Source organism: Vigna umbellata, chromosome 5 (genome assembly GCF_029865625.1).
Source record: "Vigna umbellata cultivar VRB3 chromosome 5, Vumbellata_1.0, whole genome shotgun sequence".
In the NCBI taxonomy this organism is placed as follows: Eukaryota; Viridiplantae; Streptophyta; class Magnoliopsida; order Fabales; family Fabaceae; genus Vigna; species Vigna umbellata.
The window spans coordinates 23,667,292-23,739,380 of record NC_142169.1 but is presented as its reverse complement, the minus strand read 5'-3'; the positions used below and the strand labels follow the sequence as shown (position 1 = coordinate 23,739,380).

Sequence of the window (72,089 nt, the reverse complement as noted above, 5' to 3'; positions counted from 1 at the left end):
AGTTTCAGTATTATTATCCACAATTTTAAAAGTAAGTAAAATATTTGTTTTAAACTTCTAAAGAAAAATGTTTCAATTTTTTTTACTACTAATAATATTTTATTAACTTAATTATAAAATTATATTTAAGAAAAATACCTCAAAATTGTCTTTTAGTAATAACATATTTCTATTAAATTAATAATAAAATTATGTTTAAGAAAAAAAACTCTAATTTTTTTTACTACGAATATATTTTTATTAAATTAATTATATATATTCTTTAAAATAAATTTTAATTTAATTATTATCTGTGTTTATTAATTTTTATTGGTATTAAAAATGATATCAAATGAGTTAATTTTTTTTCAATAAATTATGATTTTGTTTAAGAAGATGAGAATGATTAATTACCTTTGTTATCTTATAATCAAGTTTTACTTTTATTTTCTTCTTTTATTTATGTGACTTTTCATTTACCAGACTTCAAGTCATGACTCTCCTTGCTTTCTTTTATTATAGAGTTCTTTTTGTCATATTTTATTTTTTAAATTTCATTTTTTTTATATACCAATCTTTTTTTCCTCGTTTCTAGTTAGTTTTTTTTTTCTATTTGTGTTGCTATTGTTTTTATTCTATTTGTTGAATTTGTATTAGGATTAGAAATGTGTTTCTTTTGTCATGTTTTTTATTTTTTGGTACTTTTTTTAATTTATGAGTTTTGAGAGTTTTTCTGCATAAATTTTAATGAGTTGAAATTTGTGCTTAGATTAAATTGTAGAACTATTAACTAGGGTAGCGTTTAGCCTTTTGGTGGATAATATAGTGGAAATCTCGGATGAAATAAGCCATGAAGAGGAATCAAAATTGGATAACAATGTGAAAGTTAAACAAAATTAATTATAACAATTTAATAAATAAGTTTGCATAAAAAATACTTCAAAAAATATATTTTAAATAAAATGCTTCATTCTTAAGTTTCCTTTTAATTCTTTCAAACCCTTGAACTATCCTTGAACATGTTCATTTAACTCACAGTATACGGTTCGGTAAACTAATATTATTTAAAGTTGACATAACACTTTAATTTACAATTTTTAAAAATATTATATCAATTTTATTACCATATAAATTATATAGTCAAATATACCTATGATTATGATTAAAATTATTAGTAATTGTATCATATATGTCTAAGTATCATTTGACTATGATAATATAAAACTTAATCTTAACCAAATACATGTCGGCCTACTAGGTTGACATGTACCAACCCGCAACTACTTAGCTAGAACAAGGTCATACCAATTGCATTATTAGTCACATTAATCTATAAGTTAAACTAGAAGATCTACGCTTAATTATGATAATTCAAGGTTAGTAGGTAACTAAACTATGTGGCCTAGGCCCATCCAAGTAAGGTCCCATGAATAGTAAGTATAGATAACACATTTTACGAGTTACATTAATGACATTTATTTTATTATTACATTGATTACCTTCTAACGCACTCAGCTGACTTGAGCGCTGGATTACTTCTACAAGCACAACTCATGTTTGGCTTAGAGAGGACGAGTACCTTTGAAAAGGACAACCTTGAAGTTGAAGGCTTGGAGCGTTTGAAGTGTTTTATTGAAATCTTCCTAGGATATAGTTGGCTCTATAAAAACAATTGACACTCGTTGTGAGACCAACTCATATTTTCTGAAGAGAAACATTGGTGTCTATAAGAAGCAGGATGATTGGAGCAAAAGAAGCAAGACCTTCCTCGACCAACACAACCGTTGTCTTAAAAGCCCAAACAAAAATATAGTAGTAGTTTGTTGAGTTTAAGAAAAGGAATGTTGAAGAGATGGATACCTTAAGGCAGGAGAACACTAGGTTGAAAATGAGAAGAGAGGTTAAAGTTAAGAGTTTTATACTTCACGTCAAATGTAAGATCCTTGAAAATATTTGTAAGTTAGATACTAGATAAAAAAAAAATTAAAAAAAAAAAAATAGTGAATAGTAAATTGTGAATAGTAAATAGTAAAAAGTGAATAGTAAAAAAAAAAAAAATTATTTTTGGAAAGGATAAGTGTTACACGTAGCTTTGAGATCAGAATTCACCAATTTGCAAATAAAGAATTATTTTTGTAATAGTAAAATGAATAAAAAAATGAATAGTACAAATGAATAGTAAAAATGAATAGTAAAAATGAATAGTACAAATGAATAGTAAATTTTTTTACTATAAATAGCCAAGGGGGGAGGCTGAAAATTTACACCAAAGAACTTAGAAAAATGTTGAGAGAAGAGAGTTGGAAGAATTTCTAACTGCAAAGGGGATATTCTGGAAGTTTTCAGAGAGTGAGGAGATTAAGTCTGTAATAGAGGTAAGGGAAGCCACTCTTATACTTTGCTTTTCTCTAATCCTAAATCTTGAATATGTAGTATTTTGTTGCTGTATGGTCTTGAATTTTGAATGAGAACATTTATTTGTTTCTTTTGTATTTTTGGAAGGACGAGAAGTTGTCTAACCGGCTCTGCCAGATTCAACTTCTTGTTTCCCCAAAACTTTGGTTGTTTCTTATATCTTTATATTGTATTTTTGGAAGGACGAGAAGTTGTCTAACCGGCTCTGCCAGATTCAACTTCTTGTTTCCCCAAAGCTTTTGTTGTTTTTTTTTTTATATCTTTATATTGTATTTTTGGAAGGATGTGAAGTTGTCTAACCGGCTCTGCCAGATTCAACTTCTTGTTTCCCCAGAAATTTTATTGTTTTATCTATTCTTTTTATTTCATCTTTGTGGAAGGATGAGAAGTTGTCTAACCGGCTCTGCCAGATTCAACTTCTTGTTTCCCCTGAATTTTTATATTAATATTATTTTGATGGTAAGGGCAACTAATTATTTTTGTATGAATTTATAAATATACGAATGTTGAACTGGTGTTCTCTTGCGAAACTGTTTTATGACTTTTATTATATTGGGTGTTATAACTGAAACTGTTAAATTGTACATGTTCTGATGTGATGAATTTATTGAATGAGTTTGTTGGCTGAAATTGATCTTGTTAGAAGGTCTGGAGTAAGGGTTCTGTAATAGCTTATATATGAGTATTAAATAGATATACAGATACTGTTTGAGGTTGTTGTGAGAGGAAGTAAAAATATTAAAATTAGGCATTTTAGATTTAGAGCATAAGACAACAAGGTAGATAAATTAAATAAATAAATTGATTAATTATTGAGGGCCTCCCTTTGTTGGTAGGATAGAGGAACCTTAAAAACCTGAGTTGGCACATCCCTGATCATAGAGCAGCCCTGGTCTGGTCCAGTCAGTTGTGACTAGTCATATGTGCTGGCGTCGAAGGTGAGTTTGATGCGTTCAGACATCTGGGTCCTCTCCGGTGACCAATTGGGGTAAAGAAAAATCTCTACTAGGATGAAAATAAAATAAAACAAGTTGATTGTAGATGCATAATATTATCATGGTAAAAATTTCATATATATTTTATTTATCATTACATTGAGCCCAGACTTTAATATGTAGTTCCTACGATATGTTGATATATTTTGGTTGATCCATGATCTTTGTTTGGTGAAAATATGTTGAGTTATACTCGTTATGGGCAAAATGAGTTTATAATATGAAGCATGATATATGGCAATATGTTTAATTTATTGATACCAAAACGGGTTATTATGAATTCATGATTAAAGAATGAACATGATTGAGTTAGGTGGATAAGAGGGTATGAATTGTTGGTTTTATGAAATGTTGGAGTGGATATGAGAAATCATTACTTATGAAATGATGTTTACTACCGGGAGTAGTATGTTCGAGTTATACCATGAGAGTTTGGTATGAGCAATGTAACACCTGAGGTTTATGAAAGCAGGCAGAAAGTGGTCTGACCATAAGGCTTTGACATAAACATATGATTCGTAAGTTATATAGAAGCAGGCAGAGAGGGGTCTGACCATAAGGCTTCAGAAAGTAAGACATAGTATATAAGTGAGGCTTAAGGAAGCAGGCAGAGAGCGGTCTGACCATAAGGCTTCATGAGTAAGCATGGTACACTTGTAAGATTTATGGAAATGGAAAAGATGATTTTGATAATGATGAATTAATGACATCGGAATAATGATATTTTATCAATTGCAGAAATACATGATTATAATATTTTTATTACAAGTTTAATGATTTTATGATATGGTTGGCTTACCCTTATTTGTTTGTACTATGATCATATAACTCATGTTATATGTGATTAGATAATGTTGCAGATGCGGTTGAAAAAGCTTAGAGATGAGAGAGATGCGGGGAAAAACTTTCAGGGATTTTTGTAAAAAGAATAAATTTGTATTGGGAAGATTATGTTGTGTAAAACTTATAAGTTGAAATTTCAATGGTGAAGACTATATTGTTTAAAGTTTGTAAGTTTGGTACTGTACTTTGGAGTAATTGAAATAAAGTTTGATTGTTTATATGAGATATCAAATTAATTTAGTCTCTACTATTAGTAATACCCTTTAAAATATTAGGGTGTTACATTTTGGTATCAGAGCAATGGTTTTCGAAAATATTTTGGGACTCTGGGGAGTGAAATTATTATTCTTAGTAAAATATCAATTGAGTTGATTCTTGTTTTATTGGAAACTAGACTCAAAGAGCTTCAATTTGACTACTCATACGCATATTTTGGACTTCGGGAAGGAGTCTAACTGAGCTGGGGAAAACGTGACAGTTTTACTGTCCAGGGGCTAGCGTCCAACCTTAATTTTAGGTGTATTTTTACAAGTTGCAACTTTTTGGAGTGAGTAGGTTGTGTTCTGCACTGGGAGAACATTTTGAGACCCTTTGGAGACTTTCCTTCCATGTTTTAGGGCTGGAAAATGGTTTAGGATGGTCCATTGGTTGTTTATTATTGTTAAGTGCCAAGTGCATGGGTCCTTAGTTGTCTAAGGCATCTTCTTTTAATTCCAAATCAGATTTGGAGTTTTGGAGGAGAGTAGAGAGGTCCTTGGTGGGAGGTGAACGAAATCCTAAGTGTCCTAAGTGTGGAGGCTGACTTGGTCTAGCAAGGAGGAGAGGAGTTGCTCTTTTTGAAGAAGAGTTTAAGGTGTTTTAGTCTTCATGAGGTAAGGGGAGCTAACTCAACTTAATTTCTAGAATTTTGTAGTTAGAAATATGGTTCCAATTGCTTGACTTTGATGAAGGGGAGCTAATCCTTTCTTGTTATGATCATGAATAAGAATATGAATATGTTAAAAATTTGGTAATGGTAGTTATCTATTGATTTGTGTAAAATTTGGTTTTCATGATTATAATTTCTTATTTTCGAGTTACTGTGGTGATAAATTTCTATTAATTGTTTTCACCGTTGGATTTAGCTAAAATTTTAATATGTGAATCCTAAGACATATTACTAAACTTTGACTGTTCGGATTTGAAAATAGAAGTCTGTACTTGGAGAAATAAATCCTATAAGTTTGAGTAAATTAGTTACCCCTGTAATTACTAAGTTGTCTCAGTAAAATATAGAATTCTGACCTATTTGACCGTTAGATCAACCTCAAAATTTGATATAGAATCCCTAAGACATATTAATACACTGTGACCGATCGGATTTGAAATTGAAGGTCTATGCTTAGAGAAAGAAATTTCGAAAGTTTGAAATATTTGATGAACAATGTGATTCTGTTCTTAAGTTATAATGGTAACAATTTCATATATATTCCATTTACCGTTAGATTGAGCCCAAACTTTAGTATGGAGTTCATAAGACATATTAGGTGATCTTGACCGTTCAGATTTGGAATTAGATGTCTGTGCTTAGAGGAATTCATTCCGTATTTTGAGTTTAACCGAGAATCACTTAAATTTCTGTCTCTGAGTTACCTCGGTAAAACCTTCATATCTACTTAGTTAACCGTTAGATTAACCTGAAACTTTAGTATGAGGTTTCTAACAGATAGGAACATACTTCGACCGTTCGGATTTTAGATCGGAGGTACCGATTTAGAGATATTAATTTTGTAACTTCTCAGGGATCTCAATATTGCTTAATTTATGTTTTTGGATCATTTATAAAAAAATTGATGATTTCCGCCTCATTAACTGTTGGATTGGACTGAAAAGCTTACCATATGATCTAAACATGTTGTTGATTAGTTTGATTGGTTCAGATCGTCGATAAATAATATGTTGAAAAAGGTAATTTGGTTAATTTGTGCTACTTTGGTAAGTAGGCAGAATTGAAACTGAGATATGTTGATTGGTTATTATGTGCTTGTTGAGCATGATTGGTTTGGTATTAGTGGTTGAGATGACATGTGATTGGTTATGAATGATATGTTAGGAAAATGTAATTTTGTTAATTTATGCTACATTGGTAAGTAGACAGAAGGGAATTGAGAAAAGTTCACCGGTTCTCTTATGTTTGTTGAATATGATTAGTTTTGGATGGGTTGTGGTTGGTTATGAATAATTTGTTGAAATAATGTAAATGATGTTGGTTTGCGCTACCTTGGTAAGTAGGCGAGTAGATGTTGGGTCTGCGTTACTTTGGTAAGTAAGCAGGGTGATTTGCGCTACTTTGATAAGTAGGCAGGATGAGATGATGAATGAAGAGATAAAGAGAATGATATAAATCGGGCTACTTTGATAAGTAGGCAGATTAACTATGTGAGTATTGTCTTGCTGCGCTACTTTGGTAAGTAGGCAGAAGATCTTGTTTTATGCTACTTTGGTAAGTAGGAGAATTAATTATACCGTACTGCTTTGGTAAGTAGACAATAATGTCTTGCTGTGCTGCTTTGATAAGTAGACAATATTGTCTTGCGGTGCTACTTTGATAAGTAGAGAGAATAACTTGGTTTGTACTACTTTGGTAAGTAGGTCGGATGAGGTAAAGTTGTAACACTTTGATAAGTGGAATAGTAAAATTGTTGAGCAATGATATTGTGATAATATGTTGAGTGGGTGTGCTTAACTGTATTGAATACTGTGGATGTATTATTAACGGATTGTGAATGGATTGTATGCTTGTTTCAGTTAGCTCACCCTATTGTTTGTGTTTGTGTATGTGAATGCAATGATCGTATAATGTGTCATATTATACGGGAGCATAAACTATTTCAGATGAATTAGCATATGGTTCTAGACTTGCTTAGAAGATGAGAGATCTGTGAAAAAAAAAAAAAGAGACATGGGGGATTTCTAAATAAATATATTTTGAAATTTCAAACTGTGTGGAATTTTAAATTTAAGAAGTTTATGAACTGTGTGAAATTTTATTTTAGAAGACTTGTGTTGTAATACAACACTTAATATTTTGTTGGTGTTGAAAATTGTTAAAGAAAAGTAATATATGCATTTTTGTGGAAAAATAAATTGTAACGCCTAAATCGGGGTGTTACACTATTGGGTATCAGAGCAATGGTTTTCGAAAATTCATATCTCTTTTGTAAGTAATCTTTTGTTTAATAGTCTTTGTTTAAATAAATAATTTTCGAGGACGAAAATAATTGTTGTTGGGGAGATTGTAAGATCCTTGAAAATATTTGTAAGTTAGATACTAGATAAAAAAAAAATTAAAAAAAAAAATAGTGAATAGTAAATTGTGAATAGTAAATAGTAAAAAGTGAATAGTAAAAAAAAAATAAAATTATTTTTGGAAAGGATAAGTGTTACACGTAGCTTTGAGATCAGAATTCACCAATTTGCAAATAAAGAATTATTTTTGTAATAGTAAAATGAATAAAAAAATGAATAGTACAAATGAATAGTAAAATTGAATAGTACAAATGAATAGTAAATTTTTTTACTATAAATAGCCAAGGGGGGAGGCTGAAAATTTACACCAAAGAACTTAGAAAAATGTTGAGAGAAGAGAGTTGGAAGAATTTCTAACTGCAAAGGGGATATTCTGGAAGTTTTCAGAGAGCGAGGAGATTAAGTCTGTAATAGAGGTAAGGGAAGCCACTCTTATACTTTGCTTTTCTCTAATCCTAAATCTTGAATATGTAGTATTTTGTTGCTGTATGGTCTTGAATTTTGAATGAGAACATTTATTTGTTTCTTTTGTATTTTTGGAAGGACGAGAAGTTGTCTAACCGGCTCTGCCAGATTCAACTTCTTGTTTCCCCAAAACTTTGGTTGTTTCTTATATCTTTATATTGTATTTTTGGAAGGACGAGAAGTTGTCTAACCGGCTCTGCCAGATTCAACTTCTTGTTTCCCCAAAGCTTTTGTTGTTTTTTTTTTATATCTTTATATTGTATTTTTGGAAGGATGTGAAGTTGTCTAACCGGCTCTGCCAGATTCAACTTCTTGTTTCCCCAGAAATTTTATTGTTTTATCTATTCTTTTTATTTCATCTTTGTGGAAGGATGAGAAGTTGTCTAACCGGCTCTGCCAGATTCAACTTCTTGTTTCCCCTGAATTTTTATATTAATATTATTTTGATGGTAAGGGCAACTAATTATTTTTGTATGAATTTATAAATATACGAATGTTGAACTGGTGTTCTCTTGCGAAACTGTTTTATGACTTTTATTATATTGGGTGTTATAACTGAAACTGTTAAATTGTACATGTTCTGATGTGATGAATTTATTGAATGAGTTTGTTGGCTGAAATTGATCTTGTTAGAAGGTCTGGAGTAAGGGTTCTGTAATAGCTTATATATGAGTATTAAATAGATATACAGATACTGTTTGAGGTTGTTGTGAGAGGAAGTAAAAATATTAAAATTAGGCATTTTAGATTTAGAGCATAAGACAACAAGGTAGATAAATTAAATAAATAAATTGATTAATTATTGAGGGCCTCCCTTTGTTGGTAGGATAGAGGAACCTTAAAAACCTGAGTTGGCACATCCCTGATCATAGAGCAGCCCTGGTCTGGTCCAGTCAGTTGTGACTAGTCATATGTGCTGGCGTCGAAGGTGAGTTTGATGCGTTCAGACATCTGGGTCCTCTCCGGTGACCAATTGGGGTAAAGAAAAATCTCTACTAGGATGAAAATAAAATAAAACAAGTTGATTGTAGATGCATAATATTATCATGGTAAAAATTTCATATATATTTTATTTATCATTACATTGAGCCCAGACTTTAATATGTAGTTCCTACGATATGTTGATATATTTTGGTTGATCCATGATCTTTGTTTGGTGAAAATATGTTGAGTTATACTCGTTATGGGCAAAATGAGTTTATAATATGAAGCATGATATATGGCAATATGTTTAATTTATTGATACCAAAACGGGTTATTATGAATTCATGATTAAAGAATGAACATGATTGAGTTAGGTGGATAAGAGGGTATGAATTGTTGGTTTTATGAAATGTTGGAGTGGATATGAGAAATCATTACTTATGAAATGATGTTTACTACCGGGAGTAGTATGTTCGAGTTATACCATGAGAGTTTGGTATGAGCAATGTAACACCTGAGGTTTATGAAAGCAGGCAGAAAGTGGTCTGACCATAAGGCTTTGACATAAACATATGATTCGTAAGTTATATAGAAGCAGGCAGAGAGGGGTCTGACCATAAGGCTTCAGAAAGTAAGACATAGTATATAAGTGAGGCTTAAGGAAGCAGGCAGAGAGCGGTCTGACCATAAGGCTTCATGAGTAAGCATGGTACACTTGTAAGATTTATGGAAATGGAAAAGATGATTTTGATAATGATGAATTAATGACATCGGAATAATGATATTTTATCAATTGCAGAAATACATGATTATAATATTTTTATTACAAGTTTAATGATTTTATGATATGGTTGGCTTACCCTTATTTGTTTGTACTATGATCATATAACTCATGTTATATGTGATTAGATAATGTTGCAGATGCGGTTGAAAAAGCTTAGAGATGAGAGAGATGCGGGGAAAAACTTTCAGGGATTTTTGTAAAAAGAATAAATTTGTATTGGGAAGATTATGTTGTGTAAAACTTATAAGTTGAAATTTCAATGGTGAAGACTATATTGTTTAAAGTTTGTAAGTTTGGTACTGTACTTTGGAGTAATTGAAATAAAGTTTGATTGTTTATATGAGATATCAAATTAATTTAGTCTCTACTATTAGTAATACCCTTTAAAATATTAGGGTGTTACATCAAAGATACTCGTCAAAGGTTAGAACATTGGTAGAGTTTAATAGATAAAACCATCAACAAATTGATAAGAAACTTGAAGTTTATATTGATGATATGATTATCCTTCAAACTCAGTTGAACAACATGTTATTAATTTGGTTGAAGTCTCTTAGAACAACATATCAAGACATTGAGACAAATTTGAATATGTAAACTTAAAGCATTAATCTATACGTAAATAGAAATGACAACAGGTTAGGTCAGGTATAGGATAGTACACTACTTATATCCGACTTGCGAAAAACAAATTCTTTATTATCTATCCCATTACCTGTTGGGTGTATCCATAAAAAAATACCTCTGGATACTCCATGGATACTCCATGAATACTCATGGATACTCATGAATACTTATATATGTAACTTTGAATAAAATTACTTAAAATCAAATATTTAAAATATAAAATTAAATTAAAAAATTGTTTTCAAAGTATCCTTTAAATTAGGTTACTTACTAAAATGGTAATGCAATGCAAATTTGAATGAGTTGTACCAAAATATAAATATAAAAGAATGAATTTTTCTGAAAATAAATTCAATTTTATAGGCTTAAATAAAAAATATAAATCTACGAAATCAAATTTTAAACAATTTTTCAATAATTATATTTTTTACTAATCGTTTTATATTAATCACTTATTTTTTTTAAATACTAAAATAACATTCACTAATAATTTTTTCCAAAAAAACATAAAAAAATAATTATAGTGGATAGTGATCATCTGCAAGTCAGATATCATAATACATATACTTATTTGTTCCACGAGTATCTATTAAAAATATCCATTTAATATCCGTAATAGATTTTAGTTACAAATATTTACAATTACATATTTCTTTTGCCATCAGCATATAAAGTCTTAAAAACCTTAAAAAGGATTTTGATATCACTAAATCAACTTACCTCTTTAATCTAAATGAGAATACAAACAAATCATACAATTAATGAAAAGAATAAAGCACAAGTATTGAAAGGAGATAAAAAGAAGATGATTCATTCTCCATAATCAATCAAAACTTTTCTATCCTTCCCATTCATTCTTCAAAAACCAATATCGCAAAAAATATATATCTTCTTTTTAACAATTAATATAAGAGAAACCTATTGTAACATCCCAAAAATACAGCCAGAAGCTATATAATTAGAATAATCACGTTTCATAATAATTCAGTACAGTTTTTCAACTAAAAGAATGAACGCGCAAGGACGCACGTCCTTACAGTAGAGTTACAAATTAAAGCCGAGCATAAGCGGAAACTGACCGAACGGTTTACACAAGAAAATACCGAACGACCGAACATAACCAAAATAAAAGCATAAGGTGGTCGAACGACCACTCTATCAAACACCTACACTACTAGCCGAACGTCTCACTGTTCAGTCTTCACCTCAACTTCTACCAAATTCTCTTCTTCCAGCGCATCTTCCAGCCGCTCGTCTCCTTCTGCTCACATCCACACGGATGATCATTGCAACGACAGGAAGAACGTACAAAACAAGACAACACAAGGAATACGCAGGGTAAGCTTATGTAATTTAATTCACACATCAACATATAATTTAAACATTCCAACAACACAAGTATAGTTCAACATATATATAATGATACGAAAACTATCACTAGACGGACCGTCCGGACTGTATGAATCTGTGTAGCTACAGGCGTTCTTGCACCCGTGTGATGTAGTAACTGGGATACACTCAACAGCTGCCACCCGAGATTAGCCTTATCCAAAGTACCCCTAAGGACTAGGATCTCCTGCCGTTCCCACACATGACCTACCCTCCTCTACGTGAGGACGAGTACTCACGGAACATCAGGATGAACGGCCAGCATTAGCATGCCCACAGTCATACTTTACAAATTTCATATATTCAATACATGAGTCGTTCCTCCCCGGAACGCTCGTTCAAAAGTCACAACTTTCTTTCCATTTCATATACTCTTCATCATTTATCATTCATCATTTTACATTCATTTTTATCATCACTTTGAAGACCATAAATAAGGAACGTTCTGTCCCCAATAAGAACGAGGACGGATACTGTGGACGGGACCAAAAGATGCTCGTTCTAGATCAGAGTACGAACGACAGAGTTACGATCAGATTTGGGTAATATCAGGTTCCAAGTGACGAACGTTATTTATCATGTGAATCAGTTGAATGAACTGACTCTCGTGAGTTCGAACCAATACTTCAAGGAATAAACCGAGTGTGGAGGCTCTAGGCCAAATACATCAAGGTAGACACATCAAGACGTTAACGAACCATATTTAGAATAGTTCTCATACTGAAATCCACTGCCAGTCAATGACCGAACATGGTAAGGGGAAAATTCTACTCAAGTTGGACGTACGCTCTTTCATAAAGACTAATTTTACAAGGAGTGAGTGCGAGCGCTCAGTATAAGACCGAGCACCACTTAGAGCGAGCGCTAGGTGTAAGACCGAGCACTTCTCAGTACAAGCGCTTGGTATAAGACCGAGCACCATTTAACTTATAACAGTAGACTTGATAATTATACTAAGGGACTTTCGAAGTAGTGTTTACGAACGGAAGAATATACTATTACATATATATATATAAAAGAATGGAGTTTATCAAAGAATACCAGATACAACAGTGCTTGGCCAAACGCTCAAGCATAGTATTATAACACGAGGACGCTCGTCCTCAACTAGGGTTCTATCCAAATGAAAGAATCGACATTTCAACTATGTTACAAGGGAAAACCGAACGGTCAATGACCGTTCAGTAACGAACGTATATTATCATAATGAGAATTTCATATTCAGAATTTCATCTATTTTCAACTCAAGTTTTCAACATATCAGTTCATACCTTATAAATTCATATCAAATATCAATTTACATACTTTATAGAATTCCACATTAATAATTCATACTCCAAAATGATTACTCATATTCACATTCATACATATCAACCATCATCATACATATCAAGCAGCATGCATCATATTAATTCCTTCAAACAACGGACGTTCATACAGTAAGACAACATACAAATGTCAATTAAATTAAATAAGCTTCCCTTACCTCTAGTGTGAACGTACGTCCTTCAGACTAAAACTCAGTTCGCAGAAATAAGATTTCTTCTATCCTCAACGCTCAACCAAACTCTTCAAACTAAAACAATTTACAGAAAACCAAGATTGGTTCAGATAAGGTGACTTCATGCAACCAGAGCTAGGCTTGCATGTTCATACGGACGAACAACTAAAGACGAGAAACTTACCAGTTTCAGAATCTAGAACTGTTCGGTTTAAGTAGAAGCTTGGGACGCCGGAAATGCTCCTACGGTGCCTAAATGATGATCGGAGAAGAGGAAGGGTAAGTTTTCTTAGAGAGAAGATAGGGTTTCTAGAGAGAAGAAGGAGGAAGATGGAATATCAGATTTTGGAAAGAGAGTGCATACAGAGGAGAGTGGAGTGTTTTTCTGAAAATCAAAGTTTTGCTCCACAGTCGAGAACGAACGTCCCCTCTTCAGTCGACACCTGTTTTCCACTAACTGATTTCCGGTTCTCCTTTGCTTGACACCTGGCGTTCGTCATCTGAGTGTCAAGCTCCCCTCTTGACATGTGAATTCCACTAACGACACGTGCTTGGATTTTACTGGTTCCTGACTTTTGATTTTTCTGGTTCTGACACCTATCAAAATAGTATAGAAAAATTACATTTTTAAAGAATTCATTATTAATTTATTCTACATTTATTATTATTTTTGTAAAAACTAACATATTAGAATGCTTTTACAAACACATTCACCCCCTGTTTAAATGTATATAGAAAAATTCATCTTAATAGTATAAAGATTATCTTACCCATATGTAAGAACAACTAAATATTTCAAGAAAAATAATTTAAGTAATCGTCTATAAAAATTTAGTGGATTGATATAATTACTAAAAGAAGATTGGTGTTAAAACTTAATAGATCACGTCACAGTATAGTTAATATCCTGCAATGGCAAAACTAAATTTCTATTATTAAATGTACATTCACTTTAAAATCCTTCTTCTTCCTCACATGTTTCCTTCTCTTTCTTCCTCCATCTTCTGCACTACCCCACTCCATTCAACACACAACACTAAATCAAGATCACAATCATCACCAACCAATCACTCACACTCTCTCTCTAGTACTTCTATTCCTTTCATCACCAACTAAACAAAAAAGAAAATTAAAAAAAAAAATCAACCATGAATTTAAAAATAGATAAATTTAACGATTGAATATTTACCACATTTCCACCGTGTCATTCTTCTATGAAACCATGTGCATAAACTTTGCCACAAAAGGTAACGGAGAAGACTATGCAAACTGAGATTGACGCAGCACAAGATGCTTCAGCACAATAGGTATTCTTGGACTTGGACCACTAAACAAATACCTACGTAATTGCTTACTATATATATTACAACAATAATATTATTTCACAAAAACTTGAGGAACCACAACCTGCATCATCAACTATACCAATTGGTATTGACCAACTATGTCTGAAAATAAAATATCTTCATCAACATCTGGTACAAGGAGACATGCATTCTTACAACCTCAAATTTAGACATCTACGATGAAGCATGCTTTATGAACTACAGTGAATTAGGTAAACATTTCATTCCAGAACATGGTTATTTCTTTAATTACTATTTTTAAACAATTATATCCAAATAGTGAAATCCAATCTATAAATTGAGCAGGAAAATTGAGTTGTGAAATCCAATCTATAAATATATTTATTGTTCAATTTTGTTCATTCAAAATATGTATTTTTAAAATATTGAATTATTTGATTTTAAATAATACAGTCTATTTTTCAAAAACTTATCATAAAAAATCTAACAAAAAAAGTATGTTTTGACATTACAAATTTTAAAAGAAATCAAAATTTACAATCTAATTCAACCCAGACCAATTTTTATTAGATTAGGTGAAGCCTATCTGAAGATAGATAGTAAACATAGTTATAGATCAGTCCAATAAAAACAATATCAGCAAAGACAGTATTATAACTGGTTTTGCCCTAAAACAACGGTGACTGAATCTGAAGATAGATAGTAAACATAGTTATTGATCAGTCCAATCAAAACAATATCAGCAAAGACAGTACCATGATGTTCTGGTCCTAAAATCAGGCTTAAATATGATCTAGTGAAGAGATATTTTATGAACGCTGAATCACAACTTTTTTTCTTTTATGGGTAAGAAGGGTCCGAATAAATTCAACCGCAGTAAAAGTAAACAAAAGCTCGTGCGTACATCGGCAGATAAACTGCTTCTTTGATACAAGTGGTGACCATCCCATCAAGGGATAATTCAGATAAAGCAATGCATTTTGGCTAAATAATAGGTTGGCTAAACTACTTATTTGATAAGTTCATTGCATGTTGAACTCCTACTTGAACAAAATAAAAAACAAAGGACTTTGTTTTGATGAACTTCATTATGAATCTTGTTGAAATAAGATTTTTGAGAAAAAAAACTTTTTAACAAATCATATATAGCCCTCTTCATGAGTAAAATAAACTCCATGTAAACTCTTCCGAATGGAGTAGCTTGGTACCTTATTCTATAGGAAAATTTAGTTCCTGGATGCAGGAGACTCTAGAATCGGCTCAATGCTTAAAAGAAATTCTTAAACCGCGAATGACAATAATCTGAAATCATCGTGAATCTACCAAAATTGTAAACGGTGAAATAAATATAAGGCAACGCGAAAGCAAGAAGCACTTACATAGGTGTTGGAAAATTATTATCATATGAGGTACATGATAGAATAGTAATAAGTTGAAGATCTATAAAGAGTTTTTTTATCAGTTCAAACGTCTGCGTCTCGGAGCACGAGAATCTCCACTATCCACATCAGACAATCTTGAAGCATCATTCCTCCTCCTAGAAGAGGATGTTGACAAGGATACCATGGAATCAATCTCCACAGCAGTGTCCACTTGACTCTCTGAATTTATAACAGCGCCAATGCTTGAAAAAGAATCCCTGTCATCAACTGGAGGTGAAGGTTGTTCTTGGTTCCTAACAATTGCACTGCTACGGAAATAAGCCTCCAGTAACCTTTCAGCAGAAGTGAATGCTGAAATAGTAGAAAGCGTTGCTCTATGTGATTGTGTTCTTCGAAGCATATGAGATTGTTGCACCCTATTTCGGTTATCCCCTGCCTCAGCAGTATTATTAGTAGCATTATTCTGAGCAAAAGCCATCACATCCTCAGGGAGTGGTCCTAAATTCTGCTCTCTCCGAATCCCTCGAGCAGTCAAGAACCTACTTAGCAAGGAAGTAGTTCTCTCTGCAGTTTCACGGGCACCCTCCCCTTCATGTGGCTGAACAAAATCACGACTATGATCAATTCTACTCCCGATACGCCGAATCATCTCTTCCACAGGGACTGTAAATGCATTTCTCTGAATGGTTTGTCTCAGACTCTCAACCCTCCTTGCTTGGGGCCTGGGAGGGATCTTAAGAGCAGAATCCTCCTCGTGACCTCGGACAGTGTTCCCTCGGCCATATATTGGGGTAACACCTTTGAGAGTGACCTCTCCCTTGCAAACTGGACACTCTCTCGCATCTGAATGCAGATGCAACCACCTATACAGGCAAGGCCAACAAAACAAATGGCCACAACAAGTCACAACAGGATCCCTAGAGAGGTCCAAACAGATGTTACAATCAAAAAAGTCCCCATCAGTGCCACTACCCTTTTCAACATCATCCTTCTTCTGCAAGGCCTCGTCCTCTGCAACACCATTCACATTCTCACACGCCTTCGGCACCTCCTCCACTCTCTCTTCGGCCGCCACACTGCCTTCTCCAGCCTGTAAGGCAGTTCCATTTCCAGAATTGACCAGAAACTGGTTCAATTCCATGGAGATATTGTGAGCCTCAGGAGGTATATGAAAATGCCGCGCAGCTTCAGGTGGGATGTGGACATGAAGTTCAGGATGCGGTAGCGGAACATGCCGCCATCGCCACCGTTGCCGTGCCCTAAACCTCACAGCTTCGCTGATTCTCTGAAGAGGCTCTCCTATCCACTCATCCAAGTTCACAGCTTCATTGCTTATTGGGCCAGTTTCAGGCTCTGGGCCCGGACCCAGATTCAAATCAAGGTTCATTGCATCGGAGGACTCTTCCTCCATCGCAGTTTCAATCTCCAAGCTGGAAAGATGCTTCCTTTATTGCAAATTTCAATTGCAGGGAAAGGGAAACAACAAAGAAAAGGAAAGCGAAAACTTTTCCACCAAAAACCTCGAGTCCAACACAAATCCAAGAAACCCAGGTAAGAGGGGAAGTAGGGTGTCGAAATTAACAATCAGAAGAGAAAATCCCCAATCTTGAGACGAAATTGGGTGCAAACCCTAGCTTCATCGGAAACACGAAGGACCCCAGATCCAATACAGAGGGTTGACCATGATTGTCAGGCGAACCCATGGTGAATTACTCGAATTAAACTCGAAATGAAAGGAAGCTGCGTTTAAGTGTTGCAGATTAGGGTTAAGCAACTACAAGTTTACGAAAAAGAGACGGATGATTTTTTTGATACATGTAATAGAAAAGGAAAAAAAAACAGATTGAAGGAAGAAAAGAGGGAAAATGGAAGAAGAGAGAAGAAGAAGAATTGAAAAGAAGATAGAAGACCTTGGAGGTAAGAGACGGTAGAATTAGGGTTGGATCATTGTGTTGTCGTCGGTTCGGTGCGGTGCGGTGCTTGCGGTTGGATCTAGTGAGAGAGAAAAATGGGGTTTAGAGGAAAGAGAAAATGGTTAGTGAGGAAGAAGAAGGTAGAAGAAGAACAACCTCACCTTCACCTGGTATGGTACGTATGTTGTTGTGTTTGTGGTGGTGATGAACGGTGTGATGAGGTAGAGGACGAGTGGGTTGTCTGTGATATTCCTACGCCGCTCGCTGCACCAAAGCGCTATCAGAGCCGTTCTTGCGATGAATCACAATGAAACAATTATCCGTCTCTCTTAGCCTAATTACCATTATTATCTCATTAAAAAAGATAGATTTTTTTTAAAGACCACCACCATATCTCATTATGTCTCAACTATATTAAACTCGGACCATTGTAACAAAAATAAAATCTCTCTAACCTTTAAGGAAACTGTATTTCTAAATTTCAACATGAAATAATTAATTATTTTAAGTACTTATATAACATAAATCATCTCAGTGACTATTGACTATTAAAAATATAATAATAAATTGTTTTATCACGCTAATTAAATCTTGGCTCAATATCCCTGATGTCTTGATTTTCATTATGTGTTCGATTTGGTTTTAATTTTTTTTTCTGTTTAATGTTGTCCTAAAGAATATAATTTTTGTTTAATTTAGTCCTTTTTGTAGATGACGTTTAAATCGTTAACGATTAATTGTCCAGCTGTGCATATCAGTTCTAATCTTCCTTGACTGAAACATGACGCAACCAATGAGAGACTACCACATGGCAGTCCCTTCCCCACCCAAAAAATTAAGATTTCTGAATGTAAGGGGAAAGACTTCCTTACGCCTACGCCGCCGTGAAAGGAAAATTGAATGAGTTTCGAAATGCAGGAGCGTCACGATGTGAATCTGGCTCGTGGTTGGTTGTCTGCGATTTGGTCACTTGCAGGTTTGAAGAGCAGCTTCGCGATGGCTGGAGAAGATGAAGATTGATGGAGAATGGTGCTTTTGCGGCAACGATTCTGCTCCAATTGGCTTTTTCGTTCTTTGTATTTCCCTTTGCAAGTTGAAGACTTGACGGAGAAGATGAGCTCGCGCATGGCTCGCTGTCTCGTTGCGGCCGTCATGGTTGTCGCAAGAAGATGTTGATGGCGATTCACGGTGGAGGAAGGGGAAGATGGTCATGGTGGTGTTTCTGGGTGGTTGCTGGATGGAGAAGATGAACATCGGTGGTGGCGGCGCGACCATCTGGTTAGGGTTTCGAAATGTTTGATGATGGAGGTGCGAAGATGGTGGCTGACCGGGAGCGTGGCGGCAGCGGTTAGGGTTAGGGGGAAATTAGGGTTTCTGGAGGTAGGAGATGATGGTGATGTGTCAAGGGTGATGTGTCACTATTGCACGACTGGACAGTTGGCCGTTAACGATTTAAACGTCGTCTGCAAAAAGAACTAAATTGAACAAAAATTACATTCTTTTGGACAACATTGAATAGAAAAAAAAACTAGGACCAAATCGAATACACTTGACGAAAATAAGGACCATGAGGGGTATTAAGCCTTAAATCGGGTTTTTATTTTATGAAACTTTTTTATTTTATACTAAATTTATGATTTAACAAATTTTTTTAAAATAAAAGTAATTATCATTTTTATAATTTTTTTTAAAAAAAGTAAAAGTTTGACATCAAAGAAAGAAAATTATTTTAGAATTTTCACATTTTATGAAAAAGATATTTATGCTCGTAAGGTGAGAAACACACGATAGAAATTTAACATTATTTGAAAGACTTTCTCGTTTGGTGAGTGATTATACTTATTTGGTATGAAAGTCGTTTTTTTAGTTGATGAAATCTAAACGTGGAGAGTAGTTTTTTTAGAGACAAAACTAGAGACCATTTTATAGAGTCGCTGCTACAGAAGGAAATCCAAGATGACTTCTCACTTCAATTTTTTGTTCACTTTGTCACTTTTTGTGTTCAAAATATGGAGGAGTAACTAACTCCCTTTTTCATTCTGGGTGAATGTAATGAATCCCATTTTTATGTGATTTTCCTTGGCAATAGAAACACGTTATATGACTTGTATTTTTCTTGCTTCGTGTTGCATGGTTGATTATTTATGATTTTTGTTGTTTCTAAACAATGAAAAATGTTTTTCGAACTTGATTTCAAGATTCCACAACTTAGATATGTGATCATTCTAAACACTTAACATTCATGCAAATCTTGTGTAAATAAAACTAAAGGATTAATATTTGTGCATCAACTTAGAATAATTGCATTGAGTTGAGTTCATGAAATCTAATCTCAATACATATGTATCTTGATCAAATACTATTGTTTCGTGGAATTAATCCAAAGGTAGGTCGTTCTTCTTTGTTTTGTTCCCTTTCAATCGTCCAATCTTTTCCGAGAACGCAATCCACTCCGAGAGATAGTTGACCTGCAGAAGACTCTCCGACGCTCAAGTCAGATATGTTTCATAAAGAGGTCTACATTTTATTAGGATAGAAAAAGATGATTGTACCTGACATCAGTTGTATTATTTATAGAGTTTGTGGCAGTCAAGTCCATTGATTAGTTATCAGTATATTTTTAGGGAATCAAACCCAATAATTAATAATTAATATCGTATATTTGTAAATCGTAAGGTAATCTGACCTATTAATACTTGATAATTGCCCATGAATGACCATTAACTCCGATCGGTATATTTCATATAGTACAACTATAAATTTAATTTGGTAGCTTTGAATCATATAAATTTAGAATTATAACACCTCTTCAAATTTTGTATATCAATATATGTGAGTTTGTAGTCCAAACTAATAAGAATTCACACAAACTAAACATACAATTCTCTTAAGAAATGATACTTGAAATTTCCATCTTAGTACTTGTACGATTTGATATATTTATTAATAAGTTACCAAAGAACTAGTCATGTCCTAGTATGTAGGTTGGACCTTAACAAATCATGGCGATGCTCCACGTTTGTTGGGGTCATTAAGCCAACTACATGTGTTCCTCTACCTATGAGGCTCTCACAACTCAATACATCATGCACTTTTAAGACTTATAGCCGATGAAAAACCCTTTAGTACATTACTATTTAAACCAAATTTCACACTTAGTAATCATAAATCAATCATAAGCTTTTATCATCCTTTTAATGCATGAGCCTTCAAATAGTTATTAACTTGATTGATACCTAGGACCAACATCAAATTCAATCATAATAAAAATGACATATCCATTCCTTTATAGCCACACACTCGAGCCTATTGTGTCCTAACAATGATATCTCACATCAACTTGATGTTCAATCTAAGTTCACCTAAGCCTATAGTGCCCATGAGACATTGTCTCACATCACATCGATGTTTGATCTAGGATCACCATCCAACTCCCTCTTTTTCATTATTTTTAGAATTAATATTAACTTTCACTAGTACAAAAAAAGTGTACAACGTCGAATATTTTGGGCATTTCATGTCGAATTCGAGAATGACGTCATATCGAAAGACGTTAAATTGTATCAGTAAACGACGTTAATCAATATTTTTATTTTTTTAATTAATTGTGATCCTTTACAAGACCTGAAAAGCAGGAAAAACAACAAATTTCAGTTTTTGGAATTTTGTAAAGCATGAACTATGAACGTGTAATATAGTATCAACAACAAACAACAATGACAAACAATAAACAAGTTCAATCAAACAAGTTCAACCAAACAACACCAACAAACAAGTTCAACAAAATATAACAACAAACAAGTTCAACAAAATATAACAACAAACAAGTTCAACAAATAAGTTCTTCAAAACAAAAACTAACCTTGGTGCATCGGAATAAAGTGTTGTTACAAGTGAGAGAGAAAGCAGAATGTACCTATGAAGGACAAGAACACGAAAATAATCGGTCAAAACAAATGAAAATCATACCTATAGTAGTAAATTAATATGCATTTGTATCAAATGAAAGAAAGATTACATGTGATGGTCGTCAAACTTCGTTCGAGAAAAGTTTGAGCAGAGAAGAGGGTCTCGCGCTCTAAGATAAAGTGAATGAATTTTCAATCTCCCGCTCAATTTTTTATTGAATTCATTAACCTTTTGACGTCTGATGCATTTGACGTTTTATATCCTTTTACGTCGAATTATAATTCTAAACGACATTTAATAATTGCATTTATTTACAAAAATGCCACCGATCATTTTTAAAGTTAGTTATTGAGTGATTCGACGTTGAACGCGTGACGTTATACGCTGTTTTTGCACTAGTGTTTAAGCATACAACATTCACCACAACCTTTTAGGTATTCAATCCTATAGTTTTAAACAAACAATTCAAGAAAGTTAATACATCATTTACATAAGGATTTCTTATTTAGTATATCTTAACGACATGAAGAATAAGTGGTAAAATTTTATGATCGATATGTCTTCACATTATCATATATATAATACGCTTATGTTGGATTTTTTTTTAGCTTTTTATGTCAGGTAATACTCTAATGTGGATGCATGTGATGTAAATTTACATCAGACAAAAACTCTGACGTAAAAACTTCATATTTACGTTGAACTTAGATGTAAGTGGCATAAATAAGTGCATAAAAGTAAGGGGGAAAGTTCAAAATTTGTGTCGAACCATGCATTGTCCAATATAAAATTTGGACATTTTTTTAAAATACATTTGGTTTTGGCTTCAAACCAAAATGTGAAACACAAAAAGTAAATTAATTCAATACATTGCTTAATTATGTTTAACGAAACTTGTGTTAAGATGATTTATCCTTTTTACCAAATGATATGGCGATTAAACACATTGTTAGGAGTTATATAACATTTGATGCTTTTTTTTTGTATACGTTAAACACTCTTGTGATATCATATGTTCTCATCTTATTTGATAGCGTTTGCATGTTTAACTTGTTGGGTACAAACAAAGTCCCACATCAGATAAAATAAGAGATGAACATGAGTTTATATACAGATAAGATACCTCCATTGATAAGAGACCTTTTGGAGTGGTACCAAAAGCAAATCTGTGAGGGCTTGGCCCAAAGCGGACAAAATCTTACTAGTGTGGAGAATCTGTGTATACAATATATGTATTGGAAAATGATATTTTCATAGAGCATTATATAAATATTTATTTCATTCAATACACATTTTGTTCAATGTTGTTTTTAGCAAGTACAATCTTTAAACGCTTAACTAAATAAACAATTAATATTTTATTAAATATTGTACGTTAAACTTCAAAATATGAGTTTCTAGATAGTGTGATCTCTCTGATGATCTTATCTTAATATTACACTTCCATATTACTAAAATAATTAAAATTAATAGAAAAATGATCAAATAGTTTTAATGTACACATCAAATCATTGTTGAGAATAATTTCAATGTGAGTTTAAGTCTCACATTAATAGAAAGAAGAAAGTTAAACACTATATTAAAAAAAAAACCAAAAACCCAATATAGTGAAGTCTTGAATTGAAGTCTTGAATTAAAGTATCAAAATAAACTATCAAAATTGTTTCGTCTTGGTGATAAACTTTCACAAACAACAAAAAGACGTCAATATAACACAAATAAAGGTCGTCACTTATAGAGGTTGGATTAAAGTCACACACAACAACATAATAATTTAGCTAATCAATACTTTCTGAAGAGATTCTAGAGTTTTTATAAAATTTATTTATACATAGGTGAGTTTCTAATATATTCTAATATCATTGAAAATAAAAATCTCATTCTTTAAAGTGATTATTGTTAAATTTAAACTTACCTCTTCTAATTTCATTACTGTTGTGTGTCCGAAACTAACACATGTCGTTAGAAAATTTATCATTAATTTCCAAAAAAAAATTAATTTGATTTCAATTTTTACTTAATCCTAATATCAAATAATTTTTGTGTAAAATAATAACCTTATTTAAGTGTCTAATAGTTATTAAAATTAAATTAAAACTTCCCTAATAATTGCAACTTTCAAATCAGGCAACAACAAAAACCTTAAAAGTATATATAAAATATTAATTGCATAAAGATTATCTCAACATGATTCCAATTTATTCTTAATCTTACCTATTTTCTTTCATACAAAAGTTATATTTTAGCCATAACTCTTCCTTTACAAACTAAATTTATTCATTTTAAGTTTTACCTTAAAAAAAAGAAAACTACAAAATATCAAAACTCACAATTAAATCCAGAAAAGAAATTGTTCAAAGTTCCAATTGTCATGTATATTAATAGGATATCGTATTTGTAATAAAAAAAATGCTATCTTCTATGTAACATTTTACAAATAACTGTTAGTTAATATTCTACTAGTCATATTCTAGAAATTTTCGTAAAAATAGAATGTATTCATAAATTAAATTATTTATGACTAAACCTACAAAAAATATTCTTTTAATTATTCCACTTATCATTTTCTCCTTGTTTAAAATAAGTTAAAGGAGAATGCTCCTTCAAATCTAGTACTACCGTAAACATGGATTAGAATTTGAAAAAAAAAATAGTGATCAAAAACCACAAAACTTCAAAATATATAACTAATTCTAGAAAAAATATTTTCAATTGATTTGAGTTGTTATATACTTACACTACAATGAAGTTTGAGGGAAAAAATCTATGAACTTCCAAAAATAAAAACACGAACTAAACCCTAAGTTAGTGAAGTTAGATAATTTTTGAGCTAATAATCCATTTACTTCTTTTAGTAGTTTTGTTAGTTTTTAAAGTTCCTTGAAATTCTTCCAATATATATGAGCTCCAAGTATTATTCCCTGTAAGAATACTTTCAATTTTCATTCAAGGTCACACCCATAAGTCCAGTTAGATTTTTCTTTTTTAAAAAAATGTTATGCTATAGGAATAAAACAAGCACAAAAAAGTAGAAAAGTACATCTTTATAGTGCGCATTTATATTTTCTTAACGTATTTCATTATATTAAGTTTTGAACGAAAGTACGTTATATTATATTATTTTATTTTTAGATCAAATAATATTAGGAAACAAAGAAAAGAATTGGAAAAAAAAAAGTAGAAATGATAAAGTTTTTATTTATATGACCAAATTATAGAAATATTATCAAAATTCTCATTTTACAAGTTAATTTAGTGCAATTGAATAAGGAAATAAATAAGGATAACTGAATAAAATTATTATTTTTTATTCCTGCATTAAGTATATCATATAATTAACAAATCCTTTTTCTTCTATAGATCTAAATATTATCTCCTTTACATTGTAACATCAACAAATCTTATCCATAAAATAAGACGGTAAGGTGAGTTTTATATTAAAATAAAAGGCATATGATAATTATTATTTTCATAGTTTTTTTATTATATTTAATTTTTATCTTTTATTTTTAATTTTTTATTATCATTTTAAATAATTAAGGGGTTTTTATTTTGGAAAAAATAATTATTTTAATTTTATTTGTGAAATATTGTATAGATAAGTGGATATATCAGAATATAAAATTGAAGAATATATTAATGATTATTGGTTATAATGTATTCCAGTTCAAATTTTCAAGTCCGAATAACTTTATCTCACTCAATGACACTTTATCTCACCCAATTACCTGTACATTATAAATGTCTTTAAATAAAACTTGTCAAAGATTAAAATAAGAATATTTTAAGAAAAAGGAACTAACCCTAAAGGAGAAACTATAAGGACACGTTATGAAGACGGGAGATACTCATATTTATTATTTTCATCATCTATCTTTTTTTCAGAGTTGGACGTAATGCATTATATTCTTTGTGATTTATGTTAGTAAGTATATAGTATACCGTTATTATCGTTTTATTTTTTTTTCTTCTACACTCTGTCAGTGGTTACTAGCTTTTCGACATTTTATCTTTATTCCAACATCATCGGAAGAACTATTTAGGCCATTCCACATTTCTCTGCTTTCAACAACAAAATAGATACTACTAGCTGTAGTTTCGAAATAGGTACCATCGAGCTACTTAATTTGTAAAGTTGACTTGTGACCGTGAGAAAAAGGAAAGAAATTAAAGTAACAGCTGAATCAAGTATCAACTAGAACTAGAGTCTTACATGTTACTACTAACGCAAATTTATTAGAAAAACGTATTATAACATCACTGTACGTAAGAAAACAAACCAATAGTCCAACATGCAGATACTGATTTCGAAGTTCTACCATACCCTGACATGATCACAACAACAAACACGAACCTATATTTATATATAGTTTTAAGTTTGTGTGTGTGTGTATATATATATATGTGTGTGTGTGTGTTGATGGTAAGTAATGTGTGAAGAACAAGTTTTGCCTCATGGGATTCTTTTTTTTTAGCTTCCATTGACTTTCTTACAATCTAATCTGATTTCTCCCTGGCTTCCTGTTAAGGGGCTAATATTACCCATGTTAATCATGGACTGAGCAAAGGCTTGGAAGAAGGCGGTTTGGTTGTTGGCGAAGTTGTTGACGATGGATATTGTGGCGGAGCCACTAGTGGAAAAAAGTTCTTGGTCTGTTTGAAGAAGACCCTGATTGTTGAGAAGATTTTGGAAGTAGTTGTTGTCGAAGGTGTCTGGGGAAGAAGGGTCAAGGTTGTTCAGAGTGTTCCCGCTTCCATTTTGTGGACAGTTTTGCTGCAGGGTTGCTAAATAGCTTGAGTTCAGCGTGGGATCAGGGCTACCCGTGCCACTGAAGTTGAACAGCCTCTGGTTGAAAAACCTGCACTGTGCACGACCAAAAGTGTGTGCACCTTTGAAATCAAACACTAGTTAATGAACATATGTTGTAATTAATTGTAATTGAAACCTTAAAATTTTAAGTTGTGATTAATTTAGGTTCACTTTCTTTGTTTCTAACAGTTCAAACAAATCATTGTTAAAAGTGAGTGCTTCTTTTATGATACAAGTTGTTATTAAATGCAGTAAGTGTTGGAATTCAGAATACGATTACCAGATAATGCAACGAGATCAGTTATGTTTAAGCCAACGGCAGAAAATTTTGCTGTGACATTGGCCAAGCTTTCAGTTGGAGCAGGAATGGAAGTGTTAGCACCAGATTGGTTTGCAATCAAACCGTCCCTTCTGCCCAGTAGTACGGTCCATGAAGGTCCTCCTCCCTGCAAATATTTTGGTTTTCATGTTGTGGGAAAATTCTTTGCTGTTGTTTGTGATAAACGCGTGCATTTCTTACAAGAAATTTGATAAGGTAAGGAGGATTATAAGAACTATAATAACAAGTAGATTACCAAAGACACAGAAGCTTCAGCAGCAAGGGCAAGAATATCAGCACAAGATACAACACCAGGGCATGAATTTTCAAGAGATGTCTTTATGTTGTCGACTACGTTGAAGCCACGAGCGGAATTATTGTTAGGCGCTGCATTTTTCTCGCTCAGCGTTATGTTCCCACCTTGGTCTAACAAAAGAGACCCATCACATCCCTGAAACTCAAAAGTAATACTTATCTGATATCTGACAGTGCATGACGATACCAAAATCAAAACGAGAATTATGCTTCTTGAAATGTGTACATTAACAAAGCAATCATGAAAATGAAGACGAGTTAGGCTGGCAGCAATACGAGTATCAGATTGCAGAGCCTGCTGAATAACACTGCGAACAATGGAAGACACGTTAGGGCATGTGGTGGAGTAGAAGGTTGAACTCAGTTGAGCATTTGATGGATGAAGAAAGATTGTGAGCACAGAGAAAATGGTTGTGCTGAGAAGGGAATGAGTTAAAGAAGACATATTTGATGACTTGTATATTTTTCCCTATTGGTTTTAGCAAATAATGCATGGAATCTTGGTGGCATATATATATAAGAAAGTGTAGGTCTTTGAAAAATTTATAATTTGCTTGGAGATAAAGTTTTCACTGTTACATTACTTGCAAACATAAGCTAGCCAAAAGGCCTAAAAAATAGGATTTGTAGTAATCATTAGGTGCACACAACGGACGTTGAAAGGAAAATTCAAACCATAATGATTACCACTTAACTACCTTGCGCTACTTGAGTCCATATTTGGCACCATATATAAATATGCACTTTATCAGTTAAATGTCATAAAACCTGCATGAAGTGATTGAATGGAAAATCAGAACAAGTTTACAAAGTTCAAGTTCTCACAACTCAACACATGATATCTCTGCTAAACGTTTGTCAAAATAAATGATGTGAACAGAAGAAAGCTCTCCAGTGAAGTATATATATTTAGCTAGAAATTTTGGAGATTAAACATTGTCAATGCTTTTCATGTTTTGGTCTATTCTAGAATTCTTTTTTTCCTTTTTCCATATTTAAGCGTTGAACTGTTACAATAAGATTCTTGGCTGGGGTTTAATATTGAAAATGAAAAAGATAGAAGATTCTAGGGGCCATGCTTCTTGTGGTAGGAAAATTATTAACGAGCTAAACGTTTGATAGATTGTTTTTCAGTCATTCTTGGGAGGTACCACGTCTAAGTCAGCAATGGGAAAACAAAACATTAAGGTACAACATCTAGTCACTGATATGTATAACCAATAGAATCATGTCTGCAATCAGTGAGGAGCATGTCGTGAATGTAATTTTTCCACTTGTAGATGCTTTTGAAATTGCATGTTAGGGAAAAGATGACCATTATGGACGACAAGTAACACTGGAGATGTCAAATGACAGGGAACAAGGTAAGATTTGTATATGTTACTAATTTAAAATATTTGTATATACCACAAATATACCAAATGTATACATTCGTAACATAATTAAGCATGTAATTAATTAATTAGAAAGAATTCACAAAGATGTGTTTTACGAAACAAAAGCAAAACTAAAATCTCAAAAATATCATCTAAATAAAACATGCATCATTGAAGAATAACAAATATACATTTGATAAGATGTTATTAGTGTGGTTTATATATGTGCTTGCAAAATGTTCTCATAATAAATATGATGGCAAGACAAAACAGTAAAATAGTGCAGTAAGGTAATGTATAATTTAATCAAAACACAAAAACAATCATATAAATGTTCATATCATATTACTTTTCATGTGATAATCTATTTGGTCATCTGAGTTACTAGTGTGAGATGGAAAATTGTTAACTGCAGTGAGAGTAATTGATCTATAGCTGGGATTTTAATGCCATATACATGTAGAAGTTGATAAATCAAGTTATTTAGAAGGATATTTTTGTTAAGCTCTCTTTTAATCTATAGAGTATTATTTATTCAAACAGATAAATATATTTCTTTCACTTTAGTTAAATATGACAATAATCATAATTGCATTAGTAAAATTAATTAAAAAGGTAAAATTAATGAAACAAAAATGTTAATTAAGAGCCTAGCGTCTATCTCAATTAAAAAAACATCTTCCAAATTTCAATAATAAAATATAGTTTGCCTATAAAAATTTGTATTGAGATTCAAACAATAAAATTACTCTTTTTTTACGGAAAAGTTTAACTTACTTAAAAAGTCATATATATAATTATAACATTTTTATTTATATAAATGTTACTATGGGTTAGACCCGACCAATCAGGCATGATTGGGTGCTATGGGTGCTAAGTCGAATGGGCCGTTCGGTCAAGACAAGCATTGAGCAGAGTTAATTTGTCAGATTCCTGTAAATTCTATAATTAGAGGGTTAAAGTCAAGGTAAAGACTTGCTTTTCCATAATCGAATTATTTAATATTAGAAAGTGAACTTTAAACCTAACTCAACCTCACAAAACCAGCTTGTAAGGTGAGATTTGCATCCACTTATATATTTGGCTTATCTCTAGTCGATGTGGGACTTCCAACACACCCCTTTCACGCCGAGATATAAACATCTCGAGCGTGATAGTAGAAATAGGTGGTTCGATAGTGGTCCGACAACGAGTGAAATAAAAATGTCCAAGAAACAAAAAAATATTGCTAGGATAGAGTCTAACCTGACTTTGATACTATATTACAAAGTGGTTTTAAGTCTAACTCAACCTCAAAAAATCGGCTTATAAGGTGAGGTTTGCATCCACTTATGTATTATAATTTGAGTTTATTTCTAGTCGATGTGGAGTGTCAGAGTGTATTCTGCAAGTCGCTCCCTCAAACCGATCGGTCACCATAAATACAGACGAAACACACGTTCGTCCAAGACAGGAGTGTCGCACGACCTAGTCCCATTTAAGCATAACAATAAAATTTAATAATTAAGATTTATTTATGTAATAATGTATATGAAAGCAATTTCTTATAAAGAAAAACTCATCGTGTTTGGAGTCATTGTCAGAAATATGTATTCAAAAAATATTAAAAAAAAGTCTTTCTATCGTCGTTTGTTTTTTTTCCTGGAAATCACATTCAAAAAGTGTATTAATCTAATCACCAGGATAATGTTATAATAAACAAAATTCTCTTACTCCTTTTTTTTATTATTTATTTATAAGCCTCAAATTAGTAGTTACTTGATGATGTATCAGTATAATGACTAGCGATTCACACATCATAAAGACAATCTATTTATCGGGATCAATGGGTATCAAATTTTTTTTGTTCAGGTTAAAGAAAATAATAATATCGCTCAATATTTATAATTATCAACTAAATTAAATATTTTTCTTAATCCTAAAGAATCAGACTTGGACTCCTATAAGATAAGAACAGGATTTTTTTTTTTATTGCAGCCACGTCTGGGATACTAAGTAATATTTATCTTACTAATTAAAATAATATTGTTTAACCAACATATATACTAAACCATACAGCATTCGACTAATATTTAACTATGTTGATATACGAACAAAATGGAGTTCGGAGTTTTTACAAAAGATTTTAAAACTTTATAGATAAAAAAAGTGATTAAAAATAAATTAATTACTGATGTGAACAATCAAGTTTTGAAAAAATTAAAATGTAAAGATGAAGACAGAAAGACAATCACTAGTATTCCAAAATTCTAGAAGATTGAATCTTAAATAGAACTTAATTCGATTTTAGAAAAGAGTAATTTTATTCTACTGAATATTGTGCCTCTAGTCTATCACATTTAATTGAAGTTTGAGATCAAAATTGCTGTGATGGTTTTAAAAGTATAATAATAAAATTAAAGTATGGGGTGGTAATTTAACTCTTGTACTATATCCGGTGATCGTTCGGATAAGGAGAATCCGAACTCAAAACAAGCAACCGACCGACTTTGAGACAAACATTAATCAGGAAAGGTCAATATCATTAATGATCAATTAATACGTTTAATGGTCATATTAAATGCGAATATACACTACTTATGAGTGATTGACAGGACATATTACAGAAGAATATGATATTAATGGATAGTTAGCAGGTATTGTTGGAATTATTGTCATATCCAAATATGAATTAATGAGCTTAATTGTTGTACGTCCTGTGAATATAGGGTTAATGCTCAGGTAAAGAGCTGGCTCTGTAATAATAAAATATAGACCTCTTTATGAAACATATCTGACTTGAGCGTCGGAGTGTCTTTTGCAGGTCAACCATCGGGGTGAATTACGTTTTTGGAGAGGATTGAAGATCAAAAGAGAGCAAAACAAGGAAGGACAACCGACTCTCGGACAAATCTCACCGAAACAACTCTAAATAGACTTATGTTACACTGTCATTACATAAAAAATTATTAAAAAAATAGAGGAACGTATTAAACTTATGATAAAATTATATTATATCCATAAATAAAAAATACTTATTATGAAAAAAAAAACTAGATAAAGATATCCATAAAAAATTAATAAAACAAGAACAACATGTGTGATAGGGTTAATTTATAAACGATAATACGTTTCAAAAATATTTTTTGAAGAATCTTATTCTCAGGGAAATAATAGTATAAAAAATCATGCCGGTAGGCATATATAGCCATTAAACTCAGGAATTTTCAAATGCGTATAATAGTAGGTTATGCATTTTTTTAAAGGAAAATGATACTTGAACAACCATTTTTGACAACATTTAGACACGCGCACACGTGTCTAAATTTGAGTGGTCCAGTTGGAAAAATTAAATGAAAATGGACCACTCAAATTTAGACACGTGTGCGCGTGTCTAAATGTTGTCAAAAATGATTGTTCAAGTGTCATTTTCCTTTTTTAAAAGAATTTGGTGTTGATATATTAGCGTTAAAAGAATACAACTATAAAATAAGAGTGGAGATAACTAATGCAATTTTGTATGTGCGATTAAAGACTAGGTGCTAAATCTGGCTAATTTTGAGTTGGAACTTGCGTGCCATTCCTGTTATCACATCTGATGAGAATTCCAAGACAAGCATATTGTAGAGTTGACATAAACAGAATAACCGTTGATATGTTAACAATTTTTTTAATAATTTTTTGATAATAAATTATAAATTATATATTATTATTTTATTGATTTATATATATAAAACGGATCCATTACAAGTTATCGATCTACACAATTGTAAAAAAGTTATAAAAGAAAATTATTAAAAAAATATTTTTCTAAACAAAAACAAAGTGTGGCAGACACAGAATGTACCAAAGTAGATGGAGACATGGAATTCCAATGGCATGTTTGGCATATTCTTTCGCCGATAGCAGCTTATCTTTAAACATAAGGATATTTTATTAATCATATAAAAGTCCATCTTCTACATCAAATCATCAAATCTAATAATGTAAACATTTTTCAGCACTAAAGGATAGAGAAATGTATTCATCATTATTAACTTCAAGAGAGAAAGTCACGAGATTATTTTCTTTTTTATTAACTTGTTGATGGTTATTGAGTACTTACACAAGTCATTAATATTTATATATAAAGATAGGTTCCTCGCTCTCTCTCTCTTCTCCATAAAGTCATTCAATGATCTTTATTAATCTTGTTTTGTTTCTTTTTCTTTTTAAGAAAACTCCTATATCTTTCTTCCATTTTTAGGTCATTTGTTCAATTAATATTTGTTCAATGTTTAATTTCGAAACAATAAACAATAACTTTTATACTATTAACTTTAAAGTAATACAAAATCTTAATTGCAGTTTTTTTATTTTCAACCTTATATAATTTTGGATTAATTATGTTTTTAATTTTTAAATTATAATGCAATTTTGGAATTTGTTCCTATTTAAAACTTTGATTATACTATATCTCTATATTTTATGAACGAATGAATGAAGTTCTCATTATCTAATGACCTTAACTTTTTTCATGAGATAAATGATATTGTCATGTATTGACACATTTGTGTCTATGTATATGTAAGATATGTTTTTCTATTCTTTCTTTTCTCTTTCTCATCTTCCTTGTCTTTTGTTACAAGGAGAGTAGGAGAGGGAAAGAGACAAGAAGAGTGAGAAAGGAAAGGAGCAACAAGAAGGAAATATGTGTTATAAATTAGTTATAGATTGACAACAAGAATAGAAGAAGGAAGAGAAAATGGTGGTTGAGGAGGATGACGAAGAATAGACGACAGTAATCATGGTGTTTACGACAACAATAACGACGATGTTAATAGAGGAGAAAGAGAAGGAAGATAAGGAATAGGAGGAGGAGGAGTCAAAGGTGGTGGACACAAGGACAATAATGACATTGGTGTCAATGACAGTAGAAGGAAATGGCCATGTCAACGAAGAACGACAATAGAGGAAGACAAGAAGGAGGATGAACACAATAAAAATTTCCATAGTTACTAACAAATTTTTACCAATGAAAATAAATATGTCGGTAAACCAAAATTTACTATCGGATTTTACCAACGACTTTTAGAATTTGAATTATTGACAAATTTTTCGTAGATAATTAATTCACATGTAAAGTTCATCGATAAGATTTCTCAGTAAATTAGAACTCGTATTATAAATGGATATTTTGTCGTTAATATATCTGATGATCAATTATGTAAGTAAAGTCGATTGATAATTTGTAAATTCCTATTACTAATATATTTTTTTCGTCCATAAATCCATCTAAAAGGAGTCGTAAATTTCCCGACAACTTTAATTACACATTTTAATATATTAAGAAGAGATCGATAAGAAGGAAGAAGAAGAACCATAGTGATAAGATATTGTCCGTTTTGGGCCAAGCCCTCACGGATTTGCTTTTGGTACCACTCCAAAAGGCCTCTCAACAATGGAGATATGTTATGTGTATATAAACCCATGTTCATCTCTTATTTTATCCGATGCGGGACTTTGTTTGTACCCAACAGGTAATGCTACAGACAATTATCTTAACCTATCACTTACATAATGAAGGAAATATAGAAGAACAACAAACAAAAGATACGAATACACTTGTATGATGTGCATATTTTACATCTCATTCCTAGATCAAGCAAGAAAATCTTAGAACCAATCCAATCTTCTTTGAATCTTGATGGAAACTTGAAAAGTTGTGTTAATCTCTCCAAGAATTCTTAGATATTTTTGGTCTTATTTTTTATTTTAAAAATCATAGTTAAAAATGAGATGGAAGTTGATTTTTAAAGATAATCTTTTGGGTTAAATATGTTTTTAGTCCCTAAACTATTGGCCGTTTCTGGTTTTCGTCCCTCTTCCAAAGTAAGGTACAATTTGGTCCTCATTCTTTAGAAAAACGTTCGTTTTAGTCCTCAAAATTTTGTTTTTAGTCCTCGTTTTAGTCCTCAAAACGTTCGTTTTTTCGACTAAAACGAACGTTTTTTAAAGATTGAGGACTAAATTGTACCTTACTTTGGAAGAGGGACGAAAACCAGAAACGGCCAATAGTTTAGGGACTAAAAACATATTTAACCCTAATCTTTTTTATCGATGATATTAACCTACTATAGAAATAACATAATCTCTTCAGCTTTGAAAACATTACATGTGTTTTGTTTTAATTGATTAGATTAATAAACTAATCAATTAATACAAATGGCGATATATAATTTGAAATGAATCCTTTTCATCCAAAATTAATTTTAATTGATTATGTTGTGATGAGATTTTAAAAACATTATAGCTTGCTTATAATATTTTTAAACTTGATAAGCAACTAATATAGTTTAACAATTATTCTATCAACCAAACATGATTTAATACTAACTATCACATAATTGTACCAATTTTTACTTTGAACATCATAAAAAACAATAATTTTATCATTTTCACATAATTGTACCAATTTTTACTTTGAACATCATAAAAAACAATAATTTTATCTTTTTTGTTTTAATATTAACAACATAACTAGCTACTAAATTAACTACTAAATTAATTATTGGATTAACAAAAAAAAATTACTAGTCCCAAAAACATGTTTAAAATTTTGTTTAGTGGCCAAAATGTTTTTGATACTAAATATACTTAAAATTTTAATTAACGACTAAAATTTCTTTGTTGCTAAATAAGTTTTAAATTTTAATTAGAGACATTTTTTTTTGGTTTCTAAATACATTTCAGATTTTAATTAGCGATTAAATGAACTTTTAGAGATATTAATTTATGTAACGGTAGAAATAGCGAAAGAAAATCTTATTAATTAAATACCCATCACTAATTTGGTCTCTTTATACATTAAAATAAAAGTTGTTTCTGAATTATAAAATGATAATTTTTGTTTCTAAAAAAATATTTCATAATATTGTGTAATCCGAGAGGTTTTCAGATTGTAAGAAATTTCATTCCTTCCGTTTCCATTAAATAATATATTTACGCGTGTTGCTCTCTTAAAATATAAAAAATAATTGAAGAAATTTACAAATATAGTTTTTTTGTCATATATATATATATTATATATATATATATATATATAATATATAATATATATATATATATATATATAGATATTTATAAGTTGATTTTTCTTTAATTTTTTTACCAACAATTTTTATTTTAAATTTTATTGTTTGACTAATAATGTTATTGATTTGTAATAAATTTAACAACTTGTTTATTAAAAAATAAAAATTCATATTTAATTAGATTAAATTAAAAAGATGTTTTATTTTAATATAATTTATTTATTTTTGTAATTTGTTCTGTTTATTTTTTATTTTAAAAAATAATATTTAATTAGATTAAACTAACATTATTTATTTTTTAATTTTTTGCTGTTTAAATAAAAATATGTTTCTGCTTAAAAATATTATAAAAATTAATTAGATACTTAGTATATGAAAATCTATATGATTTAATAAAACATTCTTGTTTATAACTAAAGACTCAAATGTATGATGTTAAAATTATACACGTTAAATCATAAAATTATAGATTTACAATTAGAATATGTTTTGCGAAAACTCACTTTACAATTTCAAAAACTTTTTTTCAGATAAAATAATTTTTTTATAATGTAACTTTTTTTCTTTACGATTATTTATCAGCACTGTTTCCTCCCAAGCTTAATTGATATACTATTTTAATTCACATGTTGATGGAGAAGGAAAAACTTATTAATATAAATTAAATAAGTTTTAGGTCCTTGAAAATGTTCATTATTTTCCGTTGTATTCCTACAAATGTCAAAATTAAACATTAGTATATATCTTAGAGTGATATTAACACATAAGCTATAATTTTGACATGATCACACGTAACAATTAATGTATATCACTTATTATATTAACAAACTAATTATCAAAACTTAAAATTAAATAATAATCTTAATTTTAGACATTAAGAAGAAGAAAAATTAAATCAAAAGAATAAATATAATGTCAGGTATCAAATACCAAACACAATAAAAGGGAGAAAAAATGTTCATAAGAACACCTCCGACTAACTATGCTTAGAGTTCTTAATTTAGGGTCTTAAACAACATATTTAACATTTAAAACTAACAATATTTTGTTAAGGTAAAAGAACTATGACCTATGTATTCATATTCAAAGAAAAAGAAAAGATATCACTGGGAATTTTTTTTTTTTTCTACTTTTTCTTCCAAAATCTCCCATTAAAGTTACTCTAATATTTAAAAGCACCAATCACAGAGGAAAGAGACATGCTAGGAGAAAGAAACAACCAAATGTCATTAAATATAATATAACTAAAGAATATTCAAATATTTGTCATTCTTTTCACTTTAAAAATCTTATGCTATCAAAACATTGATATCCTTTTAAAAGATAATCCAGAATTATTTAATATTTGGAAAGTCTTTTTTTTGTAAAATAAGATTATGTAAAAAAATTGTTGTTAAAAATCAAAATTAAAACAAAATAAAAGTGCAATTTTATCATAAAATCAGATTACAAATTACCAATATATTTTACAAAATAAATTAATATAATTTTTTTTATCGTTGATATCATTTTATATTAATAAAAAACAATATTTCTTAAAACATAAATGCAAAAATATCAAGTAAGACAGAAAAAATAAGAAAAGAATTAAAAAAAAAATTTAATATTTATATAATTGCACTAAAATAGAACAGACACAGCTTTTATAGGATACTGAGGTACTATGTCCCCTACTTCCTTATCATTCTGTCACTGAAAATACATAAATGTGGTCAGACTTATTTGATTTTGAGCACATAATGAGAGAAAAAACAAGGTAGGTTAGGAATGGAAAATGTTTTACGTTTGTTTCGTGTAATGAATAATGGATGGTTTAAAACATTTAGTTTTTGGGGCAAACCTTTTAATTGATATAAAAAATGCAAATTTTATTTATGTTTTTTCAATTTGAATTGGATAAAGTTGTAAATTTCTAATGCTTGGGCCCAAAATGAGCCAGGCCTTGAACTCCTTTAAGTCCATTTTGACTTACCATTTTGTCATAGAAAAACAATAAGCGAGTAGGAATGGGATGTTGTTGCACCTCCCAATTTAATAAGTACCCCTTTTTCCTCACATGTATTTTTCTTTAATAAAAATAAAAATAACAAGAACACTATTTTCTTTATCAACCCTTATTATTCTTAAATCTTGCATCTCCATTTTTATTATTATTTAAATCCTATTTTTTTTTACATTATATTTTTTATTCCTTTCATCATTTATATTTTTTTTCTTTTGATTTTTCTTATCTATAAAAATTGATCATTTTAAATGTATTTTTCAATAAATGGGTCTTTGGAGAGGAGTTCGCATGAGAGACAAATAAAACCTATGATACCTGATCCTTGTCTATAAGAGATTGAGAGATCACATTCAACTAAAACCTGAAGACAATGAATTTATAGGTCTTTTATTTATATATGATACTCAATTTTTTCATTTCTACCTAATGTGAAACTTCGACTCATAATTTGATTCTTAACAATCTCTCTCAAGGGTGAGTCCATTCAAAATTGACCATTCACTAGTACAAAATTAGGCTTCTAACGTGCCTAGTATGTGCCTAATATACAATGACATTTTTGTAAATTTTGAGAACTAGTTCATTCAAGAATCGAAGTCATATGTACCTTTTGGCTTCAGTTAAAAACAATCAAAGCATAAAGGAGTGCCAAATCATCAAAAGTTTTAAGAAAACTAACAATTTAAACTATTCCTTTGTTGAAACAGTACTTATGGCTTCAATTATTTATAGAACTGTTGCCATATAGGGTTTTCCAAAATTGTATGCCATGCCAGTACAAGACCTATGGCTTTGATTATTTATAGAACCGTTGTCATAAGGTCTTTAAAAATTGACAATTATAAATTATTACATGTCTGAACAACTTCTATGACCTCGGTTGTTTACAAAATTGATGTTATAGAGTATTTATGCTTCAATTTTACACAAAATTGAGCCCAAAAGTTTGATCCAAATTTCAAAATTGACACTAAAAATTTTATTTTTTTTAACTTTTGTTTTTTGGTAGGCTTTAGGCATCAGTTATTAGTAAATCAATGTCATAGAGGTATTATTACTTCATTTATTAAAATAACTGAAGCAATATGTCTATCCTGGATTAAAATTTCACAAAAAAGTCGTAGACCCATTTTTATAATTTTTTTCTTCCTTTCACATGTGCGAACTAGCATCGTTGCATTTCATGGTCTCTCTTCATCTCCGAACGCGAAAGCCACCATCACTACTTTAATGTTGTTGCACCTTTCATTTGTCGATCTCACTGTCGCACCACCTCTTCATTCGTTCATTATTCGCTTTCGTTGTTCGTCTTCTTCGTTGTGGTAAGTGTAACTCTCTTTGTTTATTTGTACGTTTTTTGTTTACTTTGGTTCCTAAGACTAATATGTTGTTCGTATTTGTGTTCAAGTATTGTACTTTTGTGTAGAGATTTTGTATCTTGCCAAAATGCGGGTAGTTGGATCATTTTCCATTGTTGTTTGCCTTTCACACTCTGTAGTTCATATTATTGTATTTAAAATTTACTTTTTAATATGAGCCTATAATTTTGTAGTAAGTTGTTTATTTTTTTGATGTTGGATATGATTAATTGTATGCTTAAATATATTGTTGTATTAAGTTAGTTTTCTTTTCTTGTTTGAGATTCAATATAAAAATTATTTATTATCTCCAAGTTTCTTAAAGAAATGTATTTTTTTAAATAAATATAAGAAGAGTCGGTACTAATAATTTATAAGTATTAATAAATGGACTTTAAGCCTAACTCAACCCCACAAAATCACCTTGTAAGGTGAGGTTTGCACCCACTTTATACTCTAAATTGACCTTATCTCTAGGTGATGTGAGACTTCCAATACACCACCCTCACGTCGAGTTATATACATCTCTAGCGTGAGACTAGACATTAATAGATGGTCCGATAACGGTCCGATAGTGGGTGGAACAATATGCCCAACAAACAACAAATATCGCTAGGATAGGCTCTAACATGACTTTGATACCATGTTACGAAGTGGACTTTAAGCCTAACTTAACCCCACAAAACCGGCTTGTAAGGTGAGATTTGCACCCATTTATATACTCTAAATTGGTCTTATTTCTAGTCGATGTGAAACTTCTAACAAAATCTTGAATTGTCTGGTTAGATAGTTTAAGAAGATTAATCGCTTCTTCATAGTTTATTATTGCATATAAGTTTTATATATAAATGTCTTAAAATTCATGAGAATATTTGCAATTGTATTTTGTATTGATCTTCGGATTTATAGTTGATTGTGGTTTGTAATCACTTTCATTTCGTGTAACCTGAAAACCAATGCGAAATGCTGACAAAATTTCGTTAAATTTAAGATATATTATTTTTAATTTATATGTACTATAAACTAAAGAAAGTGAATCTTCTTGAATGAGATATGGTCAAACCTTGAATACAAAAGTGATCGAAGTTATCATTCAAGATTACTGAAATTATGTGAACAATTTCAGTATATATACTTATGGATCGAAATTGGATTAAATCACAATGTATCAATACTGAGTATGAGAGAAGAGTAGAATAATTTATACAATTTGCGCAACATAATGATGGTAGACGTGATGACGAAGTGAAGTTTATATGTTCTTGTGTTAACTATTTGAATGGGAGAAACTTGAACGCAACAAAAATTAAAGAACATCTTATTCGTGATGGTTTCCTTCAAAGTTATACAACATGGACATAGCACGAAGAATTACACTTTCCATCTGTCTCTCGAACTGAACATGTATTCGATTCTACCATGGAAGATTGACCGAAAGAAGACAAAATTGATGACATGATTCGCGATGTTGGCACAAAAGCTTTTTCCCAAGCGCATGTGTATGAGACGATGTTCACTGACACAAAGACTCCTTTGTATGTTGGTTCAACTAAGTTCACACGATTGTTAACGGTGTTAAGGCTCATGAATTTGAAGGTGACCAATGGATGGATCGATAAGAGTTTCATAGAATTATTGTCGTTGTTGAATGAAATGCTTCCAGATAGAAATGCACTACCTAATCATAATTATAATGTAAAGAAAATTATTTGTCCAATGTGTATGAAGTATAAAAGGATACATGCATGTCCGAATGATTGTATATTATATAGGAAAAAGTCAAAGGTTTGAAAAAATATTCAAAATATGGGTTATCACGATACAAGCCAAAAAACAAAAGTGAAGATAGTGGTCAGATAGAAAAGGTTAATTCCGCTTTAAAAGTAGTTTGATACCTTTCAATCGTGGCTAGACTTAAACATCTGTTTGCAAATTCAAAAGGCGCTAAAAACCTTAGATGAGATGCAAATGAGAGAACAACTGACAGTCTGTTTTGTCATCCACTTAATTCAATGCAATGGAAAAATAATTGTCTTGAATTGCCCCAATTCGATCAAGAATGTAGAAATATTCAGCTTGTTTAATCACTAATGGAATGAACCCATTTGGTAGTTTAAGACCAACGATATAGTTGTTGGCCCGTTATATTGATAGTTTACAACTTATCTCCTAGATTGTGCATCAAGAGAAAGAACATCGTGTTGTCTATGACGAAATCTGGTGGGAACCGCTACCATAGTTCTTTAAAATTAAATAATTATTTAAAAACTGATATCATTTATGGTCTTAGTTCTTTGTAGAACCGGTACCAAAAAACCCATTTTTTTTTTCATTTTTTATTTTCAGTTTAGTGCTTCGGTTTTTCTTAACCAAAGTAAAATCTTGATCTTTTTGTTTTAGTTCATAATTGAGGGCAAAAGCTCCCATATTTTTACCTCGTCTTAATATGTCTCGGTTCTCAAACCGTTACCAATTATCGAAAATAACCATTATCGTATCCTTTCACTACATTAGTGACTCCCCTTCAAGCGAAAACATTTCCAATCATAAGTACTCATTTCGTACCATTATCCATCTTAATGAGACATACTTACACGAACCCTCTATCAAAAAGACTTTTGATACAAGGACTATACTGTACTCATATAAGCCAATCACCATGACTAACTTGGCTTTGATACAATTGATGGGTTTATCAATATAAGAATTTATTGAAAAGATATGACACCAATGAGAATTGAGCCCAACCTATATATGGGATGGACACCATTTTCAACCAAAACGTTAAGGTAATGGGTTTTTTAGATCAATAGAGTATGTGTAAGTTGCAACCCATGGAGGAGAGAAAAGAGAGAGAAAATTTGTTAGCATATTCACGAAGTTGCTTTAGTAAAATTACGATTCCCTCTTTGTTCATGGTTGGATCGGGTTGAAACTTTGATAACAGAGAGAGAAAATTTGTTGGCATATTCACAAAGCTGCTTCAGTCAAATTACGATTCTCACTTCGTTCACGGTTGGATCGAACTGAAACTTTGATAACAGGTTCGAGACATAAGGTTCTTCATTTTGACTATTGGAATTCAACTAAAGGTTTGAGGTTAGATAAATCAGTCTCGAACCATTGTTCTATTTTAAGTTTTTCTTTATTTATTAGAGTTATATTTTTAATTATTGATTGGTTATAAATATTTGTTTGTATTTTTTATTTGAATATCCTTTATTCATATATGATATTAGTAGAATTTGATTTTCTAGCTTATGTATATGAACTTTTACTTTTCACATTAAAATGATTTTTTCACGTTAAAAATATTAACATTCCCTTTTTGTGATTATTATTATATTTTTTTTTATTATTGTTTACTCTTCATAAAATTTTGTAAATGTGGAAAAATTACTTTCACTATATAGTTTGATATTTTTGTTATTTATTTTTTCACATAAAAAATTTGTAACTTAGACTCTTGATTCTCAAACATACACAACATTTTCTATCAAAATTGATATTAATGGTGTAATGTGGCAAATATTTCACCAATCTTATATGTAATATGTTGGAAAATATTGTATGTAATGTTGGTCAATAAGTCATGTGACAATTACTTTATCTAATGTTGGCATGTGTAACTTCTTTATAAAAAAAACTTTATAGAAAGGTATAAGTAATCCAAAATGTATTTTGTTATATTTTTTATTTAATATTTTTGTAGGTTTATTTTCTGGTCAATGTGGGACTTCCAATACATATTAAGAAATGGACTTTAAGCTTAACTCAACCAGCAAAACTAACTTGTAAAATGAGGTTTGCACCCACTTATATCTTATAAATTAACCTTATTTTTAGTCGATGTGGAACTTCCAACACATGTTAAAAAGTTGACTTTAAACCTAACTCAATCCCACAAAATTACCCTATTTTTAATCGACATGAAACTTCTTCCTTTGTTTAATCTCAATGACATTTTGGTACAAGCTGATTGAATAATTTTAACTATACTAACCTAAAAGCATTTATTATTCTTCGGAATTAATTTCTTATATGACTACAATGGTTGATTTCATAAGGTGATTCTCTTTCGAAAAGTCTATGAAAGTCATAGTCCTGACACACATGTATTATCGTCAAATTATGTCAACAAACACAGTTGACTTTTCATGGTTTTAAATTTAATTTAATGTCTAATTTAAACTATGATTCACATTTCAGAACAATACTTTTTAAAATATAAAATGAATTATTCAAAGATTAAATTTTATTTTATCATCTCAACTTTCTACCGTTAATCTCCTAAATAATTACAAGTGCATTTCATTATCTAAATTGCGGCACCTCTCATTTGAGAGAAGTAAAACATTAATATCTTTTCCAAATATCAAAACTTTTAAGTTTTAAATATAATTTTTTAAATACACTCTTTATTATTGACTAAAATCAGTTAAAAGCTACAAGTTTTGATGAACCACAACTGAATATTAATTTGATGATGAACTTCACCTGTTGTTTTATAGTTTTCCATAACTTTTCATTAATAATAAAGAATCTATCTAAAATGTATTTTGCTAGCATTTCTCATCAAGTTGAAATGCTTGTTAAGGAATCGAAGCAATTGTTGTGTAATAAAGAAGTGAGAAAATAAGACAATATATCAAGATTCTGCTCATAATACTAAGATTCATGTTTAATGATATTAAGACAGTATCTAATCTGTTTATTTTATTCTTTTATGGCAGTGTTTTTTTTTATATGAACTTTTATAATCGAATTAAAAAGGAAACAACTTTCGAAAAATAATCTAAACTCGGGAAGATCCTGTATGAATTTTTGTGAGTGTTGTTAGTCCTGAGGGTATATTTGAAGGAGTGCTGGGAGTCTGATCTGATACAAAAAAGGTTCTAAATCTGATCTTAGCATCAGACGTAAAGTCCATATTCTCTGCACTTTTTAAGCAGCATATTTAAACCAAATAAACAAGAACATATTCATGATTTCCAAAAGAAAATTTATTTTTGCAAAACAGCAATTTTCTGTGATATGAACACTTGAATAAACGGTGAACATGAAGAAGGGATAAAAAAATGGTGAAAGAGCATAGAAAGAGAAGAAGACATGAAGAAAGGTGAAGAAGGTTAATGTTACGGTTAAGGAGGGTCGGGGTTGCGGGTCCCACCGGCTCACATCTTAAAAGTATAAACGATAACGCCACCACCCACTCCCTTCTTCTCTTATCAATTTTTTTTCTTCTTTTTCCCTTTATTTTAAATTGGTGTAATTTTGTAATGTAACGCTTTCTTCCACTCTCATTTCCTCGTCGTACTCTGTCCCTTTCTCTTTCTCTCTCTTCCACTGGCTACCGTCCCACCCGGTGCCGCTCTCACACGTGCCCCCTCCTCCCAAAGACTCCGTCGCACGTGCCGTCCCTCACCCATACAACTCCCTTTCTGTGGTGCAACAAATAAAAGTTAGAGAGAGAATAATAACTCATGGAAGCAATATATATGGAGATAGATAGATAGAGAGAGAGAGAGAAAGAGAGAGTGTAGGTATGCGTTTGTGTGTGAAGGGTGAGAGATAGAAAGAGAGAGAGAGAGAGAGAGAAAGAGTTGATAAAAGCATAATTTTTTTTCTTGGTGTTTGAAGGGGCATGTAGATGCAGTAGCTATAGATTGGTTTATGGATACCCTTCTTTATCTTTCTTTCTATCTGGTTTTGTTTGAAATCTGAAACTTCAAGATCGGTTTTGGGTGAGTGAATCTTCTGGTGGGATTCTGTTTTGCACCGATGAGGATCCGGAAAAGGCCGGTGCTTTTCCCGTCGTCGGTCTCGCCGTTGCCTCTGTCAGATCCACACCTGATCAGCCGGTCGCCGGTGGTGGTGCAACTAAGCGAGGCTGCTTCCACGGCAGCGAAACGTCCTTCTTCTCCTTCTTCTGCAGTGCTCCATCGCCATGCTGGTTCGTGGAGCTTGGATCGTTGCCAGCCATCTGATCAGTCTCTCCCTTCGATCGGGAAGCCAAGCAACGGCTGGGATGATCCCTCCGGCATCGGTGAAAGTGGGGCACACAGACAGCACAACAAGCAAGACCCTTTGGTAAGTAAAAACACACACAAACACTAATTGTTTAATTTCCGTTTCCCCTTTTTTAAAAAAAAAATTGGTTCACTATTTCCGTTTTGTTTTTTCGAAATATCATGATGTGGGCTTTTACAAGTGCACTTTTTTCCAATCTCTCGCAAGTGGTTACCCGTTGGTCTCAAATTCGTTATTTATTAATTTTTCAAAATTAATAAAATTGTTTTTGGTACACCCAGAAAGGGGCACCCTTGGGACAAGAACAAGATCCTATGTATATTTTGGTTTTGTTGGTCTTGCAGGAGGAGGTTATTGTTGGAAGGGAAGAAAGTGGAGAAGACTCCGGAGAGAAGGGTAATCATACCAGGTAAGAACCAAAAAAGAGAAATCGTTTTCCCCTTCTCTTGTTCTTTCATGAAGTCTCGTAGTAAAAAAAGGTGAAAAAAATCCGATACCCATATCTAGATTTGAAGTTTTTAACTAGCATGAAAAAAGAAAATATTTATTAATATTATTATTTATAAAAAAAAATGTATACATCAGTGGAAAATACTGTTGAAGTGATTTTAATTAAGAGTTTTGTGTAGCCACCGTATATGCTCTCCCACATATCTAACCAAAGTCCTTGTTTCTTTTCTCAAAATTGGACATCTACCATTTGCACTAGAGGTGCACAAGTAGCCACCAGCAAATGCTGGTCCCCAACTACACTGTGTTTTCTTCTTTCGAAGCATTGCACTATTATTTTCACTTCGTCTCCCATCCTTTTACCGTAAATTTTATGTATTCACGTTCATCTATGCATATGTTATGGTTCTGGGTCTTTCTGGGTCTGCTTTCTTTGTAGGAAAGGACGCAACTTGGGTTTGGAAACTCTAGCCGGGGTGGTGTCACCGTTAAGCCCTTCTTCTACTCAAGGTAAATGGCTAACACCGAATGCATGTGAATGTGAAAGTTATTCCGCCGAAGAAAAGGTGTTCACCGTGTTGTGTTATTCATGCGTTGCAGACAGATGGTACGAGGAAGAGAAAGTTATTCCGCTGAAGAAAAGGAGAGGGGCATTCGAGGAGAATAATACTGCTGCCACCCATAGCAGGAAGACGAAGGCGAAGATGAAGACGAAGATGAACAAGAAGTGTTCCTCTCGCAACGAGGATAGCACGGAAGAGGAAAACGAAGAAGAAAAGGGAGAAGAAACGAAAGTGGATGATGTAAACGTGAATGTGAGTAAGAAGAGGGTAAGGGGTAGTGCACTCATGGAAGGTTCTAGGTGCAGTCGTGTGAATGGGAGGGGATGGAGGTGCTGTCAGCAAACTCTGGTTGGTTACTCGCTGTGTGAGCATCACTTGGGGAAGGGAAGACTCAGAAGCATGACAAGTGTTAGAAGCCGTTCCATTGCATCAACTGCACCAAAGAAGGTGCACGTACACCACCACCATTCTTCTTCTTCTTCTTCTTCTCTAGAGAAGCAAAATACGAGTGTTGATGAGCCCTTTGGGGAGGAGGAGGAGGAGGAGAAGAAGCCGGAGATAATCACGAAGAAGAGGATGAAGCTGGGCGTTGTAAAAGCGCGTTCCATAAGCAGCTTGCTAGGACAAACCAACACCCAGATTGCTGCTGTAGCTCATGAGAATAGCAAGTAAGTATAATAAGTACAAGTGCAGAAAACGGTTATTATTTCATGTACTTGTGGCTGAGAGAAATTTTTAACGCTGGAGTTTGTCCTAATACTTGGTGCCACTGAATCATGTGTCAACTTGGTGTGGTGTTTTACTTTGTTTCGGTATCATGTTTATATTTTACTTGGGCAATTGCTTACGTTGTGTACGATTACTTTCAAAGCACTGCACTGAAGAACATATTCTGATTTTTCACTGGAATGATATGTTATCCAACGGGTATTTTGGCTTAGCACTGGACTTGATCATCATAACTGCGTGTCCTTTGACCGAGGAAACAACTTGGACTATCGCAAAAACATTAGTTTTTTTTTAATATCAAAATAATCTTTAATCGATAATTTTGTTATTATCAGAAAGGAAATTAACTGTAGATTAAGCTTCAGTCTAAGCTTAATGGTATTGTGTTGATGTATATAGATATCACCCGTGCATGCATGGTGCTAACAATTGCACCCTCTAAGTGCGCGAGGTCTGCAGTCCGCGTAGTTATTTTGATGCTTTAAGAAAAATATACTATTTACATTTTTTTTAATTTCTTTCATTTAATTATTTGATTAACTATTATAAATTCTAACCTTTTACATGTTTTTGGAATTATTCTTCACTCTTTTCGACATTTAAAGTAACGAAGTACTTCTTACATTCATAAAAATTATATTTTTACTTAAACTATGAAAATGATGATAATGTTATTATTAATAGTTTTGTTTATACAAATGATGCAGGAAACTACTTATTATTATATCTTTGTGTTCTTTATTCTAGGTGATAAAGGAACCACGATTTAAAAAGTGGTAAAAAAAAGTTGAATAAGAGTTAGTAAAAGAAAAGAGGTAACGCATCTTTTTAAATTTTATTAAAAGTTTATTATTTACTATATGCGATAAAATTTAAATTTTTTAATGAAAATATGTATTTTTTAATAGAAAAAATTGTTAAAATATTTATACACGAAGAACCCTTATATAATGCTTTTTCTAGGATCCCTAAAATGTTAGTATCAATCCTCTAAGTACGTGATTTGTATTTGGATTCTGAAATCAACATTTCGGACGACATGAAAAATGGATATTTATTATTGCTAATAGTAGCTTCAATTTCTTAGAGGTAAGTAATGGATTTGTTTTTAATTTGATTCTATACGGAATGCATAAATTAATTTTGCGAATTTACGCAGTTCTATATTGAGTAAGTAAATTAGTTTGTATTTATTATTGTGAGGCGGTTACTAAAAAAACAAGAGTATATTTCAATCTTGAATAGTATATTATATTGTGGGGTTTTATGAAAATTACATCACTTGCATTAAGTGAATACGTGTTCTATAATATAACATGCTATTATAAAAAATTATTTGCGGCTACAATTGTAGACGAACACTTACATTTGTATTATCCATAAAAAAAAAAATTGAAAACGATGGCATGATTTTGTCCGTAAAGTTTGGAAGTGGAAAGAATGTGTTTGCCTGGCTTTTAGCAATAAAATTGCAACAGCAGTTTGAGAAACGTGCATAAACCCGCTGGAAACACTTCTGCAAAGAGTTTAATCACTTGCAATATTCTCAATGAACCTGGCAAGTCTTTTTGTTTCTGTACTCTCTGATATTATAATTTGTCTTCACTGGCCACAGTTTTTGGTTTTGAGAGCTACATGGGAAACAACAGCTTTTGATTCAGATGAATGGACCCTCAATACCCTTTTTCTTCCATGACATGACCTACACATGGCAGGTCAAGTACCCCAAAATTATTTGCTTTAATTATAAAAGGCTAACAGAAAAACCAACAACCCAATCTCATCATTCGTTACTTTCAGCTTCTATTTACATGAAAAATAATCATTGTTTAGATGTAAAAGATAAACATGCAGTCAGACTATATGTTACAGAACTTATATTTGAAGTTATAGTTTCTTGATATGATTTCGGGCTACGATTGTTTGATGTTGTTCTGGCCCGTTTTTCGATTTGTCGCGTAAACATTATCTTACTCTTGTTTTTGTCGAGTTATTTAACTGATGAAAAATATTGACGGCAGAATATACTGTACAAGAAATTATCTAGTCTATGAAAAGGTAAAGTTTTCCTTGCGTAGCTATTACAGAAAAACATGACTGTAGACCAGTGATTTGTATAAACAATGTTCTCTAACAAAATAACCCTCTACAAAGTCATATCGTACTTTTTTTATTACTAATGAAAAAGAGAGGGTTGACATGAATGATTCCTGCATGATAACTTTTTGTGTGGTCGATGCCTTTTATGGCCTAATTGCAGTAGTATGGTAGTGACCATTTTGATTAATATTATAATATATGCAGCTTTCTTTATATCTTCTCTTGAATTTCCATGCCAATTCCTAGTAAAATTTATATGACAGCCATTGAAATATCTTACTATGTTTTTCCTCCTTTTTTTCCACACATGGAGAACCGTCGAGAAAAGTCTATCCTTTGCATACTATTAGCGAGGTGATGGGGGAAGGGTTTTAGATGACAACCACTGAAAAAGTTGCCATCTTTTTGAGTGGCTATAGGCTAGTATATATGTATACTCATGTATTCCGTTGACTAGTTGCAGCAAGGTAGGGCTTAAAAGGCGTGTGTATATTTGTTTTGGTTTTGTTCATAACTATAATATTATGCTGTTTTACTTTGGTTTCATGAATAGAAAACTAATAAATTTTGTGGAATGTTTTTCGTAGGTTATCTGTGTTTCGTAGAAAGAGACGCAGCATTACATGAAATTCACTTTTCTTGCAAAAGGAATCTCTCACCCACACACATACATATATATATATATTGAGTACATATAAGTTTAAATCAACCCTAAAATACTGTAAATTAGTTTTACTTTTAGTCGGTAATATTATTAATATAAGGGTAACGATGAAAAAGGAAATAATGTCTGCTAAAAGCAAGAAGTATAAGAACAGATATAGACATGAGAAATGCACGCTATGGACATGAGAGTGAACGACACAGATTTTATGTATTATGTATGTTTTGAAGTGTTGCATCGCATTGGATGCACGTCTTTAAAGCCTAGTGAAAGATGCTCCTTCCTTTGATCATATTTGATATTTCTTTTTGACTGAAATGACTTGCACTGTTACTCTTTTTTACTCTCTTACCTTTTCTATTTTTAGTTCTATTATTAACACACATTGAGTCTATCTCACTTTCATTTACTTTTCCTTTTACAGTTTTACCAAGTCCTCAAAAGTTAAATTTATATCAATAAATTTTGAACTAGGGATGTTAACAAAAGAGTGTTAATATTTAATTAATTTTGTAAAAGGATGAGAGTATATATATTGTTTGCAGAAAACATAAGGTAAGAGTGGCAGTGATTGTTTTATATGTGAGAAAAGTACAAATAAGTCTATTGGTTTTCATTTATGTGCCTTAGCCATTAAATATGAGAGAGAGATTCTCTTGGATGGAGACGGTTGAGATGGAGACCCTATACCAGCAGTTCTCCACAAACCACAAGACTCATGTCCTCCACCCAATTCCCCAGGGAGTCTTAGCTACAACAAATTAATACTGTAATCAAATGAAGAAGACTAAATAAGTTACAATCAATATAAAAGGTTCTCTTCTGGTTGCTGGTGTCACAGTTGTTCCTAGACAAGCCAATTAACTCATGTTCCTCAAACAACCTCAACAAAAGTCCTCCAAGTTTATCACATGCATTGAAATTTGACTGAGAAACACAGTATTATGAATAAGCTTACGACCGCAAGCTTCAACCATTAAAAGTGAATCAACTACCATGAATTAAAAGTGTTGGAAATCTTACATCGACATTTGGAGTCTCACGTTAACTAGAAATAAAACGATTTATAATACATAAGTGGATGTAAACCTCATCTTACAAGTCGATTTTATGAACTTGAGTTAAGCTTAAAGTCCATTTCTTAACATCGAATAAGGATAAAATCAATTTAAAATATACATCACATGTAAATATTATCTTATGATTTTATAAAATTTTAAAGTATACATATATGAATATAAATCTTGTCTTATGATTTTATAAAGTTGAATTAGGTTTAAAATTCACTTTAACATAATATCATAATCATGAATTAGAGTCTATGTTAACAAATTTGTCATTATCGAATCATTTATTGAAAAAAAAAAGGAGAAACATATATAACAAATTTGTAGAGTTTGAATTTGTTAAAAATACAAGTAGCTTTGGAGATCATGTATATTGCGTGTTGCTTTGGGTCTTAAATTGAGGCATTGATGGATGATGAAACTCACATGCATTAAGATGTTTGTTAGTGGTGGAAATGGTTAAAAAGTTGATATTTTTTGGGTATGTGGATGCCACTTGTCAGTAGTGAAAGGGGCAAAAATGGGTTAAGCTTGATGAGATGAGAGGGCCCCCAAACAGCAGAGCAAGTCTTGGCAATAGGCAATACCATCCTTTCACTTACCCCAGTGGGATAATGTATTCAATTGCATGTGCCTACATGGTCCACCAATGCCACACCAAGCCAAACTACCACACACTTAAGCAAAATTAATTAACCACAACCATTTTTTACTTCTCTAATTATTCTTAATTAATCTCTGCAACATTTTGGATGTTTTCATGCCAAAGCAGAAGCATCTTTCGTTCTTCTTCACATTCCTCATGCATCAAAATTATTAGACAGAAAGTACTTTATCTATCTCATATTTTTCTAAGTAACTTAATTATAACCTTTTACCATATTGTAAAGAGAATTTGAAGTGTGAGGAGTTAATGATGGAGAGCACAATGATTCGATAATTGATTCAAGAAGTTGAGGAAGAAGTGGAGGGTGAGGCCCCGATTTTTGAGTCCTCAAAAGGGTTGTACTGCATAAAAGAATTAATTGATAGATCCCTTTACCATTTCCATTTTTATCAGAAGAGTGAGATCTGGTTGTGTGAGCACTATGTGGTTAAAATGGTGGAATGTGAGAATTCAGAACTATGGTGGGACTGTTTCTCTCTAGCTACCTCTGATTCTGCAATGATGCCTTTTGCTTCTTTGAACTCATCATCATACCTCTCAGAAAAGTACGCAATAATTACTGTTTCTTCTTCACAACCAAACCTAGATATGTTATGTCTTCACTCCCTCACTAAGGTACTAGATTTTATAAAATCAAATTTATATTTGTTTATATGCTATAAGCTATAAATTAACTTTATTTATAATTTAAGACATCATTTCAAAAAAGAATTATAATCAAGCGTCTCATTCTAGACATGCATAATTAGTACAACATTCAAAATGGGTCACAACCCACGGGGTAATCGACCCACCATAGGTTCGGGTTGGATTAAGTTTGAAAAAATTGTATTTTTTTATGCGGGTCAGATTTAAACCTGACTTGTCCGGACTGAAAAAAATTATTTAAGTTCCCTATTTTCAAAATTAATTAAACACCGCGAAAAAATTTACGAGTGAAATTTGTTTAGATTTAAATTATACAAAATTTATAATTTTTTTTATTTAAAAAAATTGTAAAACCCATTTATCCACCCCTTCGTGATGAGTCGGGACGGGTTCGAATTTTTCTAATTTGTTAATAAATAAGTCGAATTAAATTGACTCACTAAGTGATCAACCCATAGTGGATCGGAGTTGATCGGACCGGATGGCCCGTTTTTCCAACACTAATAACTAACTAGCATATTATTTTTCAAGAGAATCAAAGATAACCAAAACCATTGTAGAATGTGACTGTGATTCATCTCTTACCACTTTCAGAGCATCACAATTGCTATGTTAATATTTGCTTGCAACTTCTATTCGATCTCATTTCACTTATAATTTTCGAGACAAATTTCGTCACTTCTGGTTTAGTGGTAATACAATGTCTCCTTCACTGCAGGAATGGTACACTTTATCATAGTATTTAGAAAAAAATATGTACTTTGATGTCATTCATTAAAGCATTCATACATTAAATAAAATCCTAAATCAAACGAACAACTTATTTTTTTACTAATAACTAAATAAAAATGTAAGTCCAGTAAGAGTTTTGTATTAAAATAAAAGTTATAAAAAGTATTTTAGAAATAATGACATTGTAAAATTAAAAAAAAAATTAAGACAGAATAAAATGATTTATACACTGAATGTACTCAATTCTTCCTCACTACACCGTTCTTAGAACAAGTTGAATTTTAACCATCAAGTTCATTTTGTTATAGATTATTTAATGGGTATAAAATTTTATGAAGTATTATCCATATATTTTGTATTATTGTATTTATTGCTTTACTTTACATTTATTCACCTCGTGATAACTTTTATAAATTTTTTTTTCTTAATGTAATAAAGTAATATTCTTGTGACAGTGATATCATATATATATTTATTTGGTTGGTCACTTTTTTTTTAATTTCTTTACTTTCAAAAGATTTGTTGCGTCAATATCCAACCTCTATGATATGGATGAAATAAAATTTTCAACCCAATACTAGTATGAGACCGGGTCGTTGTTTTTTTTAACTGTTAACTTGTATTAAAAAATTAATGTAACTTTTATTATATTTAAATGAATAATTTATTAATTTAAGTATTATAATTATGTATAATTATAAATATAATATTTAAATGAAGACTTTAAAAAATACGAAGAAAAAAAAGTCAATTATGGGTGTTTTTCACCTTTTATTTAAATTAATGAAAAATAAAATAATATTATTTTTGTAACATTCTAATTTTAATTTAAGACATTATAAAATTGATAAACAAAATAGATTTTCTCAACATATAAATATAAATATAAAGTATTAATACAGTTAACGAAAAACAATAAAATATGTTTAAAGTAACTGAAAAAAACTACTAGACGATAAAGAAGAATATTTCGCATATCACAATCCTCCACCAGATGCTTCAACACCTACCTCTCATCTGCTCGGACTAATAAGGTGATCATCACAAAAAGAACAAACAAATAACAAGAAACACTAAAAGAAACTACAAGGTAAGATAATGTGCAATAGAGTTTCATAAAAGAAACATAGAGACATTATCATACATCACTCGTTCATAAAGACAACCATATCACATAAAAACTCATACTAGACTCAATCATTTGAATCTAAACATTCATGTAGGACTAATGGTCGTTTTTGCACTTGTGATGATCTCTACTACATGTAGAGTCATTGTCAATGAGTTTCACTTTACCATACACAAGGTTAGTCCCTTTAACCGTTGTAAGAACCCTGGGACTGTTCTTAATGATAGGATATTCTGCCTCTCTCACCACATGACTTATTTTGTTGTACATGAGCTTGAATGAGTATTAGAGTATCAGGATAAACCTTCGGTGATGACTCTTTACATCAATGCACACACTATTAATTACATCAAATGGGATTTCCTTCCCTGGAATCCCCTACATTCACATCATCATCACATTTCATAAATCATTATTCGCATACACATTTATCATAAATCTATCAACCATCCTCGGATAAACATCTTTTAACATTCACAATATCATACATTAAACTTATTATAATAGAACATATAAGAAAATAGAGTCAGGCTCTGTAATTTTGATCATTGAGAACATTTTCTCGCTTAGCGAGTAAGTGCCTGATAGCCTACTCGCCTAGATCAAATATCACACCCAACGAAATAATCATTGAAATTCACAAACTTAAATTTTTCCAAAAGTAGTTCAACGAGTCTTGTCTCGCCCAACTAACATAATTTTGTAGACCAAGAAATTTTGTAGACTTATGCCATTTCAGCCAACAAACATAGATGTCAACACATACCAAATTTGAATTACACAACCTTCAATAATTCAAACAATATCATCTGCAATACCAATTAGGCAACATTCCTAACTTCCTCATACAATTCAAGTAAGCCAAATCGAAACCTTAATATTTCATCATAGAGCTCAATCATGCAAGCAAAACATCATACAATCTTACAATTAGCAATTGTATGGTATTAATCATATAAAAATTATGCAATTAACTTCTCTTACATGAAAGACATACGGAATTGTTCTAAGGAATCCCAAATCTCTTCAAGCTCACAAGATGTCCTATCTATACCTAGGAACAACACAAACAATCAGGACACACCATTAGAATAATCAATAGAGATTCGTATAGAACACTCAAACACTATATGCGAACTAAGACGATTCACATGCACAGGAAAAACATATAGACCAAGAAATTTGGTAGAAACCAACTTACAAAAATGAAGAAACTGATCAATCCAAATTGAAGAGTTTGTCCTAAGGATCAATCTTACAATCTTGGTTCTTCAATCAGAAGAGTAGAGAAGAAAAATTCTAAGAAAAAAGTTAGAGAATCCTAGAAAAAGTGATTTCTAGTGAGATTGTGTGTTTTAAAATAATGAAACTCATTATATTAAAATATTTTCATATTAAAAGTCTCATTATATTTAAACATTTATCACTTCTAAAATGTCATTTTCTAGGTCTTTACATTATCCTCAACAAGAAAAAATTTTTGCCCTTGAAAATTCACTCATCAGGTAGAAAGAAAAGTATGCTCTCCTTATTTTCTCTTATAACAACCGTCTAAACTTGATCGAGTTAATGTCTTCAACACCTTAACTAACTGCAAACCATACCTTTGTGCTAAATGATAAAATGTTCAAAAGTGTAGATTGGCATAACCATTACTCTCAAATGTAACTCTCAACCTCAATTCTAAGGCGTGAATATTCCTTTAAGTTTGACAAACAATTTGTATCTGCTATACATAACTCATCTTCCGTACATTCTCTAATCCGTTAATTTGCAACCAACCCTTAACAATATTTTGTTTTACTTGAAATCATTAGCTTGAACAATACCTATCAGCTTTAAAGTACTTCACAGCTCTAAGATGATTTACATGTACAAGAAGAACATACACACTAAGAAAAGGGGCAAAAAACCAACTTACATGAATGGAGACACTGATCGGTCCAAATTGAAAAGCTTGTCGCAATGATCAATCTTACAGTCTCGGTTCTTCAATCAAATGAACGGAAAGAAAGGACTCTTAATTAGAAGTCAAAAAACTCTAGAAAAGTGATTTCTAAGAGATTGTTTGTTTAAAAATAATGAAACTCGTTCATAACAAAACTATTTATATTAAAACATGTTGATATTAAAATAATCGAGTCACATTATTTTTAAACCACTATCACTTCTAAAATGTCATTTTCTAGGATTTTACAATTTTAATATTGATTTCTTTAGATTATAGAAAATACAACTAAAATACCAATAATAATAATAATAATAATAATAATACAAATAACAATAATGAAAAGATTAAATAATAATATTTGAATATGAAATTATTTGTTTTAAAATATAAAATTGACATAATTAATTAGTGATGTGTAGTAAAATAATATTGTTATATGATTAAAATTTAGCATTAAACATTTGAGTTATATATTATATTAAGATGAACAAGTCGTTGTTAAAGTAAAATATAAGCATATATTGCAAAATTGATCTCGTACAAAATAAATATATGACAAAGTTGATGTTAAAACTTTTAAATAAAAGCACATGTAAATATAAATAGCTTAAAATAGAGTGAAATATTGAAAATGTATTGGTTATATAGAAAGAAAAATGAAGTTATATATTCTAAAGAAAATTAACATCTATAAATGCATAAAATGCAACATACTGTGAGATGTAAAACCTATTAAAAAAACTTAAAGTAACATCAATTTGAGGTTAAAATTTTTAAACAAAAATACATGCTGGTATTGATTTTGTCATTGACACGGTGGAAACTAATCATTGATGCGTTCATAGTTTTTTTTTTTTAGAATTAAGCATTTAAGTATGAATTTGTTTGTGTTAAATCATAAAATACATAATAATTAATTAGTAATGTGTAGTAAAATAATATTGTTAGATAATGAAAAATTAAAGTTTTGAATTATATATTATATTAAAGAAATAGAGATCATGGTTAAAGTAATAATATATATATATATATATATATATATATATATATATATATATATATTGTGAAATATTGATCTGTACAAAATAAAAACAACACAAATTTAATGTTAAAATTTGTAAATAGAAGTACATATAGATAGATAAACAACTTAAAAGACATAGATATATTAAGAAGTATTTGCATATGAAATCAAAGAAAAATGAATTCAAACTTAAAATATTATAATAAAAGTAATATATGCTCATATGAATAATTAACTTAAACAAAAATGAAAACATATTGTGAGATATATTCCCTATTAAAAAAAATTTAGACTAACATGAATTTGGAGTTATAATTTTAAAATTAAAATTAAAATTTATTCTAAGGAAACTTATTATTTGTTTAGTCTATTATCTTTTTAAGTCCAATTTTTAATCTTATGAAAAACAATTGAGAGTCTAACATTTTAAGCAATTTTAAAATAATAATGTGGTAAACTGAAACAAAAATGGTCACATTTAATAATATATATATATATATATATATATATATATATATATATATATATATATATATATATATATATATATATATATATATATATATATATATATATATATTACTAAGTATCAAAAGCATTTTACAGGTGAATCTGTTATCTCTTTTCTGATTATACTTGAAGCTCGATCTAGATTACTTCACAATTACAAGCCAACATTTTGAAAACAAGAATTCCACATTAGAAGCTCCTCTGCGAATCAGGTAAGTCTAGTTTCTTGCGATATCATTCTGCTCTTCTCAAATTTGAAAACCGATTTATTATGGTTTTCATATTATGTGGTCCAAACATGGTGTGCCTACCACTTGTCAATGCTAAAGGCAGCAATTTAGGAATTTCCTCCAACAAGAACAGCTGGATCTTCCCTGAAAGTATCAATGTATAACATTAGTTATTGTATTTTTACTTAGTGTCATCATAATGAAAAAGACCCCTTACTTAGCTTCTGTTTTTTACCTGTCGGATATTCCAAAAAGGCAGCATACTTAATTATTATGACTAATAATTCTATATGAGAATTCAAGAAAAATAATTCATGTTACCCTATATTTTATTCACACCTTTTATTTTATGCTTATCTCTCTGCACCAACTTCTAGAGAGAAAGAAACTTGTACACCCAATCCTCTTTCTCTTCTTAATTCTTTATATCATATTTTCAACACTAATTTTATTTCCTTTTATGATAATATTTAACACTCATCAATATTCCCATTAACAGATATGAAAGAACAAAATAGAAAAATCGTAGATCATAGAACATATAATAATAGGAGAGATAATTATTGTTTTGTATTTATTACTCCATATATTTGCAATTAGTTGACCATTACTTAATTATTTATAAAATTATTATCAGCAGATTCAAATATTAGTATTATATAGTATATTATTATAAAAAAATTGTGAATATATAATTTCTGCAGTTAATAAGGTTTATATACTGTTATCCTTCTTCCTATACCACTTTCTTTTCTTCTGCTTTATTTCATTTATTATTTATATCTATCTCTTTACCTATATATTCCACCTCTCTCACTGCTGAGGGAACTGTGGAATCATTTTTCTTTTTTGTCATTCAGATGAAAAAACAAGAATCGATTAAAGAGATTTTATTTTGGAGCGTGGAGGCTGAAGAAATAAAAGGTACTAATTGGAACTTACTGTCTCCGATATTGTTTTGTCTTGAACAGACCGTTTAGCGTGGCTTTCGTTAGCATTTTTCATCATAACTCTCCGGTCTGATTTCCCAACATCACTAGTTCGTCCTTCTTTGATCAAAACATCTGCGTTCGGCTTATTATTAACTGGAACGGATGGTTCTTCACGTTGTCCACAATTGTTTACATAGTTAGTAGCAGCTCGTGTTATCTGGTCACTGCCACCATCTTTTTGAACTTGACTTCTACCTGAATGGGTTGAATATGACTTTGCCAAATCTATTGAAAAATATGAGTCGCTGTTTTGGTAGCTAAACGGTGAATGATCAGAAAGTGGAGTCCATTTATCCCGAAGTGGTGTTCTTTCTTCTAATTTTGATAAAAGTTCATCAGGGTTTAGTTCTTTTCCCAGTAATTGAAGTTGAGCATTCTTCATCCTCTCACTCTCAGCTCTGTTAAGATTTTTCTTTGGACTACTGTACAATCTCTTGTTCCATCCAGCGGTTTTACTATCAAAATTTTCTCTGGGTCCCCCTCCAATCTGTTCCGCCACCAAACTCATGATCCCGTACTCATACCCTTTGAAACTATCACCTAAACTTGCACTGAATTTTGTGTGCTCCACTTGGTGACGGGTAAGTTGCCGTAACAGAGGGCTTGATCGAGAGAAAGACGGGCTTTGAAACAGACGGGGCTCTAGGTTTTCAAGGGCACAAGCTACATGTGTGTCGAATTCACACATGTTGCATCTATAGAGCCAGCGGTGGTTGTAATTACTGGGCTGGTTGCACAAGTCACAGAAGAACTCATAGGGTGGTGAAAACTCAAGCTTGATTTTGTGGGGGTGGCATGTGATTGCGAGGGAGAGAGGGAGTGCAAGACACAAGGCATGGAAGAAGATGGCGCATTGAGCACAGTGGTAGGAAAAGGCCGTGACACGGTGGCCACATGCGACACAGTTGAGAGTAGGTTTGGTGGAAGGTAGAGGAAGGAGGAGTAGATGGTGGGCTGGATGTGAAGGGTGGTTGGTGATTAAGGGCATGTTGTAGCAGACATGGTGAAGAGAAAAAGCACATGTTTTGCACTGGTAATAGTCGTCAGCAGAGTTAATTTTGATGTTGCATCCAAAGCAGCTTAGAATATTTGGTGCGGAGGGTAGGGTGGTGCATTGCAAAGGATGTGGATGGCTAAAGTGGAAAACATTGGGGTCCTCATCGTGTGCTGATCCCATGTTCTCTTTTTGTGAAAGTACATGAACGATTGAACATGTCCATCTTTGTGTCTCGTGTATATACTATATATTGCAGCATTCCTCGTGTAATGTTTTCTTTTTGGCTTTCTTTTGGTGGCATAATTGGAAGCTAGCTGTTACGGGTCTTCTGGTCTCTGGATGCTGTTTGGACTTATTGAAAATTCAAATGTGGGTGATTCTTGTTGGGAAATCCGTAATTTTTATGTTTTGGATTCTTGATCTGTGAAACCGAGATGAAAGGATTTGCACCAAGGGAGAAGTCACCAAAGAAAATGTTATGATTCCCCATTTTAGCCGGCCATTTTCTTTCCTTCACTCTCTCGCACACCATACATGTTTTTAGCCTTTTTATATTGTTCACTGCACTTTCTTTGTTCTCCTACGTAACATCGTATTTTAATAACTTTTTAACAATATCATGTGTCCTGATCTTATTGGTTAGATTGAATTTAATTTTAAAAGAATAATTAAAATAAAAAATCGTTAAATAAAGTTACTAATTTTTAAAAGAAAAATACCTTCTTAACATAATGTAATATTGGTCTTGAGCTGGACACTAACCTTTTTACGTGTTGGATTGATCTCAATAATAAAAGCAAATTTACTTTTTATTTATAAAAGCGTTGATAACATCCACGCTCAGTAACAAAAAAATTATATTTTATTTATAAAGGGCTAGTATCTAATCAACAAAAGAATATGATTTTTCTTATTTATATAGTTGTAGCATTGATCATGTCCACATTGAGCAATAAAAGAAATTTAATTTTTTTTTATAAAGGACTAGCGTCAACCAGACTCACACTGAGTAACAAAAAAATATTCAGTTTTTATTTATATATGTATAATGTTGTCCACACTCGTTAATAAATAAAATAATTAAATATGTTTTTAGTATTTAAACTTATACAAAAAATTAGAATATATTCATGTTCAAAATTTTAAAATATTTTGATTTTAAATTTTAAAAATAAATTAATATAACTAGGTTAACCTAGTGATATTAAATTTATTTTTAACAAATGATATAAATAGTTCAAATATCAGTTCAAAATATCGATTAATACAATTTTTTTTATACAATGGATTAAAACATTATATATATTTATTTGTAAAGTTTAAAATTTGAACGAATTTCAATTTTGCAAAATTTATAGATTAAAAATATATTTAATCTTACAGAAGGTAATTTTATTTATAAAGGGTTAACGTCGACCAAGCACACATTAGATAATAAAAGAAAATTAAATTTTTATTTACAACAAGAAGTCACAAAACATAAATAGTGTTTCTTACTGTACCCCGACATCGATTAGCGTGTATTGAATTGATGCAATGGGAGTGTGCAAATTTACTAAAGAATTTTTGTTGAAAATGAGCAGTGTCAAAAGAGAACCGCCCACACTTTGTTTTGTAATGTTTTATTTTGATTTAAATATGTTTTAATTCATAGAGGAAACTATTCTTTTGTCCTTTAATTAATTTTGTTATGCTTTTAGTATTTAGTAACATTCTCTTTATGTTATCATTATTTGCAAGATTAACCCCTTCACTTCATATTTCAAAATCTCGGCCATCTAAACTAAAATATAAGAATGGTAACATGAAAAAAAACAACAAATACAAAAAAAGAAAGTAAAGAAAACAGAAAATGTGGTGGAAACTGAGAGCAAATTGAAAAAAAAAACAACTAACAAAACGTGAGGAGATTAATCGTCATTTGACTTTAATGTTCACGGAAAATAAACTTCTAGAAATTTTTTGCTGGCATAACTTCATTAGGAAGCCGGTAAATATTAATGAAAATGATAACCTAATCGCAATAAAATAACTATCAATACTTTTATTGCAATTGGAATTTCATAGTAAAACATATAATTCTAAATAAGATATGTGAAATAATTTATTAAATATATAATTTCATAAGTATCTAATAGGACAAAAGAAATATGTATACAAATAAGCATAGTATATACTAAAATACCAGACAAAATATTAAATTTTATTACATAGAGAAAGCAAAAGTTTTTTCATACAAATGACTGTCACATTGCTTATTTACAAGTTAAATAGATTTAAAAAAAATCCAATGTCATAGTGATGATGTCAAATAATCATGCTTTCTTAACTTGAGGATGATGAATTCGGGAAGAGGAAATAGATGAATTTGAAGCAATTTGAAACTAAATTAATTGTTATTTATTTGAGTGGATTTGGAAGTATATGAAAGTGGATTTGGAAGTAAAGTTTGAGAATTAGTGTAGGATTTGATTGATGTTACACATAAATAAAATTTGTTTAATTGATAGAAATTAAATATTATCAAAATGCCCCTAGTTATTAATGTAATATAAAATGATAATTGTTAATCTTATATTTAATTCTAAAAATGTTTATAAAGATGAAAAAAATAAAAATTATCTTTTAAAATAAAATAAATATTATTTAAGTAAAATGAAATAATTATGTTTAAAAAATTGGTTATAAGTAAATAACAAGTTTTATATAATAAAATATAATTAAAATTGATATAATATAATTACATTTATTTAATACAATCATCTAATTATAATAAAATAAAAGTTCCACCTTCGTGAACTTACGTGGCAACATTTGTGAACTGTTAACGTCTTATCAAGCCATGGGTTGGTGTGAAATTATATGCATATATTCACTACACAGCTGAGGTTATATAATTAGGCACAGTGCAACACTATGTTCAAGAATAAGAAAATAAGGAATTGAAGAAAATTGAAATAGTTGAAGCACCACTGTAAGACTAGTATGACAATCCTGTTAGGTCAAAAAAGAGATTTTTTTTTCATTCCCTTCAAATCACGGCATATTAGAGTGGATGCGAAAAGCCAACATCCCGCAATTACTCGCTTTGGGTAGAGTGAAAGCGTTAATAATATTAGAAAACAAATAGAATTACCAATCAATGTCACATGTATAGGTACTAATCCAATAATAGTTTTATATATTTAGGATAATGCATAAGCTATGTCCATGAAAATATATATATATATATATATATATATATATATATATATATATATATTATGGATTATTACAAAGATAGAGAAAGAGATAAGCAGAAGCAAGAAAAGCTGGTTGAGTTTGTCTATGGTGAACTTTGATTTGGGTGAGAGATATGCATATCCATTGCCTCTTCACACCAATTCTTCGATACGGGTCACTCTCACCTAGGCTACAGTTGTCCTAATTTCTCTTTTTTCGTCATCGCTCTATCTTATCTTTATGTCATCATTCTTTAACCACACTTTATACTTCTTTCTCATACATCATTCTTGCTTTATGTTTTCGTATATGCTTTGGTTTGTTATTTATTTTCACTTTAATTATTGTGTTATGTTTGTGGAATGAGGGCTTGAATGAAGAAAATGCATAACTTCAAAAACAAACACTGAAACTGAGAACTGAGGTGAAGCAAACTAGGACTATTTATTATTATTTGGTACTTGAGTCCTCTTGCTGTCATCATATGTCAATTGTTGGAGTATGTTTTGGATTATTTGCTCTATTGAATAAACTTTTTATGCTTATTGTTGCGATTGGTGGAAATTCGACCTTTATGTTTGTTGTTTCCTCTTCCTTAAGACATGTTTTCATAGGGTTGCAATCGGTTGTTTTCTTTGGTGGAAAAATGTGTTTGTAAGGATCTTGCTATTATGAATGTGGCATTTGATGTTAGAAAATGTCTAAGGTGTGTAAAGTTTGGGGACCAATTTCCAATATGATGTTTACAGGCACCCTTTTATGCTCTGGTGGAAGAAGAAACTAAAGAGAACAGAGATTGTGAAACCAGTGGTGAAGGTTGCAATGTTCATACTTGAATGTGGCCAATGCAAATGTTACTTCGATGGAGAAGGGTGAAATCTATGTGTATTGCTCTCTTTCAAAGCAGAGCTTTAAGGCTGATTTTTTGTCTCTTCCTCGTTTGTTTCACAATGTTGGAGAAGTGATGCCAAAGATTTAAAGTGAGATGAAACATGAAGAATTCTTAGCAATGAAAAGGGGAAGAAAGTGACAAGTGGAGATCATAGATGATATACATAACAGCAACAGAACACCAAGAAAGGGAAGAGATAGTGTGCTTCTTATTAAATCCCACATTGCTTAATTTACAGACTAGGAAGAACTATTTGTTATAAAAAAAAATTCATTTCAGTTATTTGATACAAGGAGTTGTTTAATGACTACATTGCGAACTATTCTTTTGCCTTTTGCTAAAAAATAGCGCGTAGTTAATATGTGAAACAACATACCTTCACTTTTTTGTGAGAGTTTTCTAATTTTATTAGTAGGAAACTCTATAAATTAACTTAATATTTTTATATTCTTAACAAAGAGGAATGTAATGACTTATAAAATTTTATAGACCTTAATTATATATATATATATATATAATTTTGAAACAAAATTATCAAAAGTTGCATGATATAATTAATTTTTTTACATTGTAAATATTTACCAATCTTGTATATAACGAAAAATAAATACATGAAACTTGTAAAGTTTATTGATAATTTGATTGAACAAAGATTTCAAAATATGTAATTACAAATGTGTCCTCTTGGTAATAGTAATTTATGTGGTTTAATTGTTAGGGCAACTTGTCTTTTCTTAAAATAAAATGTCAATTTTGTCATTTAATATCTTGATGTGCATTAGTTAAGTTTATTGCATTTAAATACTAACTTTGACTTAACCTTTAACTTATTGGGCATGTTATGGTCAGAATTTTGTGATGTCAAGACATTTGTTTTCTAATGTGTAACCCATAAAAGTTTTCTGATGTGAAAATTTGGAATTATGGTTTAGGAAAAAAAGTTATCGAGTTCCAAGAGAAAGTAGTCAAGGGCCTTCTCCATCATCACGTTAGCGTCGGAGTGGAATTGGAGTTCCAAGACACAGTTGAACATGTGTGGGAGTCTCCAGAGCTTCTTACCGGTGATCCCCAACGGCGCATGTGCCTTTAATATGGGGTAGATCTTCATGATGTTGTTTTTGCGCACCAAGATTAATAATATGATGATGAAGAAGACAATGTGGTGGAAACTGAGCAAATTGAAAAAAAAAACAACTAACAAAACGTGAGGAGATTAATAGTCATTTGACTTTAATGTACACGGAAAATAAACTTCTAGAAATTTTTTGCTGTAGGCATAACTTCGCATTAGGAAGCCGGTAAATATTAATGAAAATGATAACCTAATCGCAATAAAATAACTATCAATATTTTTATTGCAATTGGAATTTCATAGTAAAACATATAATTCTAAATAAGATATGTGAAATAATTTATTAAATATATAATTTCATAAGTATCTAATAGGACAAAAGAAATATGTATACAAATAAGCATAGTATATACTAAAATACCAGACAAAATATTAAAATTTATTACATAGAGAAAGCAAAAGTTTTTTCATACAAATGACTGTCACATTGCTGACTTACAAGTTAAATAGATTTAAAAAAATCCAATGTCACAGTGATGATGTCAAATAATCATTTATGCTTTCTTAACTTCAGGAAGAGGAATTGGGGAAAAGTAACTGGATGGATTTCAAAGAATTTGAAAGAATTTGAAACTAAATTAATTGTTATTTATTTAAGTGGATTTGGAAGTAAAATTTACGAGAATTAATGTAGGATTTGATTGATGTTACAGATAAATAAAATTTGTTTAATTGATAGAAATTAAATATTATCAAAAAGCCCCTAGTTATTAATGTAATATAAAATGATAATTGTTAATGTTATATTTAATTCTAAAAAAGTTTATAAAAATGAAAAAAATAAAAATTATCTTTTAAAATAAAATAAATATTATTTAAGTAAAATGAAATAATCATGTTTAAAAAATTGGTTAGAAGTAAATAACAAGTTTTATATAATAAAATATAATTAAAATTGATATAATATAATTACATTTATTTGATACAATCATCTAATTATAATAAAATAAAAGTTCCACCTTCGTGAACTTATATGGTAACATTTGTGAACTGTTAACGTCTTATCAAGTCATGGGTTGGTGTGAAATTATATGCATATATTCACTACACAGCTGAGGTTATATAATTAGACACAGTGCAACACTATGTTGAAGAATATAAAAATAAGGAATTGAAGAAAATTGAAATAGTTGAAGCACCACTTCGAGACTAGTATGACAGTCAAAAAAGAGATTTTTTTTTTCATTCCCTCCAAATCGCGGCATATTAGAGTGGATGCGAAAAACCAACGTCCCGCAATTACTCGCTTTCAAATTAATGAAAGTAAACACGAATTTAATTCACAATCCGTCTGAACAAATTTTCGTGTAGAGTGAAACCGTTAATAATATTAGAAAACAAATAGAATTACCAATCAATTTCACATGTATAGGTACTAATCCAATTATAGTTTTATATATTTAGGATAATGCATAAGCTATGTCCATGATATATATATATATATATATATATATATATATATTATATATATATATATATATATTAACAGTGGGTATGGATTATTACAAAGATAGAGAAAGAGATAAGCAGAAGCAAGAAAAGCTGGTTGAGTTTGTCTATGGCGAAATTTGATTTGGGTGAGAGATATGCATATCCATTGCCTCTTCACACCAATTCTTCGATACGGGTTGCTCTCACCTAGGTTACAGGTGTCCTAATTTCTCTTTTTTCTGTCCTCGCTCCATCTTATCTTTCTGTCATCAGTCTTTAACCACACTTTATACTTCTTTCTCATACATCATTCTTGCTTTATGTTTTCGTATATGCTTTGGTCTGTTATTTATTTTCACTTTAATTATTGTGTTATGTTTGTGGAATGAGGGCTTGAATGAAGAAAATGGATAACTTCAAAAACGAACACTGAAACTGAGAACTGAGGTGAACAAACTAGGACTATTTATTATTATTTGGTACTTGAGTCCTCTTGCTGTTATCATATGTCAATTGTTGGAGTATGTTTTGGATTATTTGCTCTATTGAATAAACTTTTTATGCTTATTGTTGCGATTGGTGGAAATTCAACCTTTATGTTTGTTGTGTTTCCTCTTCCTTAAGACAGGTTTTTGTAGGCTTGCAATCGGTTGTTTTCTTTGGTGGAAAGATGTGTTTGTGAGGATCTTGCTATTATGAATGTGACATTTGATGTTAGAAAATGTCTATGGTGTATAAAGTTTGGGGACCAATTTCCAATATGATGTTTACAGGCACCCTTTTATGCTTTGGTGGAAGAAGAAACTAAAGAGAACAGAGATTGTGAAACCAGTGGTGAGGATTGCAATATTCAGACTTGAATGTGGCCAATGCAAATGTTACTTCGATGAAGAAGGGTGAAATCTATGTGTGTTGCTCTCTTTCAAAGCAGAGCTTTAAGGCTGATTTTTTCTCTCTTCCTCCTTTGTTTCACAATGTTGGAGAAGTGATGCCAAAGATTTAAAGTGAGATGAAACATGAAGAATTCTTAGCAATGAAAATGGGAAGAAAGTGACAAGTGGAGATTATAGATGATTGATAACTTTTTGGCAAGTATACCAAATCGTTCCAAGTAATACAGTGAATAAGTAAAAGTATCGTCTCCCAAGGGACTTGTGCAACACATGACAATTCTTCCTTTTATAACTTAATTAGACATCAAAATGCACAAAACAACACAAGAAACTATTTTTGGTATTTTATCAAACAGTTGGTATGCAAGGAATTTATATTTAAAAGAAACTTCGTTGGAATTGGGTTTCATGAATTATATGAATATAAAACTTTGTTCAATATTTCATTACTTCATTCAAACATTCACATCAAGGCATACTAGTCCTAATCCCTAAGCAACTAGTTCTAAATTAATATATTAAAATGATAATCCCTTAGTCAATTTAATATACAATTTGCATTAAGTCCGATGTTAAGAATGATCAAGTTATTGAGTCTATAGATCCCAAATCACTTAAGTGCTCTATCAACGTTCATGTTCAAAGTTACTTTCCAGTAATCAAAGACATTCAAATAACATTATATTTTCATACAATGATAATAAATTCAAGAAAGATTATATGAACAAACAACGATATATTGAGCAGGAAAATTACATCATAGTAAGTTCATTACATCCAATCCCAGCCGAAGAGAAATTTAACTATTCCTATTTATCTAAAACGTACACATTTGAAGCAATCCCTTGCAACAATGGTGTCTTGATGCCTTGAAGTAGTCTCCGGAAGTTCCTGAGATGTTTTCATTTCTTTCTTTTGTCCGGAACTTCTATCAGAATAATGTTTCTGTCTTTCTGTCACGTCTTTTAAAGCCACTTAATTTCATTAATTCGCTCAACGCACATGTACTGGTGCGCTATGTGAATTTCCTTCTTCTGGCAGTGCGAATTTTGGCTTTCGCTTTACGAAAATTAGCTGACAGAGTCTAAATAATACACCATTTCCTGTACAATATTTTACATAACAATCTACTACCTATTACAACTTTTCAATGAGGAACAACATGAATAATTACAAGATTGAGCTCATTTATAAGTATAAAAACAACTCTTTTTCACACTTATCAATGATATACATAATAGGAACAGAACACCAACGAAGGGAAGAGATAGTGTGCTTCTTATTAAATCCCACATTGCTTAATTTACAGACTAGGAAGAACTATTTGTTATAAAAAAAATTCATTTCAGTTATTTGATACATGGAGTTGTGTAATGAGTGCATTGCTAACTATTCTTTTTCCTTTTACTAAAGAATAGTGTGTAGTTAATATGTGAAACAACAAACCTTCACTTTTTGTGAGAGTTTTCCAATTTTATTAGTAGGAAACTCTGTAAATTAACTTAATATTTTTATATTCTTGACAAGGAGAAATGTAATGACTTATAACATTTTATAGACTATATATATATATATATATATATATATATATATATATATATATTTTGAAACAAAATTATCAAAAGTGCATGATATAATTAATTTTTTTACATTGTAAATATTTACCAATCTTGTATATAATGAAAAATAAATACATGAAACTTGTAAAGTTTATGGATAATTTGATTGAACAAAGATTTCAAAATATGTAAGTACAAATGTGTTCTCTTGGTAATAGTAATTTATGTGGTTTAATTGTTAGAGCAACTTGTCTTTTCTTAAAATAAAATGTCAATTTTTTCATTTAATATCTTGATGTGCATTAGTTAAGTTTATTGCATTTAAATACTAACTTTGACTTAACCTTTAACATATTGGGCATGTTATGGTCAGAATTTTGTGGTGTCAAGACATTTGTTTTCTAATGTGTAACCCATAAAAGTTTTCTGATGTGAAAATTTGCAATTATGGTTTAGGAAAAAAAATTATCGAGTTCCAAGAGAAAGTAGTCAAGGGCCTTCTCCATCATCATGTTAGCGTTGGAGTGGAATTAGAGCTCTAAGACACAATTGAACATGTGTGGGAGACTCCAGAGCTTCTTACCGGTGATCCCCAACAGCGGATGTGCCTTTGATATGGGGTTCCCCATCTACGTCGAACTGAATTGAGATGTTGCGTTTCTACAGAATAGGGTAGACCTTCATGATGTTATTTTTGCTACCATGGAACGCTGCAGAGGGTTACGCACCAAGATTAATACTATGATGATGAAGAAGACAATCTGAGACACCTTCTTTAATATCGCAATGTTTGTGTTCTTCTTCCTTCTTTCCCTTTCTTTTTTGGGCTAAGACGGTGAAACCCCTAACCCCAATTTCAAATTATGTCGGAACGATTACGTCTAGGTTTGATGAGATTTGGAGAAGTAGGCACTAGATTACATTGATGAAGATTACCAGGGTTTGGTTTAACTTGGACAGTGACTTTGACGCCCCTCAATCTTTTCTTGATGCACATGAAGTAAGGGAGTTCTTGGATTTTTCATTGGCACAACAAGGGGAGGTTTTGATTATCTTGAATGAAAAGGTATCCATGTGTACAATACCAGATTGATTGCATTTCAGTGTAAAATGTAGCTTTGCTCATTATTATTGTTATTAAGATATATTTTTTCTTTCGTGGAGAAAATGTGGAGAGAAGGAATTGATAAAATGTATAAGCGGAAGGGAAGAACAAATGCAGAGTAAATGCATGCAGACATGCAGAGATAAAGAAGAGGATGATTCGAAAAGGAAGAACCAATGCAGAGTAAGTGCATGGAGAGATAAAGAAGATGATGATTCAAATTTGATGTTATTGTGTTGCAAATGTGTTTTGCCACGTCACTACATAATTAACACTCTTTCTAGAATATTAAACTTGATTAATACACATTAAGGCAATTATGGACGAGTTGACACTTTTTTGAAAAAGAGAAAGAAAGTAAACACAAGTGGAAACTATTTAAGCAATTAAACCCAAATTTATTTTCTCTAAATTCAATCTAATAATTTTTTCTATAGCAAAGTCATTTTCATTTTCTCTCTATTAAATAATTGTAACTAAATATTGTTATCATTCTAAGTTTGTCAAAGATTTGAAGTTTCTAAATTTTAGTCATTAAATTTGTAATGTTTCACAATACACCAATGTGACTTTTTCTTTTCTTTTTTAAGATCTCTTAAAAATTGAAAACACATTTTAATATATTTGTTTCTTTCATATGATTGAATTTTTTTTATTTAAAAAGTTTAATAGTTGAGTTATTATTATACATGAATATCATGCTACCTTTTGAAACATGATTTAGGTTTATCAAAACTTTTCTCTTTCACATAGATTGACATACGTAAGCAGTAGCGTAGGAAAAACTCTACTCGTTGAAAGAGCAACAATTGATTGTTATTTAGATACACATAACACTCATGAGCTGAAAAAGAAAACATAACTATATGTAGATTTAGAATCTTTCTCATTTGCATGATTAGAATCTGTGAAAGGAAGCAAGTCTTCTTCGTAAAAGAATTCCAAAACCAATAATTTCCTTTAAGTAGCTTAATATTCTTTTGTAACTTGTAAATGCAATTAGAGTGGTTTTGATGAATACTAACTAGTTAAGGTAACATGAAACTTTATATGGGGCGTTATAGTTGTAAGATATTTCAAACCTCTAACCATTTGTTTAAAATAAGTGTCACTTATAATTGCATCATCAACATCTTTGTTAATTTTAAATTTAGGAACTATTAGATTTTTTACATGGTTGCTCTAAAACATTCCAAACTTCTTCAAGGACAATTAATTTTAGACATGAAAAATCCTTCTCGTTTTTGCAAAACTTCAATTTCAAGAAAAAAAGTCTCATCTTTCCTAATTAGTCATATCAAAAGCTTGCATAATAGACTTCTTAAACTCAATCATCGTGCCTTCATCATCACTAATATAAATCAAATCATGAACATAAATGATAATAATTAATATGTTATCTCAATTAATATTTATTTTTGTGAACAATGTTTTCTCGTTTGGACATTTTTTAAACTCTTCCTTCAAATATATGATTGAACAATGCTCTTGGGGCTTACTTTAGGTTGTAAAAAACTATATATAGTTTGCATACCTTGTGTTCTTTCCCATTCTTTACCTATTTTTTGGGTTGCTCATTTTACAATCTCACTTATTTCTCCTTGAAGGAAACGGAATTTGCATCCCACTCAAGAATGTATCATCTATGCATGTTGCAAAGATCCATGAATTGGTAAGGTTAATTATTTTTTATTGAGATTATTTTATTGTCCATAGACTTCCTCCATTTGTGGTGAATACAAATTTACACCCTTATTTAATCTCTAAATTTAGATTTTTATTTGAGTTTTGTGTTTTAAAATATTATTTTAATTAGGATTTATTTTAAAATGACTAATTTAGTTTAAGATATAAAAATATGTTAAAAATAATTTGTTAACTGCATAAATATGTTTTGTTTAACTATATTAGAAAGTATAAACAAAACTTGCCAAATCTTTCAAATCTCCAAAATCAACAAAAAAATCTTTGAATATTTCCTAAATATTAAGAGGTTATTTACAGAGAGAATCCAAATTTGCAACTAACTCTAACCATTTACAATATGGTCCAACTCTATAAAAGGAGACATGAGAGAGGCATTTGGAAGATCTCATATAATTCGTGTAGCTGTTTTCCTCCAACACCTTATTCTTTCTTTTATTTTCATATTATTTTCATCATGTTTTGTAACCCTCCATGAGCCTCTAAAATTGGTTTACTTGTAATTTCAAATAATGGATTCTAAGATGTTAAATAAATAACGAGTTGTTCACTTTATTTATTTATTAGAGTTTTCTATCTTAAATTTTATTTATTGCTTAAGATTGTCTTGAAATGATATTGAGAGTCATGCATAATAATTAATAATAACTCACTATTAATTTTCAATTAGTGAACCTTGATGTGAGTTAAATAGTAATATTATACATGTATA

The 72,089-nt window shown here is 30.9% G+C and overlaps 4 protein-coding genes and 2 non-coding genes across 10 annotated transcripts; 3 read left to right on the top strand and 3 right to left on the bottom strand.

The window, feature by feature from the left end:
* Positions 1-15,845: 15,845 nt before the first annotated feature.
* Positions 15,846-18,134, bottom strand: LOC124830469 (uncharacterized). 5 transcript variants are annotated; one of them, XM_047304193.2, is made up of 3 exons: positions 17,974-18,134; positions 17,810-17,891; positions 15,846-17,673 (listed from the first exon to the last, which is right to left on the bottom strand). In XM_047304193.2, exon 3 carries the CDS (start codon positions 17,308-17,310, stop codon positions 15,976-15,978), a length of 1,335 nt encoding a protein of 444 aa, XP_047160149.1. In that variant the 5' UTR covers positions 17,311-17,673; positions 17,810-17,891; positions 17,974-18,134; the 3' UTR covers positions 15,846-15,975. The 5 variants fall into 5 exon arrangements, with proteins under 5 accessions (XP_047160149.1, XP_047160148.1, XP_087947584.1 ...); XM_047304192.2 differs by having other exon boundaries at positions 15,846-17,639; XM_088091458.1 differs by having other exon boundaries at positions 15,846-17,639; positions 17,969-18,132.
* A 7,796-nt stretch (positions 18,135-25,930) lies between these two features.
* LOC124830471 (peroxidase A2-like) lies at positions 25,931-27,627 on the bottom strand. The gene is made up of 4 exons (XM_047304198.2): positions 27,392-27,627; positions 27,107-27,301; positions 26,812-26,977; positions 25,931-26,611 (listed from the first exon to the last, which is right to left on the bottom strand). The coding sequence occupies exons 1-4, from the start codon at positions 27,608-27,610 to the stop codon at positions 26,193-26,195; spliced, it is 999 nt and encodes a 332-aa protein (XP_047160154.1). The 5' UTR covers positions 27,611-27,627; the 3' UTR covers positions 25,931-26,192.
* A 16,776-nt stretch (positions 27,628-44,403) lies between these two features.
* LOC124830468 (uncharacterized) lies at positions 44,404-46,939 on the top strand. Its single transcript, XM_047304191.2, has 4 exons — positions 44,404-45,046; positions 45,331-45,395; positions 45,876-45,946; positions 46,037-46,939. Exons 1-4 carry the CDS (start codon positions 44,738-44,740, stop codon positions 46,669-46,671), a joined length of 1,080 nt encoding a protein of 359 aa, XP_047160147.1. The 5' UTR covers positions 44,404-44,737; the 3' UTR covers positions 46,672-46,939.
* Positions 46,940-57,332: 10,393 nt separating this feature from the next.
* LOC148197973 (uncharacterized) lies at positions 57,333-60,007 on the bottom strand. Its single transcript, XM_088091871.1, has 2 exons — positions 58,393-60,007; positions 57,333-57,594 (listed from the first exon to the last, which is right to left on the bottom strand). The coding sequence occupies exons 1-2, from the start codon at positions 59,617-59,619 to the stop codon at positions 57,544-57,546; spliced, it is 1,278 nt and encodes a 425-aa protein (XP_087947997.1). The 5' UTR covers positions 59,620-60,007; the 3' UTR covers positions 57,333-57,543.
* A 3,839-nt stretch (positions 60,008-63,846) lies between these two features.
* Positions 63,847-63,961, top strand: LOC124830473 (U5 spliceosomal RNA). The gene has a single exon (XR_007028187.1). It is a non-coding gene; the product is annotated as a U5 spliceosomal RNA (small nuclear RNA).
* A 4,412-nt stretch (positions 63,962-68,373) lies between these two features.
* On the top strand, positions 68,374-68,486 carry LOC124830474 (U5 spliceosomal RNA). The gene has a single exon (XR_007028188.1). It is a non-coding gene; the product is annotated as a U5 spliceosomal RNA (small nuclear RNA).
* The last annotated feature ends 3,603 nt before the right edge of the window (positions 68,487-72,089 follow it).

Excerpts from the sequence above, each read along its gene's own strand:
- LOC148197973 (XM_088091871.1), bottom strand. The coding sequence starts at position 59,619 with ATGGGATCAGCACACGATGAGGACCCCAATGTTTTCCACTTTAGCCAT. Across the intron at positions 57,595-58,392 it reads ACAAAACAATATCGGAGACA|GGAAGATCCAGCTGTTCTTG; the intron begins GTAAGTTCCAAT and ends TGATACTTTCAG.
- LOC124830471 (XM_047304198.2), bottom strand. The coding sequence starts at position 27,610 with ATGTCTTCTTTAACTCATTCCCTTCTCAGCACAACCATTTTCTCTGTG. Across the intron at positions 27,302-27,391 it reads TTCATGATTGCTTTGTTAAT|GGATGTGATGGGTCTCTTTT; the intron begins GTACACATTTCA and ends TTTGAGTTTCAG. Across the intron at positions 26,612-26,811 it reads TGATCTCGTTGCATTATCTG|GTGCACACACTTTTGGTCGT; the intron begins GTAATCGTATTC and ends TTGATTTCAAAG.
- LOC124830469 (XM_047304193.2), bottom strand. The coding sequence starts at position 17,310 with ATGGAGGAAGAGTCCTCCGATGCAATGAACCTTGATTTGAATCTGGGT.
- LOC124830468 (XM_047304191.2), top strand. The coding sequence starts at position 44,738 with ATGAGGATCCGGAAAAGGCCGGTGCTTTTCCCGTCGTCGGTCTCGCCG. Across the intron at positions 45,047-45,330 it reads ACAACAAGCAAGACCCTTTG|GAGGAGGTTATTGTTGGAAG; the intron begins GTAAGTAAAAAC and ends TTGGTCTTGCAG. Across the intron at positions 45,947-46,036 it reads AAGCCCTTCTTCTACTCAAG|ACAGATGGTACGAGGAAGAG; the intron begins GTAAATGGCTAA and ends CATGCGTTGCAG.